Source organism: Anolis sagrei, chromosome 2 (genome assembly GCF_037176765.1).
Source record: "Anolis sagrei isolate rAnoSag1 chromosome 2, rAnoSag1.mat, whole genome shotgun sequence".
NCBI lineage: Eukaryota > Metazoa > Chordata > Lepidosauria > Squamata > Dactyloidae > Anolis > Anolis sagrei.
The window spans coordinates 192,994,508-193,057,918 of record NC_090022.1 but is presented as its reverse complement, the minus strand read 5'-3'; the positions used below and the strand labels follow the sequence as shown (position 1 = coordinate 193,057,918).

The 63,411-nt window shown below is 43.3% G+C and overlaps 1 protein-coding gene and 1 pseudogene across 2 annotated transcripts; both read right to left on the bottom strand.

The window, feature by feature from the left end:
- Positions 1 to 13,372: 13,372 nt before the first annotated feature.
- On the bottom strand, positions 13,373 to 62,383 carry LOC132767629 (leucine-rich repeat neuronal protein 1-like). Of its 2 annotated transcripts, XM_060762791.2 has the most exons (3): positions 62,176 to 62,383; positions 43,056 to 43,178; positions 13,373 to 16,401 (listed from the first exon to the last, which is right to left on the bottom strand). In XM_060762791.2, the coding sequence occupies exon 3, from the start codon at positions 16,296 to 16,298 to the stop codon at positions 13,761 to 13,763; it is 2,538 nt and encodes an 845-aa protein (XP_060618774.2). In that variant the 5' UTR covers positions 16,299 to 16,401; positions 43,056 to 43,178; positions 62,176 to 62,383; the 3' UTR covers positions 13,373 to 13,760. The 2 variants fall into 2 exon arrangements, with proteins under 2 accessions (XP_060618774.2, XP_060618773.2); XM_060762790.2 differs by lacking the exon at positions 43,056 to 43,178.
- LOC137096477 (U2 spliceosomal RNA) lies at positions 17,271 to 17,426 on the bottom strand (annotated as a pseudogene).
- Positions 62,384 to 63,411: the final 1,028 nt, after the last annotated feature.

Here is a 63,411-nt window from a genome sequence, read left to right as displayed (position 1 = left end):
AGCACCACATTTCAAATATAGTGAGTCCTACACATTTGCTGGGGTTAGGGGCACAGGACCCCATGAAAGTGAAAAACCCTAAGTATTCCAGTTTGACTCTACAGTCAGCTTTTAAAGGAAATGGACCATATAGTTGCACTGGATGACTTAGAACAGCTTTCCTCAATCTAAAGTTCATAACCCCGGGAGGTGTCAGAGGGGTCACCAAAGACCATCAGAAAACACAGTATTTTCTGTTGGTCATGTGGTTCTGTGTGGGAGGTTTGGATTAATTCTATCATTGGTGGGGTTCGGAATGCTCTTTGATTGTAGGTGAACTATAAATCCCATCAACTACAACTCCCAAATGTCAAGGTCTATTTTCCCCAAACTCCACCAGTGATCACATTTGGGCATATTGGGTATTCATGCCAAGTTTGATCCAGATCCATCATTGTTTGAATCCACAGTGCTCTCTGGATGTAGGTGAACTACAACTCCAAAGCTCAAGATCAATGCCCACCAAACTCTTCCAGTGTTTTCTGTTGGTCATGGGAGTTCTGTGTGCCAAGTTTGGTTTAATTTGATCGTTGGTGGAGTTTAGAATGCTCTTTGACTGTAGGTGAACTATAAATCCCAGAAACTACAACTCCCAAATGACAAAATCAATCCCCCCAGTCAGGGCCGTAGCCAGAAAAAAATTTCGGGGAGGGTTGACAATTTCAAGGGGGGGGGGTTTGAAAATTTCGGGGAGGGTTGAAAATTTCGGCAGGGGGTGGGTAGAAACCTGCCTCCTAGCTCACGCTGAAGCAAAGAGCACAGCAGGGGGCAGGTTTTTTAAAAAAATCTGAAACATTTCGGGGGGGGTTGAACCCCTAAAACCACCCCCTCGCTACAGGCCTGCCCCCAGCCCCACTAATATTCAAATTTGGGTGTATTGGGTATTTGTACCAAATTTGGTCCAGTGAATGAAAATACCTCCTTCAAATCACATTACGATTCACAATAGTAGCAAAATTACAGTTATGAAGAAGCAACAAAAATAATGTTATGGTTGGGGGCAGGCCTGTAGCGAGGGGGTGGTTTTAGGGGTTCAATCCCCCCCCCCCCGAAATGTTTCAGATTTTTTACAAAAAAACCTGGTTTACTCACGAATTTTAACTGGTTAACCAAATCCCCATGCTAAGTCTATGAGATGCAAAAAATTAAGAGTCCCTCCAGAACTGTAAGCACTATCTCAAGCAAATATTGACAATTTATTCACACTGTCATTACTTGCAGCAATAGCCGATGTAGTGAAGCAACCAAGTTGTGTGTATGTGTGTTGAATGCTCTCATTAAGGAGGCCAGACTTGGTGGAGGTGGTTGACAGGGGCGGAGCTGTGGGCTATTGAAGGTTGCTCTGCCTCTTTGCTTCAGCGTGAGCTAGGAGGCAGGTTTCAACCCCCCCCCCCCCGAAATTTTCAACCCCCCCTGAAATTATTACCCCCTCTCCCCCGCTGAAATTGTCAACCCTCCCCGAATTTTTTTTCTGGCTACGGCCCTGGTTGGGGGCCACCACGACACGAGGAACTGTATTAAGGGGTTGCGGCATTAGGAAGGTTGAGAACCACTGACTTAGAATTTCCAAGAGCTAATGTTTTAATCAAATATGTGAATAATAAAACTTGACAAAGTAAAACCCACAAATGTAGAGAGCTGACTACATAAGTCACCCTCTTGCTCCAAACTTTGCAACCCCTAAATTGCACCACTGTCTTAGCAGTGCCAGTTGGCAGCTTCCCTGTCAGTCCAGGTAAAAACCCTGCCTGGGTATTAACACAAACTTCACAGAAGTGCTCTCCAAGGTGCTGAACCTATCTGTGAGGTCAGCTTTAACTTCTTGGATAGCAAATTTAAAATTCAGAGTAAGGCCTGGAGTGGATTTACGGTCTCACTGACATGGAATTGTCTGTGGCCGTTTTCCTAGGCATTTAGTTCTGCTGGCTTTGCAAAGCACGGCCTGGCTGTTGTAGTGTTGCATCGCTGGAGAAACTTTGAAGGAAGAAGCTGGCAGAATACCTCTTTTTCACACAAAATTAATGGCGTTTTTCTATCTCTCCCCTGTGGAGGTTTCCCTTGAACAGTCATCATGCTGACAGGAGGGAAACTGCTTCCAATCCTCAAGAAAACCTACCTCCAGTGGGGACGATTTAGAGCTCAGGAATGGAAGGGAGTAATGGATAGCCAATACATTGCAAAAAATATTCTCCTCCATCTTACTGCTCCATGGGAATCCTACTTCATGGGCAAGAAGCAGCTGAAAGATTTTAGAAGATGAAGTGAAATGCCAAAGGGGAAAAAAGTTTGAAAATCTGCTTTGGGAGGCAATTTCTTCCTTCCAGAATTATGCCTGTGATGAATGAAACCTCAGTAGAGAGAGAGAGAGAGAGAGAGCAATAAGAAACCATTCATTTTGCTTGCTTAAAATGGACATTTGCAAGATTGCCAGTGGTCCCCAAGAACTAAGATATGGTCTGCGGCCCCACCATTACTACAACGAGAGCAACTGGTCTCACAAAAACCTTCTTATAGTGCCAATGCAACAGGGATGTCAGGAGAGAAGAGGCTGACTACCCACGAAAAGCATGACAACAAGCCTTCTGAATGCTGCTTCTCCTTCTCCCTTCCGCTGAGTGAAGCCGTTTCATGTGCCACCTGGAAGTGGGGGCATCACCAGATGCATCGAACATTGCATCATTGGATTGATACTTATAAACATGGTTGCGGTAGAAGGATGTAAATTGTGAAATAAAAGGGAATGAAAATGTTGAGTGGTTTCAGCGCCACAAGAACCTTGGGTTCGGAAGTCTGGTGTGTCAATCTGCCCAAAAACCGAATAAGACACAGACAGGATGACAGACAGGCAAAGAAGAACTCTGAACACTGAGCATGAGATGGTTTTGTTATTTTATTATGTACTAATGTTTTTAACTTGTTAACTGTCTAAATTGTTGTAGGTATCGTTTGTTTGTTGATTCAGGCATCGAATTGTGCCGTTGTTTGTAAGCCGCCCTGAGTCCCCCCTCGGGGGTGAGAAGGGCGGGGTATAAGTAATTGAAATAAAATAAAATAAATAAAGAGAGGTTTTTTTCTCCTTTGGCCAAAAACGGAGTCTGCGCTCCTAAGATTAATTCAATGCAAACATACAGAAATATTTATAGCACTCTGACTGCAGTTTGTAATAACGGACTTTACTGTTTGCTGATTGGTCTAGATCAGGGGTCCTCAAACTTTTTAAACAGAGGGCCAGGTCACAGTCCCTCAAACTGTTGGAGGGCCAGATTATAATTTGAAAAAAAGTGAATGAATTCCTATGCACACTGTAGTAAAAAAAAAAACACTTAAAAGCAATACAATAATTAAAATTAAGAACAATTTTAATATAAACTTATTAGTATTTAAATGGGAAGTGTGGACCTGCTTTTGGCTGATAAGATTGTTGTTGTTGTTGTTGTTGTTGTCTGCTTTCAAGTAATTTCATACTTAGGTTGACCCTGAGTGAGGGATGGGTAAATGACCTTGGAGGGCCGTATTACTTTGAGAACCCCTGGTCTAGATCATGGCCAGCTAGGAACTGCTCCCTGATAGGTGTAGCAGCGGTGTCCATCATTGTTGTTGATTGGCTCCAACCATGGCAGGAAATTTTGATAAATATCATTGCTCAGTTTGAAGTTTTGTGGCAATTGCTTGTTCCGTCTCTCCTGAGTGTGGGATGGAAGGAATGTGGATAGCTTTAAGGCAGTGCTTCTCAACTTGTGGGCCCCCAGATGTTTTGGTCTTCAACTCCCAGAAATTCTAACAGCTGGTAAACTGGCTGGGATTTCTGGTAGTTGTAGGCCAAAACACCTGGGGACCTACAGGTTGAGAACCACTGGTTCAAGGTAACAAGATTTGATGGCTTTGTTCCTGCCTGGCTAGAACAAAACAGTGGGTTTTGATTGACCATACAACGAATGCTGAGAGTGTTTGCACACTTTGAATGGGATCCCCAGGGAAGGTTTCCAATTTGGCAATCAGGATGAGGAAATGTTCCCAGGAATCAACTATGACAAAATCTGAAAAGAACCCTGTGGCTCTTCTAAGTGCATTATGTGTCTCCCAGGTCATTGTGTATCTCTGTCCCACTTAGGATATCTTTCTGCCTCCTTACTAGCACATGTAAAGTGGCACCATTATAACTCTACACGGAGTCGTACATCCATGCCTTCCCAAAAGCATTGAACTACAACTTCCACAAGCACCGACCATTTGTTATTCAGATTGGGACCGGTGGAACCTGGAGTCCAACAACAGCTCCTCAAAGAATGAACTCAATCCATTATCTATTGCTCTGGTGCTCCCGGTGGTGCAATGGGCTAAACCCATGTGCTGGCAGGACTGCTGACCAAAACGTTGGCAGTTCAAATCCAGGGAATAGGTTGAGCTCCCATCTGTCAGCTCCAGCTTCCCATGCAGGGACATGAGAGAAGCCTCCCACAGAATGGCAAAAAATCCAGGCGTCCCCTGGGTAATATCCTTGCAGACAGCCAATTCTCTCACACCAGAAGTGACTTGGCATTTCTCAAGTCGCTCCTGGCACACACAAAAAATCTATATCTCTGTCTATCTATTCATCTGCTCATGCTTTTTCTGATAGGTCAAGAGTTGACAAGTGTGGACCTTGCAATAGTTTTGCACTGCAACTTCCGTATTTCCCCACCATTAGCAATGATGGCTAGAATGACTTGAACTACAGGCAATGAAGTCTGGGAAGCCTATAAGCTGCTACTCTTGGTCTGTGCCTGCACAGTCCCCTTTGCAACTGTTTTTACTTCATTTAATTTCTGCCTTGGGCTGATACAGGTTGCCAACTTTAGTTTCTGACAAGTTCCTTGACGCTGAAATTCATTTGATGAAGCTTCTCTGGGTATGCAAAAGATGCAAGGCTGAAGACGCCTCTTTGCCACATTGCTGTTAAACATACATGAGAAGCCTGGCAGTATATAATAGACACGTTGGCAATTCTAGGCCAAATGAGCTCAGCTGCCTCTCTGTTCCCTTCCTCCAGTGCTCATTAGCTGTTTGCATTGGAAGTGAACACGGATTGCTGTACCCGTTTCCCTTTGTTCTTTAATTCATGCTGATGTATTTCTGGCCTGTTAACAGGGTTGGCGGGATGTGTGGGTGGATGCCAAATTTGGCTTCAGAGAGAGATAAAGGCCTGCTACTCTCCCGGGCCTCTCTTTTCATTCTAGCTCCTTTTCTCCCCCAACCCTACCAAGCAGCTCCTTTCCCTGGCAATTCTTCTGCAACAACCAAATTCTTCTGTGGTAATGCATATGGGGCTCATCTAAGAGCTAAGGTGGAAAGCTGTGATTTCAAAAGAACTGCGGAGAAATCTTATCAGAACTCACTCAATGGCAGATTTCTCAGTCTCAGAGCTTCGGCTGTTTCCTCCGGGCAAGGTGGAAAAATTTTTAGAGCAAGAGACTGCCTTGAAAATGTGCTCATTAGTATTGGTGTTTCTTTTTATCTGAATCACAACACTCTGTGTACCTGTTATTGTTGTTTATTCATTCAGATGCTTCCGACTCTTCATGGCCTCATGGACCAGCCCACGCCAGAGCTCCCTGTCGGCCGTGGCCACCCCCAGCTCCATCAAGGTCAAGCCAGTCACTACAAGATACCATCCATCCATCTTGCCCTTGGTCGGCCATTCTTCCTTTTTCCTTCCATTTTCCTCAGCATCATTATCTTCTCTAAGCTTTCCTTTCTTCTCATGATGTGACCAAAGTAGTAGTAGTAGTAGTAGTAATAATAATAATAATAATAATAATAATAATAACTTTATTTATACCCCACCACCATCTCCCCAAGGGGACTTGGGGCGGCTACTCCATCTCCATCTTTGCCTCTAATATCATTCCCTCCAATGAGCAACCAGGCTTTATTTCCTGAAGTATGGACTGGTTGGATCTTCTTGCAGTCCAAGGCACTCTCAGAATTTTCTTCAAACACCACAGTTCAAAAGTATCATAGAATCATAGAATCATAGAGTTGGAAGAGACCTCATGGGCCATCCATTCCAACCCCCTGCCAAGGAGCAGGAATATTGCATTCAAAGCACCCCTGACAGATGGCCATCTAGCCTCTGTTTAAAAGCCTCCAAAGAAGGAGCCACTACCACACTCCGGGGCAGAGAGTTCCACTGCTGAACAGCTCTCACAGTCAGGAAATTCTTCCTAATGTTCAGATGGAATCTCCTCTCTTGTAGTTTGAAGCCATTGTTCCGTGTCCTAGTCTCCAGGAAAGCAGAAAACAGGCTTGCTCCCTCATCCCTGTGACTTCCTCTCACATATTTATACATTGCTATCATGTCTCCTCTCAGCCTTCTCTTCTTCAGGCGAAATATGCCCAGCTCTTTAAGCCACTCTTCATAGGGCTTGTTCTCCAGACCCTTGATCATTTTAGTCGCCCTCCTCTGGGCACATTCCAGTTTGTCAATATCTCTCTTCAATTGTGGTACCCAGAAGTGTCTATCTTCCTTCGCTCAGCCTTCCCTATGGTCCAGCTCTCACATCTATAGGTTACTAAGGGGAATACCATTGCTTTAACTATGCGGAGCTTCGTTGCCAGTGTGATGTGCACCTGTATTCTATGCTTAATATATTTTGGCAAATGACACTGATTGAGGTAAATCAAGACAGGAAATAATGAACACCACTCAGAAGCAGGAGGACTCTAGACAACAAGCAATCAAGGGGCAGTTAACATATCCCAAACAGGATGCCTCCAGGCAACAAAGGCCAGGCTACCTCTATTTATTTATTTATTTATTTATTTATTTATTTATTTATTTATTTGTTGCATTTGTTGACCGCCATTCTCAGCCCTAGGGCGACTCTATGCAGATACCCTCACTGATTGAATTTGCAGACTTCATGGCTACTCAAATGCTAATTCAAGCTTGCTAATTGTGACATTCACACTTTCCTTAAAGAGGCAAGGGTCCTTTCTTTCACCCTGGACATTCCATACACTCCCCTTGCATCACTGCCAATGGAACCTCTGAAGATGCTGAAGTCACAGATGCAGGCAAAACATCAGAAGAGAATGCTGCTAGAACATGGCCATGTAGCCTGAAAAACTCACAGCAACCCTCCAATCAATGTGTTTGTGTGTTCTAATAATAATAATAATAATAATAATAATAATAATAATAATAATAATAGGATTGAAGAGAAACAACTGGAAAAGCTGTCACAATATGAGGATTTAAAGATCGAACTGCAAAGACTCTGGCACAAGCCAGTCAAGGTGGTCCCAGTGGTGATCGGCACACTGGGTGCAGTGCCTAAAGACCTTGGCCTGTACCTAAATACAATCGGCAATGACAAGATTACCTCTCCCAGCTACTGGGATCTGCACACATTATTCTCCGATACATCACATAGTCCTAGACACTTGGGAAGTGCCCGACGTGTGATCCAATACAACAGCTAGCAGAGTGATCTTGTCTGCTGTGGACTCATCTTGTTGTGTTTCAAATAATAATAATAATAATAATAATAATAATAATAATAATAATAATAATAATAATTCTTACCCACCTCTCTCCATGGCTTGAGGTGGGTCACAGAACAATAAAAAAAACCCAAATCCTAGAGTCACTTGTGTGGTATTTTTTCTCCCAGCCAAACTGATGCTTTCCCATTACCTTCCAGAAATTGCTCTGCAAACACACATACAGTTTTATTCCCTAAACATATGGAAGGACTGTGACAATATGGGCCCTCCTACCAGCTGGGCCAACCAGTGTCAATGTTACAAGCATGGCATCATACTGATGACTGCTTTAGAGCATATATACCTTCCCTTCCTCTCTGTTCCTGTGTACTGGAGAGAAGAACAGAGCTCCATCTGTTACTGCAACAAATATACTTTCCCCTACAAAGCAATGGACAACAAAAAATTGTGGGAAGGCCATCCTTATCTGCTGATAAGAGCGAAGGAAAGAAACGTCTAAGCCGGATCAAGGAAATGCCTAAGCCGGATTAGTCCAAGGGTCTATCTAGTCCATGTGCTTCAACCAGCCAGATGTTCACAAGCAGAGCATGAAGGGAATGGTGTCTTTTCATTCACTGTTTGTCTTGAGCATCTGCTATGCACACAAAGGGATTCCATGTACCTATCCTGTTTGCCAACAGCAAACTCATTCTTCTAACGGCAGTCCAGACAGGCAGGAATGCCCCAATATGTGCTTGACTACGTACTGGACTGGGAGGATGGGATTTGTAGTCTCAAACATCCGGAGGATTCAGTTTCCTTGCAGGAAGTTGGGTGGAGGGCGTGGTGTTCAGAAGGAGAAAAGAATCATTAGATGCAGTGGAATCTCAGAATAGTTCTGTGAGGATGTATTGTACCTCTGAGGATGTTTGCCATAGATGCAGGCGAAATGTCAGGAGAAGATGCCTCTAGAACATGACCATATAGCCCGAAAAAACCTATAATAACCCAGTTCTGTGAGGATTGAATATGTTTGGTGGCCAGAAGATGCCAAATGGCTGTTGGAGGGGAAAGGGAAAATTGAGTGGAAGTCAGGAAGGAGTGTCCACCATCACTACCAACAGCTTGTGCTGTTTTTGTTCTTATTATTGGGTGGCATCCAGTTGAGAAGATACAAACACATAAGCTAGACTTATGCAATGGCAACCATTCAATATTGATGTATAACTATAATCAGAATTGCAAATGTTCCCCAACCAACCAAGCCTACAGCCTTACTAAACAATAGAGGTCTGTTGTGCTGGGAGGTAGTAGGATGATGTCTCCAGTCTCGTCCTACCAGCAAGTTGCCATACAACTATCAGAAAATTCCTGTTGCAACTCATCATTGTATTGTAGGAGGAAGCTGGAGACTCACCTATTGCACCCTTATTGCCATTAGGATAGACTTCAATTACGCTGGACTGGTCATGTCTGGATGCCTGACCACCATCTCCCAAAGCAGTTGCCCTACTCCGAACTCAAGAATGGAAAATGGAATGTTGGAGGACAGGAAAAGAGATTTAAAGATGGGCTCAAAGCCAACCTTAAAAACTCTGGCATAGACACTGAGAACTGGGAAGCCCTGGCCCTTGAGCACTCCAGCTGGAGATCAACTGTGGCCAGCAGTGCTGCAGAATTTGAAGGGGCACAAATAGAGAGCGAAAGAGAGAAACGCACCAAGAGGAAGGCGCATCAAGCCAACCCGACCGAAACCGATGCCCTCACTGTGGGAGATGATGCAGATTAAGAATAGGGCTCCACAGTCACCTACGGGCCCACCGCCAGGATACTACACTTGGAGGACCATCATCCTCAGACTATGAGAGATTGCCTAAGTAAGTAAGTAAGTAAGGTGCAGCTACTGCCTGTAAAGTTAGTTTTGGGGAATTAGGCCAGGAAATGATATAGAATTACACATTTGTACCTATGTTTGCAATGTTGGCTCTTGGTCCTTACCACTATTGGTTTCATAGGCTAGCGTGTTTGACCATATTTTGGACCAGCAGTGACTGGAATTCCATTTAATAATCTAGGAATCGCTAAGATGTCATTACATAACAGGACATGCTGTAACTGTACTACAGGTTGAGTATTTCTTATCCAAAATAATTGGGAAGTTTTAGATTTTGGAATCCCCGTGTTTGCATAAACAGGTAGTCCCCATGTTACATGATTCTGCAGGTTTGTTCTTAAGCTGAATTTGTATGTAAGTCAGAACAGGTACATTTTTAAGTGTAACTCCAGCCATACACACGCACGCACGCACAAGCTTTGGATAGCATGGGGAAGGGTTAGCACTCCTGTGAAGTTTGTCTTGCTGCCCATGCCTCTGTTCAGCAGATTTGATATCAATTTCTGTCCCTGTGATAATTCAATTTTGAAATGTTTGGCTTGTGGTGGAAACAAGGACTGGCAAGAAAGCTCCAGTGGAGACATTTTTTTCCCCATGGTAACTCTTTCAGGAGTGAATTTCCCTTCCGAGGGGTAGATTTCTCTCATTTCCTATTGTCTCACCCCCGTTCTTAACTATGAGTCATTCATAGTTAAGATGTTCGTAACTCGGGGAATACCTGTACCTGCATAATGAGTTATGTTGGAAATAGGACCAAAGTCTAAACACAAAATTCATGTATGATTCATATGCAGCTTATACACATAGCCTGAAAGCAATTTCATACAATATTTTAAATATTTGTGAGCGTGAAACTAAGTTTGTGTACAGTGTCAGAAAGCAAAGGGGTATCTATCTCAGTCACCTATGTGGACAATTCTGGATTTGTAGTATTTCAGCATCCCTGATAAGGGATACTCAATCTGTATTACACTTGCATTTATGTTCGGTTTGTTAATTCATTTGAAAGTGTTTATAGAGCTATTACTACAGAAACTGTTTTCTTTTCCCAAATGTGAACAACAGCAACATCTTTTCCAGATCTCCAAGAGGTTATGGCTGGTTGGCTGATTAGCTGCCTAATCATCATCATCATCATCATCATCATCATCATCATCATCATCATCATCGTCGCTGTTGGTTTTGTTGTCTCTACATCCCCAAAGAAGGGATAGCTGGGTGAAACTACCAACAGAACAAATGCAAATGTTCTCATGGCTAATAGTCCTTGACAGGCCTATTCCCCATGAGCTCTAGCTTATAATCACCTCTTGATTCTTTTCTTCACATTTGGATTTAGTATGATGGTAATCCTTCACTGGCTGGAGAACTTCAGAGGAACTGAACTGACTAGGGAAAGACTGGAAATAGTACAAAGGGAAGCAATCCCTGGCTGAAAGTCTGGTGGCTTTGGCTAAGGCCATTTCAAAATCTACAAGTATCAGGCAACACTGTGTTGATGGGTAGACTTTGTTGTTGGTGCCTTCTGGTCATTTCCCATCTATGGTGATCCTATCACAGCATTTTCTTTTGGCCAGATTTCTTGAAAGGAGGGGTTGTCATTGCCTTTCTCTGATGTTGAGAAAGTATGACTTGCCCATAGTCACCCACTGGGATTCATGGACAAGCTGAGATTTGAAACCTGGCTTCCAGAAGCTTAGTCTACCACTCAAACGACTACTTCTACCAGGACTCAATCTCAGAACTGTTTCAAATGTCGTTGCTGTCATCTCTCCACATCTGCCGTTTTAGACTTTTGTGGATTTGATCATTCATGGATTTTATTTAAAATGTTCTTTCCAGTAATCTCTACAGCCTCCAGTATGACTCTATGGTCAACTTCTTCCACTCATATTTGAGGATGTAGAGATTTCTAGAGAGAACACTAAGGTAATATTGATCATAAAGATATGATTGAAAACCTAGAAATTCCTAGGAAGGTGCTCTTTCAGGTTAAAAAAAAGTGATTTCTTTATTCATGTTTTTTCACTTTCAAGGGGAGACTGTACCACTATGGGGTTGTAGTAGGCTTTTTCAGGCTATATGGCCATATTCTAGAGGCATTCTCTCCTGACGTTTCGCCTGCATCTATGGCAAGCATCCTCAGAGGTTGTGAGGAGAGAATGCCTCTAGAACATGGCCATATAACCCCAAAAAAACCTACAACAACCCAGTGATTCCAGCCATGAAAGCCTTCGACAATACATTGTACTACTATTGTTAGTGAATGTGGAGGGTTTTTTTTCATGTCAGGAACAACTTGAGAAACTGCAAGTCACTTCTGGTGTGAGAGAATTGGCCATCTGCAAGGATGTTGCCCAGGGGACACCAAGATGTTTTACTATCCTTGTGGGAGGCTTCTCTCGTGTCCCTGCATGGGGAGCCAGAGCTGACAGAGGGAGCTCATCCGCGCTCTCTCTGGATTCGAACCTCCGACCTGTCGGTGTTCAGTCTTGCCAGCACAAGGGTTTAACCCATTGTCCCACTGGGGGATCCTAATGTGAAGGGTTAGGGTTAGGGGCATGTGAATTAATAATGTAAAAATGGAGGAGGGGCAGTTTTGAACCCAGACTTCCCTTTGTTCCTTAGCTACAATTTGCACTATCCCATTCCCTTGTCTTGTTTATGGTTTGGCCATGTCTTACCGCAGTTGTCACCATAGGTCAGGGTTTCTCAACCTGGGGGTCGGGACCCCTGTGGGGGTCGCGAGGGTGTATCAGAGTGGTCGCCAAAGACCATTAGAAAACACAGTATTTTCTGTTGGTCATGGGGGTTCTGTGTGGGAAGTTTGGCCCAATTCTATCGTTGGTGGGGTTCAGAATGCTCTTTGATTGTAGGTGAACTATAAATCCCAGCAACTACAACTCCAACATGTCAAGGTCTATTTTTCCCCAAACTCCACCAGTGTTCACATTTGGGCATATTGAGTATCCATGCCAAGTTTGGTTCAGATCCATCATTGTTTCAGTCCACAGTGCTCTCTGGATGTAGATGAACTACAACTCCAAAACTCAAGGTTAATGCCCACCAAACCCTTCCAATATTTTCTATTGGCCATGGGAGATGTGTATGCCAAGCTTGGCTCCATTTCATTGTTGGTGGAGTTCAGAATCCTCTTTGATTGTAGATGGACTATCAATCCCAGCAAGTACTACTCCCAAAATCAATTCGCCTGAACCCCACCAGTATTCAAATTTGGTTGTATTGGGTATTTGTGCCAAATTTGGTCCAGTGAATGAAAATACATCCTGCATATCAGATATTTACATTACAGTTCCCAACAGTAGCAAAATCACAGTTGTGAAATAGCAACAAAAGTAATTTTATGGTTGGTGGTCACCACAACATGAGGAACTGTAATAAGGGGTTGTGGCATTAGGAAGGTTGAGAAACACTGCCATAGATAATTGGGCATTGTTCTGAGTTTTCAATTGCTGTTTTATGTGCTATTGGTTTTACTTTTTTGTATTGTACTGTGTGTTCATTTTATGCATATTTTATAGGCACCTTGTGTTGGGGAGGTGGAGACGTGGTACAAAAATAAAGTTATTATTGTTATTATTATTATTTGAAACAACAAGATGAGACCACAGCAGACACTCACCCATTGGACACTTCGTTAATTGATCAGGAAGCACAATTAATCCTCGCATAACTGTCTTTTTTAGAAAAGGAAAGCCAAGCAACTCATGCTAAACTTTGTCTTCAAAGTCTGTAGTGCGGCCCAGTAGGAAAAGCAGACCTGTCATCCCTGAAATGTCCACCAGAGGGGAACATCTCAACCTTCTTGGGTGAAAGCTCTCTCTTTCTCTGGTGTGTTCAATTTTGGCAAGAGGTTTGGTTCCAGTACACAGTACATAACTGCTCACAGTGCCGTATGTGTGTGTGTGTGTGTGTATTTCTGCCCCAACAAATACACCCAGACACTCTTGGTGTTGTCCAACTCTAGAACTTTATTCAAAATTGTTTCTGTTTCCTGCCCCCCAGGGGCTACACTGTCCCAGGGGCCCCGGTCATCCTCTGCCTGACCCTCCCCTCCCTATATTTGGCTACAACTACACAGTGAGACCTTGGATTAAAAAAGAAAACACCCCAACCTACATACCAGGTTCCTGGTACTGCCTACCAGTAGGGCATAGAGTTGCGGTGTGTGTGTGTATGTGAGAGATAGAGTGCAAGGAGAAAAGGTAGGAGGCAAGTAGTACATAGATTTGGGAAGACCTGGAAAACCCACTCTTTATACCCTTAAAAAATCTGTGGGGAGCGAAGGCTTTCCTGTCCAGGGATGGAAGAAGAGCTGTGTGTGGCTGCCCTGCCAAATTCACGGCTGTTGCCACAGATAGGTCTTGGAAGTGTCAATCTGGCTGGGAGGGGGTGGCAGAAGAAGACTGGGTCCTCCCACTGTGGAAGTGGTGGCAGGTGGAAGTGGAGCAATTGGAAGGGTGGATGGGGCCAGTTGTGTCAACGGAGCCATTGGCAGAGGTGGGTCCCCCTCCGCGTCCCACAAGCTGATCAGTGGCGGGTAGACCTCATTGAGGGGAATGGCTGCTGCGTGCTGCATGTACTTCTTGAGTGAATGGCGACAGCCTTTTTCCTTAAGCCTCCGCGAGGCACAGAGAAGCAGGAGCACAGCACTCAGAGCTGCTAACAAGGAGCCGGTGACAGCTGCCAGGGCTGCTCCTCCTGCCCAGCCTCCCACCAGTTCAACAGAGAGCGAGGCCTCCTTGGTGGTGACATTGAGGCAGGAGCGTTGCATGCGGGGCAGCTGCCAGACAGGTGGTGCAGTGGTTGTGGTTGGCCAGGGACTGGTAGAGGGTGCCGAGGAAGCTTTGGAAGTGGAGGAAGAGACCACTGTTGCTAAGAGATGAGCCATAAGCAAGGCTGGAGGACCTCTGGAGGTGCCTAAGGGACTTGCAGAAGACACAGACACCTCTGTGGTTGTTAAGCCCACTTCCAGCGAACTCACAGATGTCGAAGTTCTAGCAGATGTTTCTACAGATGTAGGGAGGTCTGTGTAACCACCAGCAGCTGAGGACTTGGGGACAGAGGACATGACAGTAAGGCAGATTTCATAACGGGTGGCAGGTTGCAAGTGCGTGAGGTTGAATTCCCGGATACCCACAGGGACCCGTGCCGTGTAGCTCAGGTGGGGGTTGTGGATTCGCATGGTGGCCGACGACCACACTGGTGTAGCCAGTGGATGGGCTGTGGCTGAGTCACTGCCTCTCTCATTCTTCTGCCCTTCCATGAAGGATGTCATCCATTCCACCACCACAAAGTGAGACTGGATCTTCTTAGCAAGGACAAGCAGCTTGACAGGGCTGACATTCCTTTCACCAATCACGGCAAGAGCCACACTACGACTGGTTGAACCAAAGTTATTCCTTGCCACACAAGTGTAGATACCTGAGTCTGCTGAGTTGACTGTGCTGATCTCCAGGGTTCCTCCAGCCCTGAGATGCAATCTTCCAGACCCAGTGGTCAACTTTTCTCCAGACGGGGATATCCAGTGGAATTGTGGTGGCGGCTCTGAGCTGGCCTGGCAATCAAGAGCTACTGTTGAGCCAGATGATACCTCCAGCCGTTCTGGGAGATCCTTGGAGGTAATCTCTGGCAGGCAGGTCCCTCCCATGGCACTCTTAAATGCTTCTTGGAGCTCTTGCCCAGCAGCTTCTGGGGGAGAGGCGCAAAGAGTGGTTTGAGACTCAATCAATCGAATATGACTCATGGCTATTGGCTCCCAAGCTTTCAGGCAATCACAGCGCAGTGGGTTTCCATACAGATTGAGTTCAGCCAAAGCTGGCAAGGTTCCTATCAAGCCGAGAGGGAGAAGACTGAGGGCTGCATTACTCATTAGCAGAGTGCGAAGAGCTGGCACCCCCTGAAAGGCCTCCGGGTGTAAGTAGGAGAGATGTGGGTTGTTGCACAGCTCAAGTTTGGCCAACTCTGGAAGGTTCTCAAAAGCACTTTTGTGGATGCCAGAGAGCTCCTCCATGCCATTGAGGCTCAGCTCTTCTAGGTGCAGCATATCCTTGAAGTCTCCTGCCCGGACTTCTGCAATGGGGTTCTTATTGAGGTCCAGGAACTTCAACAGAGGGAGGCCTTTCAGAGCTTGCGTGGGGACATGGGGAAGGTGGTTGTCATAAAAGGATAAACTCTCCAAGTAGTCCAGGCCTCGGAAGGCATCAGCAGGGACTTCACGGAGCTCCATCCCAGCCAAGACCAGGCTGTGAAGTCGCCCCAGTGGATGGAAACTCCCACCGGTAAGTCGGGAGATAGGATTCTCACCAATCATCAGGATCTCCAAGTTAGGGAGGGAGATAAACCAACGGTGGTCAATGGCACGGAGGCGATTGGCATTTAGGTGCAGCCGGAGCAGACTGGTCAGGCCAGTGAAGGCCAATGGTTGAATGGAGGAGATGCGGTTGTGGTTTATGTACAGTTCTTCAAGTGATGCCAGGTCACTCAAGCAGTGATCTGGAAGTTCCTCCACTTGGTTCTCCTCTAAGTAAAGTGTAATGAGACGTGAGAGGTTGGCTAGTCCAGCATCGCTGATCCTGGAGAAGTGGTTCTGGGACAAGTCGAGTTCAGTCAGGTTGGACAAGTGCTGGAGTTCCCCATTGACCTGGGAGATCTTATTGCTCTGCAGAAGAAGTACCTGGGTGTCTGAGGAGAGATTGCTTGGCACTTGGGTCAGGAGGAGGTCATTGCAGTCCACTGTGCGGGCCTCATGGTAGACAGACTGTGGGGTGAACCATGGCCGGGTCTCACAGACGCACTGGGGCGGGCAAGGGTGGGGGTCAAATGTTGCTGCTTGCAGGAGTAGCATCAGCAGGGCATAGAGTGGCAAGAAGGACATTGTGCCCTCCACGGACCCTTCGCTCCCACACGGTCCAGGGTATAAAAAGGGACACTTATTCGTCAGAAGTTGACTCAAGGAAATTCAGGGAGCAAAGTCATCTCTGGAAGAGAAAAAGAAGACAGGGTTAGATAAGCACATATGCATGGGAAATAAAATTTATCATTCACTCTCTTTTATTTTCTCTCTCACTTGCTCTAACATACATATACAGAAAGACAGATCTTGCTTTAATAAAAGTTTCCAGTCTTTCATTAGTTCAGGAAACAGTGGCCAAAATCAAATAGTTAGTTCTAACTAGACAGACGTAATAAAATAGTTGCTAAGTGGTAAAGTAACATATACATACATCTTATTTATTCAATGGATCAACTCTGGTGCAATTGATTTTAGGCCAAAGATGAGCAAATTGTGCCTTCTAGCTATCGTTGGACTGTGCAAGACAGAGCTACGCAGTTTTGCCAATAGTGAGGCATTCTGGGAGTTGTAGTCCAACAAATATTCAGAGAGTCTCAGTGTTCCCATCCCCAATGTAGCAGGAGTTTTAGCAATGGTCAGCTGGTAAGTCATTATTCCCATTTGCTATACCTTATAACCTTATTATATTCTGTATTTTTCTCCTACTGTTTATACACCCATTCTTTTACAAACATATTTCTGAGAAGAAGATTCAGACTATCTCATCCTACCACAGCTCAGTTATTGATGTGGCTTGAACATGCCATTCTGTTACATGTTTACAAAAGTCATGTTCCTTTATTTGCAATTTGGAGCTCAGACTCTCTTCTTATGTATCTTGCTGGGAAATTGCAAATAAAGGAACATGACTTTTGATCTACACCTTATTTGTGATCCCAGGTCAATGGCATTTGAAGCCACCTATTCTAATCTCAAGAGCCAGGATGATGTAGTGGTTTCAGCATTGGACCACGACTGTGGAGACCAAAGTTTGAATACTTTATCAGCCATGAAAATCTATTGGCTAAGCTTGGCCAAATCATCCATGGACTCAACCAATCATGGCTCAAAAATATTTTGGGGAAAAACCCATCAAAAAGCAAATATTGATTTTTCTTTGTACTGAGCACTATACTACACTTGATCTTAGCAAAAAAGCCGAGAAGCGACTGTAATAAAGTTACAGTACTGTAATAAATTTATGTAAGTTACTGTAATAAAGTCTTTTTTGACCCCAAGGTGGTGACCCCTCTGGGCACAGAGGTCCAGTCAGGGATAAGAGAGGCAGACCATGTTTATGGCACATTTTTTTAGCCCCTTCCCCGTGAGGGGTGAACAGAGTGGATGCTCAGCCATGGATATAGCTGGCAAACTACTCAACTGCTTGGAACCTTGAGGTAGAACAACTGAATCCGTATCTACTGTCCATGTGCAAGTCTGTGGCTAGGGGCTTCCAGATATCACAGTCCTGCCCCCATCACCACTTGCTAATTGCCATGGGACTTTTGTTGCATTTCTTTTCTTTTCCTTGGAAGATGCCTGTGTGTCAATTTGTTTTATGTGTAGAGATCAGTGCACATTTGATCAATACTCAGTCTTCACAGAGAAAGGTTCACATCTAGTGGCATAGTTAACCTGATGACTAGTGGCTTCTCACCTGTTGCAGTCTTCACCCCCCTTCATAGCCATTTAATGTGTACTATGTTATCATCTGCTTGGTCCACCATTGAGGACTTCAGATTGTATTTTGTCTGGCTCCTCTGCTGTGACCTTGCTGCCCAGGGAGCCCCCCCCCCCCCCCCCGGAGCATATGACTCCAACTGCTTTGCCTGCAGGTTCACCAGAACACATAGACCCCTCACCATGACAAGGTGACAATCCATTGAGTATGCCACTAATAGGATTCCAGTCCTAGTGTGGACACAACCATGAAGAAAGTCATCTTTTTTTAATTTTAAGCTATTACTAATGGCTTCTGGCCATAACTTTGCAATTTTCATGAAGCTAAGAAGAACAGACAACAGAGCAGAACAGACAACTCCACATCTGTATGCTTGTCCACTATGCCCTGCCTCATGCACCGGGATTGTGGCGCAGCTGGCTGAGTGTCAGCTGCATTAAGATCACTCTGACCAGAAGGTCATGAGTTCGAAGCCAGCCCAGGTCAGAGTGAGTGTCCGACCAATTGTGTAGCTTGTTGTTGACCTTTGCAATCCGAAAGACAGTTGCATCTGTCAAGTAGGAAAATTAGGTACCACCTATGTGTGGGGAGGCTAATTAACTAATTTATGAGGCCATAGAAAGACTCCAGCAAAAAAAGCACTCCAGCAAAGCATACAGGGAATGTGGAAGTACTTCATCAGTGTCGCAGATGGACGATGAAAGTGACAGCTCCCCTGGTGGCCAGAAAAAGTTAAATAGCCTCTGTGTATGTCTATATACGTTGTATGTCTAATTGGCATTGAATGTTTGCCATATATGTGTACATTGTAATCCGCCCTGAGTCCCCTGTGGGGTGAGAAGGGCGGAATATAAATGCTGTAAATAAAAAATACAAAAGGAAGAATTGTTGGAGGCTACAGACAATGCCGTTGCTGTTGCCCATTTTTGGTCAAAAGATATTTAGCCGCCTGCGCTCCTTCTATTTTTATCAGTTTTATACTAATTTATGTAATGCTTTTGATATGAAATAAATAAATAAATAAATGAAACTAACAATGAGAAAGCCTTGCCCTGTATACAGGTCTCAGTCCTACTGGGTAATCCCAATTAAAGTGGATCCATTAACTGTTGAAGGGCAAGTTAACACAAAGGCAAATCCAATTAGCTCAATCAGTCTGTTCTTGCTGGGATTAAAAAGTAGGATTTAGGTCATAGATCCTTCCCAATGCCCTTTAAAAAAAGTGCATCTTTTAATTTATCTTACCCTAGAGTGGGCACAATGACGAAAGTATAGAAAGCATGTAAACAACACAACTATATGACGACACAGAAAAATAAAAAATAACTCCATCAATGAGCAATTCAATCAGAAATCAAATCAAGATGAATGATACTTTTCTACAGCCCCGACTTGCTGCTGAAACACATTATCATTATTACCACAGCTGTGATCATTCAAATTTCTGCTTTAAAAAACCTAGTTGAGCTTTGGATTTTGCAGACAAAGTTGCGCTCCTACTTTTACGGCTGTCTGTTCTATTTAAGAGGAATTTAAGACGGCAGGTTTTTATCCCTCCCTTTGTAAGATGCAGTGGTTAAATCCAAAAGAGGACAAGGCTCCCTGTACATTTATATACTGCGTAGAAGGAGAGAGTTTTGACCAGTGTCACTTTCATGACAAGCCATGCTTCTAGAAATATCCTACACTTCAGGGATTTACTGTTGTGGTTGTCACTATCATTATTTTCATCATCATTATTATCTTGCCATCTCCCCAGTTAGGACTCACGGCAATAGACTGTCCAGGCCCTTTACTTGCACAGGGACCACTAAGCTGGACCATGACATGAGACATGGTATTCTCTATGATGGAATTCCTTCTTTAGATTGGTTTGTCAAGCCCAGTTCTCCTTTGTCCCAGCATCAAATCAAGCCTTTATTTTTTGGCCTGGGTTCGAGGGCCTGGTATAGAGGCACAAGCAATTGGTAGCATGTTCCTTAAATATCTGGTTAATACCCCTTAGTGGTGTTTTATAATGTGCAATGATCTCACTGTGACAATGTCTGTTTGAAATTGCAATGGGACAGCGAATCTATTTTAGTGGGTTGTTGTAGGTTTTTTCGGACTATATGGCCATGGTCACTACCTCTGAGGATGCTTGCCATAGATGCAGGCGAAACGTCAGGAGAGAATGCCTCTAGACCATGGCCATATAGTCCGAAAAAACCTACAACAACCCAGTGATTCCAGCCATGAAAACCTTCGACAATCTATTTTAGGTTATAGTGAGGTCACTACCTCTGAGGATGCTTGCCATAGATGCAGGCGAAACGTCAGGAGAGAATGCCTCTAGACCATGGCCATATAGTCCGAAAAAACCTACAACAACCCAGTGATTCCGGCCATGAAAACCTTCGACAATCTATTTTAGGTTATAGTCTGAACTTCAAATAAACCATTCAAGGTGCTGAACTCTATACTTCAAATAGGAAAAGGACCTGGGAGAGCTACTTTGAAGTTCAGAGTGGAATCACAACCCCTCTGACATGAAAGATACCAATCCTCCACTAGCCAAACTGAGGGCTTTTTTTTTAGGAATAAGGAGCAAAGCAGAAGTACATGAAACCAAAACTAAACTAAATAAAATAACAATAATACAATTACCTACAGGATTCCTTCTCCCATACAACCCGCTCTGGACACTCCTCTGGAGGGCGGCTATTCCAGCTAATAATAATAATGTACCCGAGAGGAGTTAGGGTGGATTAGAGTACACATATACGGTAAACATTCAGTGCCGTTATACAAATAATAAAGACAGACGGTACATAAACAGAGGTAAAGGCTTTCCCATCTTTTTCCATCTTGGCATCTGGAGACTGTGCTTGATTCCAATCACCTGGGGTGAAGGGGTACTATCACTCCATTTTTCATGCCGAGGGCTTTGTTGTCCTTAAACACTCTCCCGGTCGAATTGCCGGCATGTCCGCATGGGCACCTTTTATTACCTCCCCTACTCACATTGCTGTTTTCAAACTGCTAGGTGAGCAGAAGCTGGGCTGTTGGTTGGGAGCTCACCCCAACCCGGGCTTGAACTGTCAACCTTTTGATCGGCAGGATTTTCTGAAGCTGACAGTTTAACCCACTGTGCTAAAGCCCAGCCCAGCGGCTTAATCCTCTGTGCTAAAGCTAAGCAGAACTCAACTGGTGTCCATCACCCCCCTCCGCAAATAACCTGCTCCTCCTTTTATCTCACCCGTGTTTTTAATCAGTTTTTAAATCATTTTCTCACACATGTAGCCACCCATTGTTACTGTGACTGTGTTTATTGTAATCTTATATTGTTAATGTATTCATGTGTTTATGTAATTATGATGTTGTTGTTTATTGTATGTGTTTTTGGTTTTATTTCGTTTTGATTTGTCGAATGGGCCTGGCCTCATGTAAGCTGCTCCGAGTCCTTGTTGGGGAGATGGTGGCGGGGTATAAATAAAATTTATTAATTATCATCATCATCATCATCATCATCATCATCATCATCATCACCCAGAGGACCTTTTCATTGGCTGCCTGTCAGAATTTAAGCATTCTTTAGAATTTAAGAATTTAAGAACTGGCATCAAGTCCCAAATGCACTTTGTGAGAGATTCAGGATTATTCGCACATTGCAGCTACCTCTAAATACCTCTATATATCACTTGTCAAGTCCAGCACTTTTAAATTTTATCTATTACACTTGGCCCGGCCCTTGGTTTTAAATGCGTCACTGTGTCATTGTTTTTTTATTGTTCTAATGCTTTGCTTGATGTTTTTATTTGCTTATGACTTTTATTGTGCATGTGTATGTTATTGTTGTTGGCGGCCTTGGCCTTTGTAAGCTGCGTCGAGTCCTTCGGGAGATTTTGCAGGGTATAAATCAACTTAATAATAACAATAAATAATAAGAAGCCTATGCAGTCAATTTTTAATTATTAATTTTCCTGCGTTTACTTTATTTAAATCTTTGTTGTTTGTATTTTAATATATGCTTTTATTAGAAATACATTTTAATATATGTATTTTATATAATGTTTCATGATATGTTTTTAACTATGTTGTGCCCCACCGTGAGCTGTCTCTTCCTCCTCCTCCTCCTCCTCCTCCTCCTCCTTGCAATACAGATGTATCTTGAGGTATATTTACACTGGCCTCATTATCTTGGGGCTAGTGTTTGCCACTTAAACTCAGGGAATATGGGATGGCTGTGCAAACAGTTGCAACTGGTTCCATCTAGAATTGGCCCAATTGCTTATATGGCCCCAATTTGTTGTTTGCTCCAGATTTTGGCAGAGAATTTGGAGTAACCAGTGACTTTTGTTAACATGGTGAAAGGCTACACTAAGGACCTTGGCCCATGTTAACCTGAATCAGCTCAGTGTGTTATGCAGCAGCCATGGAGCTGATTCATCTGCCTTTAGGGATAATGGGTCAGTGTAGATGTGCCCTCAGTTAACAATGCCTCTGACAGTGGCATTTTAGAACAGCTCAAAAAATCTGCAGAGATGAAAACAAATGGTGCAAGGTGGTATAGTGGGCCCTTGGTATCGGCTAGGGTTTGGTTTCAGAACTCCTCATGGCTACCAAAATCTGCAGGTGCTCATGCTTGATTATATTCAATGCCATAGTAAAATGGTATCTCTGATATAAAATTACTAAATAAAGGTTTACTTTTTGGATTCATTTAATTTTGAATGATTCCAAGCCATAGATGGCTGAATTTATGGATATGGGGTGTGTGTGTGTGTGTGTGTAACTGAACATTTTATCAGCAAAGCTGTGACATCCGGACTGGTTTTACTCAGTTTTGCTCTGGGTGTCCTGTATTAATCCTCAGGAAAACAGCTGGTGGGGTTGTGAAGGTTTCTGCTCCTTCTTTTAGAAGCTTTAGGATGAGGATTGCATAGTCCCTGGATGCCCTCCCCTGCCTCATCTCTAAGGGATCAAATCAAAGACCTGAACTCTGGTGCTGTTGATCTGTCCCATCTGTGTGGGATGGGATTTGCCAGTGGGGCTGGCAGCAACAGCAAGGCCTGCTGGATAGTGGGTGACCTAGATACATGGACATGTAGAACAGCTGGGTCCCGCTTGACAGGCCTTGTGGCAGCTCTCCCCAGGGAGGGAAGGACGAGGAGACATGGCTCCCAGAAGCACAGGGGTGGGCTTTACTCAGGCTGCATTCGAATGGGGCAACTCAGAATACTCTGTCCAGTGCCGAGCACCACAATTCAAGAAGGAACGTCTCCAGAAGAGGGCAAGCAAAATGCTAAATGACCTGGAAGCCAAACCCTCAGTGAAGTGGCTCAGGGAGATGGATATGTTTAGCCTGGAGAAGAGAAGGTTGAGAGGTGACAAGATAGACATGCTTAGATATTTGATGGGATGTCATAATGAAGAGTGAGCAAACTTGTTTTGCACTGCTCTAGAGACTGGGGCCCCTTCCACACAGCTGAATAAATTCCCACGTTATCTGCTTTGAACTGGAATATATGGCAGTGTAGACTCAGATAACCCAATTGTGGGATTGTGCCCACTCTGCCTTGATATTCTGGGTTCTATGGCTGTGTGGAAGGGCTCTATGACACAGAACAATGGATTCAGACTACAGGAAAGGAGATCCCACCTGAATATTAGGAAGAAAAGGAGCCCCTGGTGGCACAGTGGGTTAAACACCTGTGCTGGCAGGACTGAAGACCGACAGGTCACAGGTTCAAATCCAGGGAGAGGCAGCAGATGAGCTCCCTCTATCAACTCCAGTTCCTCATGCGGGGACATGAGAGAAGCCTCCCACAAGGATAAAAACATCAAATTATCCGGGCGTCCCCTGGGCAACGTCCTTGCAGATGGCCAATTCTCTCACACCAGAAGCGACTTGCAGTTTCTCAAGTCGTTCCTGACACAACAAAAAAATTAGGAAGAACTGTTCAACAGTGGGATACACTCCCTTGGAATATGGTGGTCTCCTTTTCTGTGGATTTTGATTTTTGATGAACTTCAGTTGGGAATGCTTTGGTAGTGTATTCCTGCACGACAGGGAATTTAACTGGATAGTCCTTGTAATCTCTTTCAACTCTATGATTCTATGTTTCTAATTCTTGGTGGGAGAAAGAGATGGGCTCAGGGTATTAGACAGTGTTTGAACTGCCAGGTTCTGAATCAGTGAGGGAGCTCTACTCATAGGATCATAGAATCATGGCCACTGAGTTCAACCTTGTCACGTAGGAATGCACAGCTAAAGCACTCTTGAAAAATGTCCATCCAACCTCTGATTAATGACCCTAAAATATGGGAAGCCCACCACCCTCCAAGGTAGTCTGTTGAACAGTTGTTCCAAGCAAAGAACTTCTTCCTAGTGTTCCTAGATGGAATCTCATTTCTTGTTATTTGAATCCATTTGTTCATCTTATTCCGCCTTTGTTAGACCACACCTGGAATATTGTGTCCAATTCTGGGCACCACAATTGAAGAGAGATATTGACAGATGAGGGCGACTAAAATGATCAAGGGTCTGGAGAACAAGCCCTATGAGGAGCGGCTTAAGGAGCTGGGGATGTTTAGCCTGAAGAAGGCTGAGAGGAGATATAATAGCCATGTATAAATATGTGAGAGGAAGTCACAGGGAGGAGGGAGTAAGCTTGTTTTCTGCTTCCCTGGAGACTAAGACACGGAACAATGGCTTCAAACTACAAGAAAGGAGATTCCATCTGAACATGAGGAAAAACTTCCTGACTGTGTGAGCTGTTCAGCAGTGGAACTCTCTGCCCTGGAGTGTGGTGGAGGCTCCTTCTTTGGAAGCTTTTAAACAGAGGCTGGATGGACATCTGTCAGGGGTGCTTTGAATGCAATATTCCTGCTTCTTGGCAGGGGGTTGGACTGGATGGCCCATAAAGTCTCTTCCAATTCTATGATTCTATGGTCCCTGGACCAAGAGAAAATAAGCCACACCAGACCCATTCAGATATTTAAAGATGGCTATGATAATGAATACCAAGTGCTCCAGGCTATATTGCAGAGGAAGAAACTAGAAAAGTCACCTCTAAGGACTCCTTACCTAATAGATTCAAGGATTCATTGTCTACAAAATTCATGGAGCAAGTTGACAGATGACTTGTATGTGCACACATGCACATACACACACCATATCACCTATCAGTCCTGTGTTACCTTTCACTCCTAGCCCTATGCTTTAAAGCAGAGCCACTGGACCTCAACTCTGACAATACCTCACCTTTCATAGTGCTCAGCTATAGCACTATGTCTCCATTTAAACTGTTGTGGATGCTATAGGAGGCCATGGCTGAAGCCTATTGAATCCTGGAAGAGGGGATGTAGTTTGGTCAGTAGTAAAAGAGAAGCTCTCTGGCTGAGGATTCCAAAGGCTCTTCCTTAAATTGCATTTCCTAGGATACCATAGGATGTTGCTATGGCATCTAAAGTGGAATCACATTGCTATAATTGAAGAGCATGAAAGGACCCATGGAACTTGCAATCTTAGCTAGAGATTCTGTCTGAAAAGGTGTTGCCAGGCTACCCAGGCGAAATGAGTTCCTTCTACTACACTGATTCTCCCTTTCACCATCTGATTCTTCATGTTTCTTATTTTTGAAAGGCAGGAAAATATTCCCCTCCCGTGAGCTATAAGCCAGATATAAAATTGCTGGTATGATCTGACTGAGGTAAAAGGTAAAGGTTGTCCCCTGACATTAAGTCCAGTCATATCTGACTCTAGGGTGTGGTGCTTATCTCCATTTCTAAGCCGAAGAGCCGGCATTGTCCGTAGACACCTCCAAGGTCATGTGGCTGGCATGACTGCATGGAGCGCAATTACCTTCCCGCCGGAGCGGTACCTATTGATCTACTCACATTTGCATGTTTTCGAACTGCTAGGTTGGCAGAAGCTGGGGCTGACAGCAGAAGCTCACACTGCTTCCTGGAATTGAACCTGTGACCTTTCGGTCAACAAGCTCAGCAGCTCAGCGCTTTAACTCACTGTGCCACTAGGGGCTCTCTGCCTGAGACCCACTCTTAAATAAAGTGTTCCCAGAGTTTTCCAAGGGATTTAATGGCAAGAGTTATTGGGTGAGTGGAGTACTGGTTGCTTTTTCTTTCTGCTGAGGTTGAGAGAGCATGACTTGCTCAGGATCGCCCAGTTAGTTTCCATGGTTGATTGTCCTCTGAAGTCAAAGTCCAAAGTTCAAACCACTACATGCTCCAATGTTTGTATTTAAGGCATTGAATAATTGCCATATGTAAGCCACCTTGAGTCCCCCTTGGGGTAGAGAAAGGCGGGGTATAAATAGGGTAAAATAAATAATAAATAAATATGGTCTCTTTAAGAATAGCTTGGAAAAGAACATGATCTATCCCGTCATTTGGCAGATTGATTCTTGTTTAACATGAAGGGAACATCTGCATTTAGTGAAATTCTCTCTGCAACTGCTTAAAGTAGCAAGAGCCTTCCCAAGGTCTGGATTGTAAATTGTTTTGTTGTCTCTGTTTCTGTTTATTTATTGGAGTTTCTCTCCCAGTTCTTGTCAAAAGGTCACCTGCTATTCCAGAACACACTTGATGCTTTGACTCATGTACTTGGAGAAAGCCTTTCCCCTGCTTTTTATGTTAATGAGCAAAGAGTCACATTCATAGTTCAATTCTAGTTGAGCTTAGGGATCACAGCAGGAAAGGATGGTTGGATAGTGCAGTTTCTAAACCAACTCTTCCTTAGTTGGGTTTCAGCTTTGATGGAGATCATTTCAAGGGAGCAATAAGGTTGAGCTTAGCAGTAGTGAAAGTTTGGCTACGTGAGGATAAAACGGAGAAACCTGAACAGTGAAGGGTCAGGAAAGGGATTACGGAAATTCAGAGCTAATATGTAAAGGATGCCGAAAATACTGTAAAGGTCCCAGATCCCATCTGATCTTGAGAGCTAAAGAGGATCAGCTCAGGTTAATACTTGAATGGCAGACTGGCAATGAATAGTAGGTGCTTTAGGCTACATTTCAACTGACAAAACTGCCTCGGAGTATTTCTTGCCTAAGAAATCCCTATTAAATTCATGAAGATTACAGGTAAGTTGAAGGCATTTACACAGTACGCTTATATTTTCATTCCTTCAAGGATAAAAAGGCAGCATAGTTTGGTCTCTTTCCAGTTCATCCTCTCAACAACCTTGTGAGGTAGGTTTCCCACAGAGAGAGCAACCTGTCTGAGCTGTCTCACTGCCTGCAGGGACCAAGTGAATCCTAGCCTGGCACACGTTATGCGGCATGGGCACCTGGCATGAAGCACCAGAAAGAGGCGGCCTGGTGGAGGCAAAGGGATCTGAGACCCCCAGTTTCCTGTCCTTCTGCCACTACCATCCCCTGGCTAATGAACTGGCACCAAGCCCAGAAGGTGAACGAGTCGTGTGAGGCAGAGCATGAGCTCATTTGCACGAGGGCCGAGAGCAGCAACAGCAGCCAAACGTCGGGAAGGGGAAGCTAAAAATAGAGATGTGTCAAAGCTAGAAAAAGAGGGGTGGGGGATGGAGTTGCAAAGAGGGACCGGGACTTTAAGAGGGCTTGCATTAGTGAAGGTGAGGGGTTAGAAGAGAACACCAACAACCTTGTTGATTCCGAATGGGCGTTATGCTAATTCTGCTCCTTTGTCTTCACGGTGGTTGCTTTTCTTGTTCTGATCATGGTGACGAGTCCAGAGACATTCGTTCAGGATGGCTGCCTCACTGGCACTGACCAGGCCGCCAAGCGGGCATGTCTCTCTGTCTCCCCTCCTCTGCCATCGATGTTCTTCCTCCTGACCTCACAGCCCCTCTTGTCCCTGACTCTCCCTTGTTCCAAGCTGTCAGTTTCATGGGGACAAGTGCTGTGCAGCTGGTCACGAAACAAGTATTTTTATTGGAAATCTATTTAGGGAAAGTAGGTTGGGGAGAAGCCCTGCAGAACATGGAAAGGGACTTCTTCCTTGGCCCACCAGGCCATGAGCAGAAAAGAACTCACTCTGTTATTTGGGAGGAAGCAGCCAGCAGGTGAGGGGATCCACCTTTAAAACCTACGGTAGAAAATCTAAGATGCACAAAATTGCACTGAATTATCTTCCCAGTGTAGGAAGCCAAAGACCTTCTTCAAAATGATAGAAGCTGACTTGGCAACTCACTGCTGTGGCTTAACAAATGCCCGCTCCCTTGTCTGCCTTCTGTGTGAGTGTCACTGACAGTCCAGATTACAAGATGGGCTTTAAAGGAGCTCTCCAAGTGCTGAACCTTTGCTCTAAAATAGATGCAGCACCATGGATAGCTCCTGTAAAACTAGTCAAAATCTGGCATGGAATCACTATCATTTGAGACATACTAGACACCACAGCTGTGTTGGTTTTGTGTATATGTGCAGAATGGGAAGTTATTGAAACGTGAGGATGAGAAAAGGTGGAAAGGAGAAGGTGAAGAAAGTAATGATTATATTGGCTTTGTCTATTGCTGTTGTTATTGTTGTTGCTGTGTCCCATCAAGTAGTATCCAATTTATAGCAATCCCAAGGTGACCACACTCAGTGGTCTTATCTTTATCCTTCTCTGAAGTTAAGAGGGAGTGACCAACTAGGTCATCTGGTGGGTTTCCATGTCCAAGCAGGGATTCCAACCCTGGTCCTCAGTGCCATAGTGTAATGCTCCAACCACCACATCATGCAGGGTCTCCCCTATTTTGAAAATCCATATTTATTGGTGGTAATACTGTTAGGATTAGGATGTTTAGTGAATTGGTATAAGGCAGTTGTATGTGTTCATTTACAAAGGACAAAGGCATTTTGCTGCCTGAATTGGGACCCTTTATAGTGCCTGTCTTCTGGGCTGTGCACAATACCTAAGGGTGGCCAAGAGATTCTGGTATTTTAGGCAGAACATTTCACAAGTACCTCTCCTTGGGAACAGGTGTACTGCAATAACAAGGATGAATGAAGGGCTGGGCAAGGTATAGTGCAAACAGTACCATAGGGCCAGGGAAGTGGATGAAGTGCAAAAGAGAGTACTATCTGGCAACCTAGGGGCTAGGCATTTATAAGGGACTAGTCGTTCTTGAATGCACGTTTTCAAATCACTGCAAAAGGAGGACAATTTGGGGGCTTGCCTAATCTCCCTGGGGAGGGTGCTACAAAGTCGAGGGGCCACCACCAAGTAAGCCTTCTCCCTCATCCCTACCAGTTGTGCTTGTGACGGTGGTGGAAGCAAGAGGAGAGCCTCCCCTGCAGTTCTTAGAGGTCGAGCTGGTTTATAGGGGTGGATGCGATCATAACAATAGGAGGGGCTTTGTAGGTCCAAACATGCACCTTGATTTGGGATCCGAAACTTATCGGTAGCCAGTGGAGCTGCTTTAATAGAGGCGTAGTGTGTATTGGCAGATTTCTCTTGTGTGAGTCGATGAGTGTGTGTGAGCGAGCCGGAGAAAGAGGGAGGGAGAGAGAGGGAGGGAGGGAGCCTGGATCTACAATGTCATATAATCCAGTTTCAGAATGCAGATTAACAGCTGTGAATTGGATGAGTCTACACTGCCATATAATCCACTTCTATGCTGTTAATCTGCATTCAAAAACTGGATTATATGGTAGTGTAAATGGGGCAAAGAGAAAGAGCATCTCTCTGTCTATACTTATTCAAGCCGATCTCCACAGCCTTTTCTCCATCAACCTCAACAAATGAACAAATGATCCAGAGAAAGGAAGGATCAGAAAAGGCAGGTTGTATTTAAGCAACAGATATACCACCCTCCACCTCCTGGTTTGCTTGCCTTTTGTTACTCAGTATAATTGCCTGCCATTACAAGACACAATGATCCGTGATAACTAGAGGCAGCAGATGCAAAGGCGGGCACAAGGGTTCTTGTGGAAGAGAGTCTTGGCAGCCTGGCAGCTTTCCCTTCCCTTGGCAAGCGATGCTTGTCCAACATTTTCACAGCAGGAAAAGGAGCACCTGCTCCATTTTAACTTCTGCCTGCTGATAAAGTTATAGATGTGGATAGCAGAAATGGTTGGCAGCTATAGGAGTCTGGTTCAATGGCTAGCAACCCATTGAGAGTCACATGTTTATTGTGTAGAAAAACTTAGCGATCGAACAACCCATCTCTCTAGGTTTAGCATGGCCTGCTGGTTGGTGCAGGGGGACAGGCCATTCCTTGCCAACTTCTTTCACTGAACCTGGCTCACTCTGGCCAACGAAGGCAGGATGGAGAAACAGCAGCAGGGGAGGATAATGTTTTTTCTCCATGCTGTGAAAAGCCTCCGTGTTTGACTTCTCCATGCCACGTTGCTTTTATAGGCACCAGCTGGAACATTTCCCCAATCAACTGGTTGTCTAGAAATGCATTTTCCTTGCCAGGATGAAGGGATAAACCTAGTGTGCTCTGGTGGGTTAGAATCAAGTTAAGTCAAACTTGATTTGCATTGAGCCATAACCCATTGCAATGATAATATATACCAGCAGACCTAACCAACATAAAAGTTCACAAATACTAATATGAAACATTTTTTTCCTTTGAAACATGATGTCAGTACTGAAAAATAGATACAAAAAGTATAACCAAAGTATCCTAACATGCAAATAAAGTCACTGAGCAAATTTTCAATATATAAACAAAATGTACACACAAGTGCATACATATGCACATACATTTTTATTTATTTATTTATTTAGAACATTTCTACCCCGCCCTTCTCAACCCCTAGGGGGACTCAAGGCAGCCTACAATTGGCCTACATATACAAGTGTGTGATGTTTCAGTGTGGAATAAAAAAAAACACAATGTGATTGTGAGTTTATGTGTGAAAAGCAGCAGAACCTGGGAGTAGAAACTACTGTTTTGAATTGTCTGTTTTTTAGTAGCTTACATGCCAAAATCAATAGCTGAAACATGATTTTTGCAAAGTGATCAAATTCTCTTTCAAAGCAGAGCTGCATGGGTCAGTTTTAAAGTTGGCAACCTAAGCATTCATATAGTTTTGTGTTATATCACAGGTTTGCTTGCGTACCTGATTCTGTACCACGGTGGGGCCTGCTGAACACGAAGCATACCTACAGAACTTGGTGGTTCTCAACCTGTGGGTCCCCAGACATTTTAGCCTTCAACTCCCAGAAATCCTAACAGCTGGTAAACTGGCTGGGATTTCTGGGAGTCATAGGCCAAAACACCTGGGGAGCCACAAGTTGAAGACCACTGTCCTAGATCTAGCAGCCTTTCCTTCTGAAGGAAATTTATCCTATTAAGGGATATTTTGGACAGCCTATCAATGCTGCATGATAACCATTTAAGCAAATACAAGAGGGAGAAATCAAGGAACAACACTGTGACAAGATGCTACTGATGGCTGCATTAGAGTGAGCCTTTGGCATTCACTTGGGTTTCATCCAAAATCCCCCATGGATACCAAAATCTGTGGATTTTGGTATCCATGGGTTTCATCCAAAATCCCCCATGGATACCAAAATCTGTGGATTTTGGTATCCATGGGTTTCATCCAAAATCCCCCATGGATACCAAAATCTGTGGATTTTAGTATCCATGGGTTTCATCCAAAATCCCCCATGGATACCATCTGTGCTCAAGTCACATTACATACAACGCCATTGTAAAATGGTATCCCTTATAATATATAGAAGCTGGTTTTGCCAGTTGACTTGGTATGTTTTTGGTAGTCTCCTATCCAAGTATGAACCAAAGCTGACCCTGCTTACTTACAAAATCAGACTGAATCTGGTGCTTTTCAGATATTTAGCCCAAGACAAATATATTCCTTTTAAAACCAAAGTGTCAAGGGATAATGATGGCTTCTATTTAAGAAATAATAGAAGGTTACACAATTTTTGTTCCTAGGTTACAAATGTCATTTCCAAATTGGTTCTATCACAAAAGCATGGAAAAAGTTTATTAAACTGCAAAAACTTTGTTTTTGCGGGACATCCTGCAATACATTTTGCTATAATTTTTCAATGAATATCTCATAGAGTCTCAACCACTTCAATATACCTCATAATCTCAGAGGATGCCTGTCATAGATGCAGGTGAAATGTCAGGAGAGAATGCTTCTGGAACATGGCCATACAGCCCGAAAAACTTACAGTAACCCAGTGATTTCGACCATGAAAGCCTTCGACAATACACTTCAACATAGTTTGTGACAGCCACAAAAACAAAGTTTCTGGAGTATAACAACTACTTTCAAAGTAAGTACCACACAGTTAAACAGGAATAACACTTTCAAAGCTGGAACAGATTTTTTCAACTTTTGTTTCATAGTGTATTTGGCATTTACTGTATGGGCTGATTCAGACCACATCAATTCACTGAAGTGATCCGAAGCCTTGCTCTGAATCCCCTTCCAACCAGAAGCAAGGCCACATTTACAGAGAGTTCTTCTTCTCTAGTAAAGAAACATGCATCCGAAAAAGTAACTTTGCTAACCTCTGTGCCAGAGGAAGACTATTTTATTCTCCCTGGCCATTACATAATGCGCATCTGCTGTTTTGCTGCTATCGCTGCAAGTACTTGTTGTGGGCACCGTTCTGTGTTGTCCCTCAAGCATCTTTACTTAGCATTCTGGGCGGGTAATGCAGATGACAAGAAGCCTTTGAAAAGTCCGCCATATGGCAACTGCATTGCAATGATCGCCTCTGGCTCTGAAACCCTCTCCCACATTTCCCCAAACAGGAAATCTGGGAAATAGGACACATGGATGAGCAATGATGCTAGAAGTCACAGTGGCCCCTTTGCTGATGTGCTCCTATAACTTCCAAACAGAAGAATGGCTCCCATGAAATCACTGCCTGTTTGCCCTTCATTGCTTCCTACTAAATTTAATACATGTTAGGTTTTTGGATCACTGACAGTGTGCAAAAAGCTCTTCTAGTCCATGAAATGAAGAGGAATATCCGCCCCACTCTTCTCAAACTAAACTTGAACCACCTGAGGGCTTCACTAGTCCTACAAAGACCCCCCCCTTTCATTGTAGAACCCCCTACAACAGTGTTTCTCAATCTGGGGGTCACAAGGGGGTGTCAGAGGGGTTGCCAAAGACCATCAGAAAACACAGTATTTTCTGTTGGTCGTGGGGGTTCTGTCTGGGAAGTTTGGCCCAATGCTATTGCTGATGGGATTCAGAATGCTCTTTGATTGTAGGTGAACTATAAATCCCAGCAACTACAACTCCCAAATGTCAAGATCTATTTTCCCCAAACTTCACCAGTGTTCACATTTGGGCATATTGAGTATTTGTGACAAGTTTGGTCCAGATCCATCTTTGTTTGAGTCCCACAGTGCTCTCTGGATGTAGGTGAACACAACTCCCAAACTCAAGGTCAATGCCCAACAAAACCTTCCAGTATTTTTTGTTGGTCAGGGGAGTTCTGTGTGTCTAGTTTGGTTCAATTCCATTGTTGGTGGAGTTCAGAATGCTCTTTGATATTAGGTTAGATGTAAATATCTGCAGCTACAACTCCCAAATGACAAAATCAACCCCCCTCCCAAACCCCACCAGTATTCAAATTCGGGCACATCAGGTAATTGTGCCAAATTTGTTCCAGTGAATGAAAATACATCCTGCAGATCAGATATTTACATTACAATTCATAATAGTAGTAAAATTACAGTTATGAAGTAGCAACGAAAATAATTTTATGGTTGGAGGTCACCACAACATAAGGAACTATATTAACATGTCACAGCATTAGGAAGGTTGAGAACCACTGCCCTACATATCTGTGGTGACCAGGGATGAATTTCAATTATGAATCTTATTACAGGAGTAAACCCACTGGAGGAATTGCTCCATGATAAGAGCCAACTTTTGTGCTCATTGTTCCAGTTTAGTTGGAAGTAGCAACTGGACTTGGGACAGCAGTGGGAATCATGTGGCCCTTCAGATGTTCTTGATCTGAAACTCGGTGCTGATTTGGCAAGGAGAATCCTGAGTAGTGAATAATCTGCTGCTGCTTTGCTTTTTCAGCGGCTGTTGAAAGGTCTCAGTTTCTCTCTCCACCTCCCAAGTTTCCCCCTTTGTACTTAATCTAAGTCAAGGCCTGCAAATTGTGTTCAGTGTGTAAAAGTACTCTGCACTCAACTCAGCAGTGGGCCAATTTATTTATTTATTTACTTAATTTGTTGACCGCCGTTCTCAGCCCTAGGGCGACTCATGGCGGTGAGTCTCACTCTTCCCAGTACGTTCAGGCAAAAGCAAATTACCGCAGCCTCTCCTAGCTGGTCTGTTCTTAACTGTTATCATGGCTACACTCTGAGGTTGTTTGGCAATACAAGTCTGGGCTTTCATCTGTAAAACATGCTCCCATGTTCCTTTGCCATTCGCCATGCTGGCTAAATCTTGAGGGTTGTAAAATTACAACTTTTGGCTATTTTTTTTAAAGTTAAGCAGGGGACACTATCTATAGCCTGATGGAAAGAAATGGGTTGGCAGCAAGTACAATAATGAAGCTTGGGCTTGGGAATCACTACCATCTTTTTCTCCCCCCATCCCACCCCTTTGCCTTCCAGCATATAGCTGCTTGTTCTCATTTTCCCTCCAAGACTCTGACAGTTTGGTGCCGGAGGCTTATGAATATTAATTGGGCCTCCTGAATAATTTAATTTTTTCTGCATCAATCCAGTCCCTGAGCTGACCCTCTTTTTACACACTTACAGCCCCACCCCACAAACTGGGAGATTAGGAGCTACACCCCCCATTCCCCATTGCCCCACAAGTTATGGTTATGTACATTGGTGATGCAAATACTGTACATTGGTTCTGTGCATTCTGCTTACTTGTGTGTATATATATTAATAAATTATTATTATTATTATTATTATTATTATTATTATTATTGCTATTATATCTTTATCTCTCTCCCTATCTAGCTATCTAGCTATGTAACTACCTATCTATTTTACTGGTGTTTTGTGTCAGCAAGCCAAGTGGTGTGACTTAACACAGGTAACTAGAATAACCTCAACCCCTGGTACTACCTTCTCCAGTAAGGTGGCTTCCAGTTCTCAATATCCCAGTATGGCATCTTGGATGTATTGGGCTGCAACTTCCATTATCCACAGTAAACTCTCAAAAGAGGCAGACTAGGGAAAGTTGTGCCAGTAGGGTGAAGGCGAGGAGCATATGTTGTAGCTATTACCCTTTAACCTCCCCAATTTTGCAGGAACAGTTCCAATTCATCTTCTTATATCCCACTTTTTCCATTGCTCATAAAAATGTCCCAGTTTCTCTCAACACTCCCGTTTCTCCTTCTGTGTTCCATTTACTGCAATTGCTGCACACTGAGTTCAGGGTGCAAAAGTAGTTTGCACTCAATTAATTCTTCAGTCTTGCCCTTCCCAGTAATCTTAGGCAAAAGCAAACTGCTGCGGTCCGTCTGGGCTTGGCCATTCTTAATAACGTTTCCCACACTGACCACACATTGGTATTACTTGGCACACATGTCCCAGGTTTAAGGGGGCTCATATCACACTGGGTAATGCTATCAGAAAAGGTGACACAAACATCCCTTTCTATACACTCTTAGAGGAGTGTTCCATCATCAATTTATTCTTTTTTGCAAAAAATATCCCTACAAATATCTATAACCACACAAATATGATTCACATGTTCTCTAATGATATACCTAAAAGGCTAAAACTCTATGTTGATTTAGTTTTTGAGCCTTCTAATGCTTGATAGCAATGATGCTTCAAATCATGTGGTTTTGTTTGCAAGTGCATGAACTGTGAACTTGTAAAGTTGCTGATTTTGTCTATTTTCCTTATATTTCAGCTACAACATTGCCACTGGCTCTGGGAATAGGAGGAAGTCCAGTGGGTGACACCACGAATTACTGCATTGGATGACACTAACCCTAGTGAGAGCACGGTTGGAGGGTATGTTTCTCCCCACAAATATTACAATATTTTTTAAACAAAGGAATGTGAAACTTGGGGATGGAGGAAAGTCAGTTGTTGACTACTGCCCTTAATCCTATGCCTTACAGGATCGAAACCTACCTGAAATAATTGTATTTTTTTTTTTACCTCATTTACCCTTGCCTCCCTTCTATCCCTGCCTCACTTCCTTGGTTACATCTATTTTTAAATTCCAAACCCCTTGGGATGTGTCCTCTCCGTCTTCGTAAAATGTCTTCCAGCTAAATGGCAGTAAAGGAAGAAAGAAATGTGTACATCTCTCCTTCAAACTCAGCGATAGGAAGTGTACCCCCCAAATGACTAGTCTATTGCCATGTTAGCTAGAAATGGACAGGAAGAACAAATTAAAAGCAATCAAGTTAGAAATTGTCTAACCAAAAAGGAGTAACTTTTAAATACATTTATTCTCAAGCTTAATTGATTGACTTAAGTCAGGCTTTTGGTGTCAAATGTCATTCCAGAATTAAGTTGTTGGTGATGTAGTCATTAATTTGATGCCTATGCGAAAGTGCCAACAAATGTTACGTTTGTCAGTTAGTCCTTTCATCAATTTTTTTTCATGTCAGGAACGACTTGAGAAACAGCAAGTTACTTTGGTGTGATAGAATTGGCTGTCTCCAATGACGTTGCCCAGGATGTTTTACTGTCCCTGCATGAGAAGCTGGAGCTGACAGATGGGAGCTCACCCCACTCCCCAGATTCGAACCACCAACCTTTTGGTCAACAGTCCTGCTTGGACAAGGATTTGATCCATTGTGCCACCGGGGGGCTCCTTTCATCAGTGCAAGTGGCCAAAGGAATATTGGATTCACAATTAATTTATTTCTTCCAAAGGTTTTTAAATCATCAGTTCCCCGGGGCAACTTGGAGGGGTTCTTTATATCCAAGGATGCTTCTACACTGTAGAATTAATGTTGTTTGATACCACTTTAATTGCAATTACTCAATTATATGGAATCCTGAGAGCTGTTGTTTGGGGAGGCACCAAACCTCTTTGGCAGAGAACACTAAAGGCCTTGCAAAATTTTATCTCCCATTATTCCCATATGGCAGTGAAAGTGGTGCAAACTGCATTAATCTGACAGTGCCAGTGCAGTCCAAATGGCTCTCCTGTATTATAAAGTGAACACAACATAGAGGTTATTTCCCATGATCCTGAATTATTGCCAATAAGGTGTAATAGTCCAACAGTTGGACTGAGGCCCTGGGGAATCAGGGTTGAAGTCTCCACTGATCTCCGATTCCACACAGCCCTATATCCTGGAATATAAAGGCAGAAAACCCCACAATATCTGCTTTGAACTCCGTTATCTGAGTCCACACTGCCATATATTCCAGTTCAAAGCAGATAATGTGGCATTTTATTCAGCTGTGTGAAAGGGGTTTAAATCACACTCTCTCAGTCTTAGAGGAAGGCAATGGCCAGCCTCTTCCATAAGTTGGAGTCAGTTTGAAGGCACACACCATCACCAGCAGTTACTTTTCCACTTTTACATAAATTGTAGCTGAACGAAATTGTTAAGCAATTCATTATTAACAAAGATCATTAACCTTTTCCCTGCAAACTTTTCTAGCTCTGGCCAGAAAGCTGAAATGTGTTGCAAACATCAGCCAAGGCACTCAAATTATAAAAAATATTTACAAGGAGAAGATTTGCATACGTTGCACAACAAATCCCGAAACACCCGCATCCTAGTCCAGTTATTTTTCTGTAGCTAAGCTTTCATGTGGTTGTGAAAGAGGGCCTATCTATCTATCTATCTATCTATCTATCTATCTATCTATCTATCCTTGCATAATTTAAGGGCTTGTTTCATGGAGAAGTTTCAGATTTCTCTTAGCATTGTTCATCTTCACAAAATGAAGCAATATGTCCTTTTCGAAAATTCGAGTCATTGGATAAATCTGGGACCGACAGCCTGTTTACAAGTTTTGGAGCCCACCCCAAGATGAAATTGGGTGACACAAAGGGCCCTTCAGCTCATGTTGCCCACCCCCTCAGAGACCTATTTTCTTTGTACAACTCATACTTTTCCTTTATGTCTTGAACATAGAGTTATATATCTGGGACAGAAAGAGGTAAATGAGGACAAGTTTTGCAGTAGAGGGAATTTCAAAGGGGAAACTTTCCTCCCTCTTAGTACCTGATGAAGTTGAGTAAGTAATGCATTCAACAGAGCCCCATTTCAGACCAGGGAAAAACTGTACAGCCCAATTCTTAATCTGACTGAGTACATTGTGGAAGAATATGAGAAAGGTTGCATTACTGGAATAGTTTTTGTCGACCTTACAGCAGCCTATGACACGGTGCAATATAGGAAAATGCTGCAGATAGTCTACCATATTACCTGGGACTATGATTTTACAAAAACTATCCAGATCCTCCTAGAAAACTGCAGTTTCTATGTGGAGTTTCAGGGCAGGAGAAGTAAATGGAGGACGCCAAAGAATGATTTATGCCAAGGCAGCGACCTTGTTTAACATCTTTACTAGCCATCAGCCATAATCACCACTCACAAAGGGCTTTATATATGCCGATGACCTTGGCCTAACAACACAAGCAAAAGACTTTGAAATAGTCAAAATCCAACTTACTAATGCCTTGAAAGAGCTCTCCAGCTGCTTCAAAGATAACCACCTGAAGTCTAACCCTGCCAAGACACAAGTGTGTGCTTTTCACCTATGCAACCGTGAAGCCAACAGGAAATTGAAAGTCACCAGGGAAGGTCAAGAGTTTGAACATTGTTTCCATCCTAAATATCTTGATGTCACCTTCAATCGAACACTAGCATATAGGAAACACTGCTTGAACACCAAGCACAAAGTAGCTGCACGTAATAACATCCTGCAAAAATTTACTGGCAGCACATGGGGTGCAGACCCAAACTTAATAAGAACATCAGCCCTGACATTGTCTTACTCAACTGTCGAGTATGCCTGTCCTGTTTTGCATAAGTCTGTCCACACAAAACAGGTGAACATAGCATTGAATGAAACATGCAGAATAATAACAGGATGTCTTAAACCTACACCTATTGATAAACTCTACAAGCTAGCTGGCACTGCCCCCCCCCCCCATGTGTGATGGGAAGTTGCTGCTAAATGCGAGAGAAATGAGGCTGTGCACTGTGAAAGCCACCCACTATATGGCTACCAGTCTCCTCCCAGTAGACTCAAATCAAGGAAAAGCTTTATGAGAACTACCACTCTTCTTGGCGTCCCTCCAGCAACAGCAAGGGTATCCCTCTGGGCAGCTAAATCAGAAAACCCCAACTGGATGGCCCCCCACGAGGGTCTTCCTCCAAGAATGGGCAATTTGGAAGTCCCTGAACAGACTCAGAATGGGCAGAACAAAAGACAACCTGGTAAAATGGCACTACCTAAAAGAATCCCACACCTTGTGTGACTGTGGAGCAGAACAGATAACTCCGCATCTGTATGCTTGTCCACTATGCCCTGCCTCATGTACAGAGGAAGAATTGTTGGAGGCTATAGATAATGCGGTCACTGTTGCCCGTTTTTGGTCAAAAGACATTTCGCCGCTTGTGCTCCTTCTATTTTTATCAGTTTTATACTAATTGATGCAATGCTTTTGATACAAAACAAATAAATAACAGAGCCTTGTGACTAGGAAATAAAATTTGTAAAAGGCAGCATAGTTGATAACTTCTATCTTGGGAGAGGAAACATAAGACATCACCTAAAATGCTAGAGGAACCTGGGTATTCCCATATGAGTTAAAATGTTGTATATATGATCTAATCTATGATAATATCCTAGGAACATATATTTCTATCTTTGGGGTGCTGTGGGACTGAGAGCAATTCCTCCAAATAAAGATTCTGATTTCCATCCATTAAATTTTCCATCAACTCCAAAAATCTAGCGTTCCAGAGAAGGATCACATTTTGATATATCAGACCCCATTTACATTGCCATAGTGAGCAGTTTGAAACTGTATTATATGGCTATGTAGACTCAGGCACTGTCTACACTGCCATATAACCAAATTTATGAATCCATATTATATGCTTTGAACTGGATTATATGAGTCTACACCAGGGGTCCACAAACTTTTTAAACAGAGGGCCAGGTCACAGTCCCTCAAACTGTTGAGGGACCGGATTATAATTGGCAAAAAAACATGAATGAATTCCTATGCATACTGCACATATCTTATTTGTAGTGCAAAAAACACTTAAAAACAATACAATAATTAAAGTGATGAACAATTTTAACAAATATAAACTTATTAGTGTTTCAATGGGAAGTGTTGGGCTGCTTTTGGCTGATGAGTTAGGATTGTTGTTGTTGTTGTTGTTGTGTGGTTTCAAGTCATTTCAGACTTAGGTTGACCCTGAGCGAGGGCCAGGTAAATGACCTTGGAGGGCCATATCCGACCCCCAGGCCTTAGTTTGAGGCCCCCTGGTCTACACTGTCAGATAATCTGGGACAAGATGATAATCTGGGGCTGGATCTATACTGCCCTATATCCCAGGATCTCATTCCAGATTATCAGCTTGTCCCAGATTACCTGACAGTGCAGACTCATATAATTCAAAGCAGATGATTTGGGATCAGATCCTGGTATATAGGACTGTGTAAATCCATCCTGAGATCAGATCCTAGGATATAGGTCAGTGTCGATCCAGCCTTAGATCTAGAAACTGGATTATGTGGTTCAATGCAGTTAAAAAGCATTCTATGAATCTACACTGGCCATATAATGCAGTTTCAAAGTGCATTATATGGCAGTGTAGATGGGGCCTCATCAGGCATGTAGCCGGGGGGGGGGGCTTGAGGGGCTTCAGCCCCCCCCCCCCCCCCCGAAAATTCTCATGGTGGTTCGCGAAAAGGCCTTACTGGTGCATTATTTATTTATCATGATCTGATCACCATACTCAATATATCCCATATGCATGGGGGTATTGGGGTAATGATACAAAAGGTTTGCTAGGCTAGACCCTCTTTCACTCAGACCCGCCCCCCCCGAAACTCAGCCCCCCCCGAAACCCCCCCTGAAATTTTTTTATTATTTATTTATTTATTTATTTATTTCTTGCATTTATTAACCGCCGCTCTCAGCCCTAGGGCGACTCGAGGCGGTGTACAATACAAAAAAGACACTTTACAAAGCAATCAGGACAACAAACTAACATCACTAATACACAACATTTAAATTACACTAAAAATCCGCTGCGTCATATTATGGAATCATAATCAATCTCGTAGTCGTAAATTCATTCCGGTTGTCATTTCCAGTAACATAGCACTCAGTTGAAAGCCTGCTCGAAGAGCCACGTCTTCAGGCCCTTACGAAAGGCCATGAGGGAGGGCGCCTGTCTGATGTCAGCAGGGAGGGAGTTCCACAGCCGGGGGGCCACCACCGAGAAGGCCCTCTCTCTCGTCCCCGCCAGACGTGCCTGTGAGGCAGGCGGGATCGAGAGAAGGGCCTCCCCAGATGATCTCAAGGTCCTCGTGGGCTCGTAGGCCGAGATGCAGTCCGTAAGGTATTTTGGGCCGGAACCGTTTAGGGCTTTGTAGGATAACACCAGCACCTTAAATTGGGCCCGGTAGCAAATCGGCAGCCAGTGGAGCTGGAACAACAAGGGCGTTGTGTGCTCCCTGCGTCCTGCTCCTGTTAACAATATGGCTGCCGCGCGCTGGACGAGCTGAAGCTTCCGGGCCGTCTTTAAGGGCAGCCCCACGTAGCCCCCCCCCCCGAAACGAAATCCTGGCTACGGGCCTGGACCTCATATGTCAAAAATTGCTCATGCCTAAGAACACTTCTATTTACAGCATTCCCCTTCCCCTTGTCATTACGGTCCTTTTCTTTGGCTGCCTATACTGTATTTCTAAATGCTCATCTGAAGTTTAACTTATTGCAATGCTAGAAATTTGGAGATGGATAGAAAATTACATCCCAGGGCAGAATTCATATGGGGAAGGCTGTGCTTTCATTTTGCCCACGCTTTAGCTACAACTGTGAGCTGTCTCTCTGATTAGGAAAGATCCAAAGGTATTCCCTGACAATTTCCTTTTAGAGACCTCTGAACCGCTTTTAAGTTGGAGGGTGGTGAACGCTGGCAGGCAGGCCATTATTAGTTTTACCTACTTTACAGAATATATATATGTGTGTGTGTGTGCGTGTGCAATGAAAACATAGATAGCATTGCCTTAAAATGAGAACAGCTAACGATCAGAGTACCAAAGCAATAGCAAAACGAAAGCCATAAAAACAGCAACATAAAAAACCAAATATTACAAAACTGGGAACATGAAAAAAGAATAACACAATTAATATGCTTCCAAAGGGGAAAATATGTCAGATCTTATGAAATGAATACAAAGTTGCCTGTAGCTATGAGATCATAAGTCAGGTTTACAGTATTGTAAATACTGAACTGGATGTCAGACAATCTCTATATCGAATAAAATAAATACATTCATATGATTTTAAAAATATATATATATATAAGCAATACAATATTAACACCTATAATAATGTGTAACTACCGAGGAAGGCTGTGGTGGTGGGTTAAACCACTAAGCTGCAGAATTTGCTGACCAGAAGGTTGACGGTTCAAATCCACAGGGATGGGGTGAGCTCCTGCTGCTAGGCCCTGCTTCTGCCAACTTAGCAGTTTGAAAACATGCAAATGTGAGTAGATCAATAGGTACTGCTTTGGCGGGAAGGTAACCGCGCTCCATGCAGTCATGTAATAGAGCTTCATGCAGTCATGCCAGCCACATGACCTAGGAGGCGTCTACGGACAACACTGGCTCTTTGGCTTAGAGATGAGCACCACCCCCCAGAGTCGGACTCGACTAGACTTAATGTCAAGGGGAAACCTTTACTGAGGAAGAGAAAAAAGTAGGGCACTGTCACCTCTAAATACACATTCAATATCCCCCTAGTTTTTCCTTCAATAATTTCCTTTCCCTAATTAGTAGCATTGAAGTAACTTAAAATTGAGTTGAGTATTTACACAAACAGCTTGGGCCTCCAATGAAAAGATGCAGATAATGATACCTAGGTGTGAATGATTTTCAGTGTCTCACTCTCTTTTTAAAAATTGTAACCTGGTCTTTTTTTTGTAAAAAAAGCATACATGCAGTGCAGTGACGACATTAAATACCAACACAAAGAGATAAATACAACACCTACCGAAAAGAGAATACACCTCCGCATGATTATGTTCAAAAGAAACCATCAACAATCGAATCAGTTTCCTAGCAGACACATTTTTCTTTTCTTCTTCACTAATGAATACTCTTGAATTTTCTTTGTCTAAAAAAGTAAGGTAGCAGGGATTCTGTGACAATCCTTTCCAGTATTTATGCTGAAACCCAAGGATTCCCGAATATCAGATGTATTGTTTCCAAAAACAATGAATGAGTGCTGTATTGAATGTCTCAAATTCCTCAATAGGTGCATCACTGTAGAGGGCCATGGTGGCACAGCGGGTTCAACTGCTAAGCTGCAGAACTTGCTGACCAGAAGGTCGGCAGTTCGAATACGTGGGACTGGGGTGAGTTCCCGTTGTTAGCCCCAGCTTCTGCCAACCTAGCAGTTCAAAAATATGCAAATGTGAGTAGATCGATAGGTATTGCTTGGCGGGAAGGTAATAGAGCTTCATGCAGTCATGCCAGCCACATGACCTTGGAGGCGTCTATGGACAACGCTGACTCTTCGGCTTAGAAATGGAGATGAGCACCACCTCCCAGAGTCAGACTCGACTAGATTTAATGTTAAGGGGAAACCTTTGCATTTACTTTACATTGTAAATATAAAGCAGTTTGAGACCACTTTAACAGCCATGGTTCAATGCTATGGAATCACGGGAGTTGTAGTTTTACAAGGATGTTAGCCTTTTTTTTGCTAAAGAGTGCTAGTGTCTTCTTAAATTACAATGTGGATTATCTGATTTGATAACCTGGATTATATGGCAGTGTAGAAGGGGACAGAATTTTAAAGAAGACAAAGAACAAGGTGCCAGGTTAAAGCAGGGCGAAGGAGGACTTCAAACTAGCCATCCTCCGCCCTATGAGGAGTTACTATGTGATTTGCCTACTTTGTACTGGGTTGGGGCAACTGCATCCACTGCTGTCATAATTGGGACTGCCATTCTGAAAAGAACACCCATCAAGAAAGAAGATGGAAAGGGAAATGCCCAGTTGCCATTGATGGGATAGTACCAAGCTGCAAGGAAGGTCTGCCTTGTCTGTCGGACTGAATCAACTAACAAGCAACGGCTCCTTTTACAAACATCTCGGAGGTTATAGGGTATTTAAAGTGAGAGTTGTCATAGCAATTGGCAGTTTGAAGTAGACAATTATTAAATATGTCCTCCCCCCCCCCCCATATGGTAACCCTAATCGCCTCCTTTTGGGAAAAGTGACAACCATGGACACATATGACAACAGGCTGGTGGATCGGCACATTGACTCTGTGTGTTTGTGTTAAAGCATATCACAGTTTGTATGGTTTATTGCTCTAATGAGAGGTTTGTTGTTCTGAATGTCTTTCCCCCCTCCTTTTGCACTGATGCTAATCCAGAGAGGGAACAGCTGCCAGGAGACACATTTTTAAGCCTAAGCGGTAAGGTCATTGCAGAGTGCATTTTGGAAGGATTCTGGATCTGCAGCAGAAAAATAGCCCTTTCCACGTCAATGAAAGACAGTCACTTAGCTAGATGAAATGTTTGGTTTTTAAAACAAAGGGGTCTCATGGCCCTCCTGCTGTTGTACTCTCCCCAACCAAAAAAAGCTATTATATCAAGCAAAAATTTTTTACAGATACCAAATGTTGGGAAAGATAAAGGTAAAGATTTCCCCTGACAATAAGTCTAGTTGTATACAACTTTGGGGGCTGGTGCTTATCTCCATTTCTAAGCTGAAGAGCTGGTGTTGTCTGTAGACACCTCCAAGGTCATGTGGCCAGCATGACTGCATGAAGCACTGTTACCTTCCTGCAGAAGCAGTGCCTATTGATCTACTCACATTTCACATGTTTTCAAACTACTAGGTTGGGAGAAGCTGGGGCTAACAGTGAGAGCTCACCCCGTTTCCCGGATTCGAACCACTGACCTTTCAGTCAGCAAGTTCAGCAGCTCTGTGGTTTTACCCACTGCACCACCACAGGGAAAGCCAAAATGTTGCAAAACACACCCACATTCATAACCCACTGAAAATTTATTGGAAAACATTTTAGGCTTTTTTCGCATTAATATTTATTTCTAAAATATTTTGTTATTATGACTGAGTTCATGTTGACACTAAATTTTTACAAACTAGGAGCTTCTGGTTTGTTGGCTTGTGCTCCTTTCCTTTGTGCGCTTGGGCAAAGGGTAGGCTATAACTGGGCTTGGCCTCATGTAAGCCGCTCCGAGTCCCCTTTGGGGAGATGGTGGTGGGATATAAAAAAGTTTATTATTATTATTTGAAACACCACAAGATGAGTCCTCAGCAGACACTCTGCTGGCTGTTGTATTGGATCACACCTCAGACACTTCCCAAGTGTCTAGGACTGTGCGATGTATTGGCAAATAATGCATGCAGATCCCAGTAGGGTGGCCTTTTGCAGCTGGCAGATGGTAATCTTGTCAGCGCCAATTTTATTTAAGTGCAGGCCAAGGTCTTTAGGCACTGATTTGTGCCACAGTCTTTGCAGTTCGATCTTTAAATCCTCATATCATGTGATCTTTTCCAGTTGTTTCTCTTCAATCCGGCTGTCACCTGGGTTTGCAACATCAACAATCCATTATTATTATTATTATTATTATTATTATTATTATTAATAGGAGTTATGATAAAAATGGATCAATTCCCTTCCTTTAATGGAATAACAAAGGGAAAAAGCTTACTTCATCCTGTGAGAACCCAAAAGAAACAATGACCCCGATCCCCGCTTCACTCTTTCTGCTGTGTGAATACTTATGGTTTTTAAAAATGCCTGGGCAGGAATATAGTGGCTTGCACCCTGAAGCAACATATGATGCTTTTCTCTTTCCTTGGAATGACTTCAAGTTATCCATGGGTCATGTAAAACTCCCAGTGGCGCAGTGCTTAAACCCCTGTGTTGGCAGGACTGAAGACCAACAGGTCGCAGGTTCGAATCCGGGGAGAATGCGGATGAGCTCCTTCTATCAGCTCCAGCTCCTCATGTGGGGACAAGAGAGAATTCTCCCACAAGGATTGTAAAAGATCAAAACGTCCGGGCGTCCCCTGGGCAATGTCCTTTCAGACGGACAATTCTCTCACACCAAAAGCGACTTGCAGTTTCTCAAGATGCTCCCGACATGACAAAAAATGTAAAACTCCATATTTTTTGTCCCCAAACCTTCTCTTGGGTTATACAGGAGGTCGACTTATACATGAGTCTGTGTGGCCAGTTACAGGTATGTTATTGCCTTGCTACAATATCTGGAATGCAAATTCTCCCCTCCTTCCCTCCCTCCTTCCCTTTCAGAAATGCTCCTAAGATAACATCTACTTCTGAGTACGATCATACTCTGATCTAAGGCTTGGCTGTCTCAGGATGTCAACTCCCCTGTCATCTCATAGGTGAAAACAGGGACACGTTTGTAACATCCCTGTTTTCAAAATAAGAGTTACCCTCGAAGCTTGCTGGCTGCTGTTTCTGTTTATTCTGCACCCACCTCTCCTCCAGGGACTGAAAAGCGAGGACAGTGTTTGTTCTTGCTGGAACGACATGATTGTTACAACACAATGATCCATCAATAGTTCAAAAGAGACAGCAACAGCTCCATTGTGTGGAAATTGCAGGCTTTGTGTTGCACAGAATGGGGGAGAGGGAAAATGATGCAGCTGTCCAGATGGTTATTCAACTGGAACTCCCAGCATTCCTCACATTGGCACTATTGACTGGGCTGGTGGGAGAAGCAGCCAAAAAACATCTGGCGGACAACCGACTTCCTCCTTGTGTCTTGGGAGTCCTTTGCACGCTTGTCCGTGCTTGTGCATTTAAGAAGTATATATTCCCACTCAGAGATTCAGCTTGTAGAAGCCAAAATCATTGCACGAAAACCCTGAAGGATGACAGCTCTAACATCCGACACTAGAAAAGCAGTCTCCAAAATGCAAAATAAGGTAATTGATTGAACAGAAATTTACCCCAAATAAATACCATATAAGACTCATCCCTGATCCCACCTATTCATAGTGAGAACTATAGCTACAAATATATCTGAGGCCCCATCTACAAAGCCATATAAAATCCAGATTGTCTCCTTTGAACTGTATTATATGGCAGTGGTGCAATGGGTTAAACCAGTGGTTCTCAACCTGTGGGTTTCCAGGTGTTTTGGGCCACAACTCCCAGAAATCCCAGCCAGTTTACCAGCTGTTAGGATTTCTGGGAGTTGAAGGCTAAAACATCTGGGGACCCACAGGTTGAGAACCACTGGGTTAAACCCTTGTGCTGGCAGGATTGCTAACTGATAGGTCAGCGGTTCAAATCTGAGGACAGTGGGTTGAGCTCCCTCTGTCAGCTCCAGCTCCCCACGTGGGGACATGAGAGAAGCCTCCCAAAAGGATGGTAAAACGTCAAAACATCCAGGCATCCCCTGGGCAATGTCCTTGCAGATGGCCAATTCTCTCACACCAGAAGTGACTTGCAGTTTCTCAAGTTGCTCCTGACATGAAAAAAGTGGCAGTGTAGACTAATGTAATCCAATTCAAAGCCGATAACACTGTTCAACGGAGAAAAAGTTGCGGGCCTGAAAATAATTGTTCTTTTATGATTTTGGGGTGCTGAAAATGAAAATGACATTTAAAAATGTATATTGGCTCTAGTTTTTATGATATAAGCAATCACGTGATCACGTATGGTTGAAAAAATGCATGTTGTGACTTACACTATGGAAGATTCTAGAATACTCTAGAAAGTTTAGATGACGCAGTATTAGTGCCGTTTGCAAAAGCCAGAAAGCCCTATATAAGGCTAGACTTTTGAACGGTGAGGGTCAGTCAGTTGAAGACTGAGACAGTATCGTTAAACATCGTTTTACATTGTTCTTTTTACTGTAGTTATGCCTCGCACGTGTGTAAATAAAGCACTATGGAAAAAAGATATCAAGGCAAATGGACTCCGTCAATGCTGTCAGACTACTGCTGGAGCATTGTAAGAGACAATCCTTTCCTTGAATACAAAAGAAAAATCAAGAGAAGCAAACAGGATAAAAACTAAAGTCACGATTAAAGCGACATTTAAACTTTCAGACTTTTCAACTGCATTAGGCCTACTAATATAGTTTCTTGCTGCACAAACATAAACAATAGACTAATTAAATAAATATTTCTCGTGTATAAACTATTGGCAATATAATTTGACTAAAATTTAGTAAATATTCACGGTTTATATACATGCAGTAAGGTTAGGCGCATTATCATAATATTAACGAATTACCTATTGTGGAGAAAATTGAAATAGCTGTTGCATAAAAACCAGAGCCAATTAACACATTTAATTATTATATTTGAATTCAGCATGTTAAATTTATTAAGAAATGGCACATTTCGTTTCCGCAACTGAGAAAAACTGAAAATCTGTAGAACAGTGTAATCTGGATTGTATATGGCTGTATAGATATGACCTGAGTCTTAACATTTCCTCTTCCTTCCCCATCTCTTTCTCTTTTGGTGCCATGACTTTTTTTGCCTTTTCCCTTTTTAGACTGCAAGTTTGTTAATTAGACACTGACCTTTTAAAAGTAAGTAATTGGGTGTAAACCTCCTTGGGAGCCTTTTTGGCTGAGAAGCAGGATAAGATAACTTTTAAATAATACATAAAGATGTGTGGAGTGTATTCAGCTGGCAACCAAAACATGTGATTTCCAGAAATTGGTAGATGAAGTGGCGCTAATGAAGACTGCATCTGAATATGTGTGGGGTGCTCTTTCTCTCCCTCTCAGTATCCTCTTTATTTCAAGAATTGTTTGAACTCCCTCTTTTCTTATAAAAACCTAAAGCAATTAGCAACAATCAATTAGAGCAATTAAAGCAATAAAGCTATGAAAAGAACAACAGGGGAAAAGGGAGAAAAAGAGTCAAGCATTGAAAGTACCAAGGGGTAAAAGAGGACTCAGAAGACTAATCCAATCAGTGAATTAAGCATTTTCCTTTTAAAAGGAGTCTTTGTAGTTCAGGAAAAGGTTGCTGGAAAAGTAGATTTCTTTACGAGTTCTAATGCTATTCCATTAATGGTTTATAGGGTCAGGTCCCAATACCAGGGCATCATATCCCTTCCTGCTGGATTTAGTTTAAGGATGTTTGCATCTAAAGTGAAATGTTGGCTTCCTTTCCTTTTCAACATACTATTCAGATGTTGAAATTTCAACATCCTATTCTGTACTATTTCAACATACAGTACTATTCAGGTGGCGCAGGGGGTTAAACTGCTAAGCTGCAGAACTTGCTGACTGGAAGGTCGGCGGTTTGAATCCACAGAACGGGGTGAGCTCCTGTTGTTAGCCCCAGCTTTTGCCAACCTAGCAGTTTGAAAACATGCCTATGTGAGTAGATCAGTAGGTACCACTTCTGCAGGAAGGTAATGGCGCTCCATACAGTCATGCCGGCTACATGACCTAGAAGGCTTCTACGGACAATTGAGATAAGCACCATCTCCCAGAGTCGGACTCGACTAGACTTAATGTCGAGGGGAAACCTTTACCTTTACTATCCAGGTTCAAGGTTCAATATTATAAGAACCCACAGACCTAAGTTTATCACACCAGCCTGTTGTCTTACATGATCAGGTTTTTCAAGCAAGTGGAAATATACCATTAATTGATCACTTTCACAATTCCACAATGTTATCGGCCTTGTGCAATAAAGACCTTAGGGGCAGCGGGAATTTTTTACTAGCTATCATCATGATGAAGGGGCCATGGTGGCGGAGTGGGTAAAACTGGTGAGCTACAGAACTTGCTGATCAAAAGGTCAGTGCTTCGAAGCTGCAGAGTGGGATGAACTCCCATCATTACCCCCAGCTTCTGCCAACTTAGCAGTTTGAAAACATACAAAGATAAGTAGATCAATAGGTACCACTCTGGAGGAAACGTAACAGCACTCCATGCACATGACCTTGGAGGTGTCTATGGACAAAGCCAGCTCATCGGCTTAGAAATGGAGATGAGCACCACCCCCCAGAGTCAGACTCGACTAGACTTAATGTCAAGGGGAAACCTTTACCGTTATCTATCATTATGATGATCTAGCTGTCTCTGATGACCCATCCATCAACAAAAGATTGTCCTTAGGTTAAGCAAAATCACATGTGTACTATGTATGGCCTTCTGCTTTGGAACCTTAGTTCCAAGAAAGTCAGTTTCCTGTAGCGAAAGTGGAGGAAATGAAGGCATTGGCCCCTCAAATAAGAATTATGTCCCCTGAATGGAACTTTCACACACTTCTAAAATTTACAGCATTGCAGTCACCCCCCCCCCCCCCCCCACATCCATAATGAAGGCCTAACCCCACTGTTCATCCCTTATGAGCTCCTTCTTCTCAAATACACTTTTCCACTGCTATCTCATCCAGGGTTTTATCATTTTATCTTGTGCATTTGGCCCACCCATTATGTTCTATTTTTCATTGTGTTATTTTGCACTGTTTCATTTTATCTTGTTACTTTATGTATTTTATTGTGATGTAATTTTTCGTTGTTTTCAATTTTATTTTGCTGTATTGTATTTTTAAGCTTGTCCTCATGTTAGGTGCCCCGAGTCCCCTTTGGGGAGATGGTGGTGGGGTATAAATAAAGATTATTATTATTATTATTATTATTATTATTAAAAAATAGTGTTCATAAATAGTGTTTAGGCATCCAGAGAAATAAAAGGAGTAGGTAGGAACAAAAAAAAACCCAGCAAATATGAGAGTTCTAGGTGTGCAAATGATTTTCAGTGTCCTCCTCTCTTCAGTCCTATAAATTTGGAGGCTGAAGGACAAAAATATTGGGAGGCATAATTCTTATTTGGAGGGCAATTGCTCCATTCTCTACCTGCTTATAGCAACACTTCGTGCCTCTCCCCCATTCTGGGTGAGCTCTTAAGGCAAGGCAAGCCAAAATGCAGTCCTGCAGATTTATCCAAATAATCATTCCCAGCATCCCTCCCCATATTATGTTGGCCCAGTCTGGTGATGGGAATGTAGTCTGGTTACAATGGGAGAGGTTCAGTTTGCCCACCATTGTGTTGTATTTTACCAAGGGTCATATTCTGACTCAATGTGTTTGACTCAGCGCAGTGACCTCATCATGGCAAGGCTAAGCCAATGCCCTTAGACCAGTGGTTCCCAATGTTTGGTCCTCCAGGTGTTTTGGACTTAAACTTCAAGAAATCCCAACCAGCTTACCAACTGTTATGAATTATGGGAGCTGGAGCCCAAAACACCCGGAGGACCAAACATTGGGAACCACTGTCTTAGGCGAGACATTTTCTTGAAACACTAAAAGCGTTCTCCTACCTCGTACGTTTGGCCTGTATTTTGGGTTATGTTTAGAACAGATGGAGTACATAATGGAAAAAATACTTAATATACATTATTTCATTTTTTGCATACTGTATGCACATCTTCAAGAACAACAGTGAGGAAACACAAAACCTTTAGTCCAGGGTCTTCTATAACCTAAGGTTTGCCCAAGACATGTGGCTGTCTGAGGCAAAATAGATAAAATACTGTCACTCCACTGTTCCATGTAGAGCAGTGGTTCTCAACCTGTGGGTCCCAGGTGTTTTGGCCTACAACTCCCAGAAATCCCAGCCAGTTTACCAGCTGTTAGGATTTCTGGGAGTTGAAGTCCAAAACATCTGGGGACCCACAAGTCGAGAACCACTGATGTAGAGGAAACACCCTGAGCAATAGCTGAATCCCAACAGCAATGCCAGATTCTGGTGATGGGATAGGACAGGCCACCATGCCGGAGAGAAGCCAGGGCTGCTTGTGGAGAGGAAGGTTGAAGAACAGTTTGCCTGACACTCATAGCTTACTCTTTTGCTCCCACCCTTTGTTTATCATACTCCATTGGTCTTGCAAGAATTACAATGTGCTTCTAAGCTCAATTCAAGGTTTTGGTATTGACTTAAACAAGCATATCTGGAAGACTACCTCTTCCCATATCGGATCTCCACAAATCTGAGATCTTCAGAGGAGTGAAGAACATACAAAAGGAAAAATTGGCTAACAAATTAATAGCATGTGCACAAATTGTTTTAGTGAGGGGTTGGAAAGATAAAACAAAACAGACATCGACTAATTATGTTAAATGTGGAAATAACAAATTGCAAATGGAATAATACAGATAAAATTGAAAAAGTTACAATAATTAAGAGGATGTGGGAACCAGTTAGGAATTGTTTAGAGAATTTGCTAAGCTGTGGAGTAAAAAAAAATTAAGACTGAGATTGATATTTCAAATGTAACTTCTGTAGTTTGCTGTATAAATTGCATATATAAGGAGGGGAGGGTGGGAGTAGGATAAAACAACAATAAAAAAGAGATCTTTGGAGGAGGCTCTTTTTCATGTCAGGAATATTTAAGCTTTCTGAAAGGAGGAAGCCATAAAAATGAACACAATCTGGCTACCAGTATTAAAAAAACTCTAAAATCCGGACAGTAAATAAAAAGCAACACTCAAAAAGCAAGGGGAATTCCAGACAAGAATGAATCAGGACTAGCTAACCCCTCCCAACAACGGAACACCCCCCCCCCCACGTAGTAACCAGCCAGGCTTTAAAGCTGCAAGGCCATTCAGTGCTAGTCAAGCTGTCCAATTGCAACATTCACACTTGCCTCAAACAGACAAGAGTTCTTTCTCCCACCCTGGCTATTATTCCACAGATATGTAAACCCCAATTGCCTAGTTTCCAACAGACCTCACAACTTCTGAGAAAGCCTGCCATAGATGTGGGTGAAACATCAGGAGAGAATGCATCTGGAATATGGCCATACAGCCTGGAAAACTCACAGCAACCCTTTTGCAATTGCTGTTTTACAACTGTTGTCTAGGATCGTTTTTAAACTGCTTTTGGGATTTTTAATGAGAATTTTAATGTGTTTTAAAGATGTTTTTATATTGTATTGTTTATTTGTTAATCAGCTTGGGAGCTTTTATGGGCTGGAGGGCTATACAGAAATACTATAGATAGTATTCAAGGGGACTAATAAAAGACAGAAAACAACAATAAAAACACATCTATAGTCAGCCATTTGTATTCAATCACCCACTGTTTGAAAATATTTCCAAATTTTTTTTACCAAAAAGCAAACCTTGATTTTACTATTGTGAATAAGGGATGCCATTTTACTACATCACTTTACATAATGTGACTTGGGCATTCACAGATTTTGTTATCCATGGCGGGAGACCAAACTCTAGTGGATATCATGCAAATGTTGAGATTAAAATAGTAATACACTAACAACAGAATTAAAACAATTCAAAATATTTCTATAAAACAATGAAATCCATAGAACATTTGAACCAAATGGTCCCTAAATTGCAATTGGCTTCTGTATAGACAGATGTATGAAATTTAAAGAACAACTTAGAACCTTGGGTTTCCAGATTGCGAAAACATGGTTTGATGTGGCAAAGCTCCAGAAACGGATAGGACTATCTCATATATATACCAAAATCTACTGATTTGACACTTAGAAGAGGAAGTAGTAAAAGACTTGAAAGTTAGGGTTAGGGTTTGGGAAAAGACATAGAAAAGAAGAATGAAATACACGGCATGCCAGAAACTAAAGGAAAATGTCTGCAAAATGGATCTAGGTTGGTATCTCCCTCCAGAGCAGTGTTTCTCAACCTCGGGATTGGGACCCCTGGGGGGGTTGTGAGGGGGGTGTCAGAGGAGTTGGCAAAGACCATCAGAAAACACAGTATTTTTATTTATTTTGTTGGTCATGAATGGTCTTTGATTGTAGGTGAACTATAAATTCCAGCAACAACAATTCCCAAATGTCAAGGTCTATTTTTCCCAAACTCCACCAGTGTTCACATTTGGACATACTGAGTATTTGTGCCAAGTTTGGCCCAGATCCATCATTGTTTCACAGTGCTCTCTGGATGTAGGTGAACTACAACTCCAAAACTCAAGGTCAATGCCCACCAAACCCTTTTCACTATTTTTTGTTGGTCATGGGAGTTCTGTGTTCCAAGTCTGGTTCAATTTCATTGTTGGTTCAGAATGCTCTTTGATTGTAGGTTAGCTATAAACCCCAACAACTACAACTCCCAAATGTCAAAATCGATCCCTCCTACCCCACCAGTATTCACATTTGGATGTATTGGGTATTTGTGCCAAATTTGTTCCAGTGAATGAAAATACATCCTGCATACCGGATATTTACATTATGATTCATAGCATTAGCAAAATTACAGTTATGAAGTAGCAACGAAAATAATTTTAAGGTTGGGGGTCACAGCAACATGAGGAACTGTATTAAGGGATTGTGGCACTAGGAAGGTTGAGAAACACTGTTCCAGAGAGATTAGCGAAGGTGTACAACTGCACCGACAAATGTTGGAAATGTGGGAAAGAAAAAGGCACCTTTCACCACATGTAGTGGACACGCAACAAAGTAAAAGACTATTGGAAACAGATTCAGGTATATTACAAAAAGATGTTAAACATTTATTTTGTCAATTGGGAGTTGTAGTTGCTGGGATTTATAATTCACCTACAACCAAAGAGCATTCTGAACTCCACCAACGATGGAATTGAACCAAACTAGGCACACAGGACTCCCATGACCAACAGAAAATACTGGAAGGGTTTTGTGGCCATTGACCTTGAGTTTTGGAGTTGTAGTTCATCTACATCCAGAGAGCACTATGGACTCAAACAATGATGGATCTGGACCAAACTTGGCACAAATACTCAATATGCCCAAATGTGAACACTGGTGGTGTTTGAGGAAAATAGACCTTGACATTTGGGAGTTGTAGTTTCTGGGATTTATAGTTCACCTGCAATCAAAGAGCATTCTGAACCTCACCAATGATAGAATTTGGCCAAATTTCTCATACAGAACTCCCATTACCAATAGAAAATTCTGTTTTCTGGTGGTCTTTGGCGACCCCTCTGGCACCCCCTCGTGACCTCCCCAGGGGTCCCGACCCCCAGGTTAAGAAACGCTGCCTTAAAGAAAAGATATTATGTGAGAAATATTGAAAATACTGGAAAATACTGCAATGTATGCAACAAACAACTGTATGTCTATTTTAGTAAATAAATAAATATTAAAATAAAATAAAATTCTATAAAACAAAAATTTAAAAATGGTACAAGTGTTTTTCAACGCATTATTACTGTCATTTTCATTGCCACAGTATTTCCTGCCTAAAGCAGTCACTTGACATTTTGTCTAATGGTAGGGCTGGCTTAGCTTTTAGCTCTCCCCCCATTCTCTGTGCCTTTGGCTGCAAATTCAAGGCTCTTATTTTCTGAGGCAGTTGCTGGGCTGCTTGGTCTTTGAATGCTATGGTTGGCTGTGGGTTTTCTTTTAAGCTATTATACTGTGGGTGTTGTCCTTTTTTTAAAAAAAGGACCCCTACGTTCATTGTCGTGAGCACTTGGCCTGGAACAGCAAGTGACAAGTAGTATAATAAATGGATATAAATGGTACAGTACAGAAAGAAAAGCACTGTGGATAACGGATGGAGAGGATCAATGGACTCCGTTCTGTAGGGAGAGGAATCAATGCATAATAACAATAGATGGAGACTGATGCTACATTGTTTTCAGGAGCAATTAGCAGTCATCATCAAATAACTATTGGCAACAGAGGGCACCTTGAGAAATATGTCATTCTGCAGTGAGTCAAGATCATTTCAACCAAATCCTTCCTTGTTTGATGCTTATCCAATGTGTCTCTAGCAACAAGGACTTATTTGTATAGTGGGGAGGACTCTTTTGTGCCCCCTTTTAACTCCGGTATTTGGTACCCACATTGATTCCCTCTCATTGACCCCTAGGTGGCCCCAGGGAGCATTGATCGCCCTTTCCTATCAATTTCAGTGTTAAACCTTTCTTCCACCGAAGCATCGCACCACATGGCTCTGGTTCTTTCAACTTTTTCCCTTCTTGTGTTTGGATTTCAAGATTACTTCCTGCCTGGATCCTCTCTTACCGCCTTCTTTCCTTCCTGATTTTTTCGTAATCATTTGGTTTCTCTTATGGGACAAACGTAAACATACTATTTTTTTTTTGTCGTGTCGGGAGCAACTTGAGAAACTGCAAGTCGCTTCTGGTGTGAGAGAATTGGCCGTCTGCAAGGACGTTGCCCAGGGGACACCCGGATGATTGGATGTTTTATCATCCTTGTGAGAGGCTTCTCTCATGTCCCCGCATGAGGAGCTGGAGCTGATAGAGGGAGCTCACCCGCCTCTCCCTGGATTCGAACCTGCGACCTGTCGGTCTTCAGTCCTGCCGGCACAGGGGTTTAACCCACTGCGCCACCCAGGGCTCCATTAAACATGCTATGAAAGTGTATGTGTTGCTTGTTGTGTGCGCATGCATTTGTGGAGACATCCCATAAAATATCCAAAGGGAAGCTCTGTTGTGTTAGATGCAGGGGGATGAAAAAAGGGGGGACATCGGGGAAAATGTGACAAACGTAGGGGGAGAGGGATTGGATGTGCTGTTAAAGAAAACTCATAAAGGGATGGTTGTCTAGAAGAACCCACCACTGATGGATATACCATCTCTAGGCAGCTGGTGGCATTGATATCAATGGGGTGGTCAGGATGCTTTGGTGTTTAGAATGAACTGTAAAGTAGCTTTCCAATGTACTGAATCTATTGAAGGAGGGAGATTTTTGATGCCTTGTATAATTCATTGAAAGTTAAGACTCAGATCCAAGTTCTTCTCCACTTCATCCCACAGGACTAGGCCTCCTCACATAGGGTTTCCCAGAGAGTTAATGGGGTTCAAGGCTGGGGTGATGTTAGGAGTGTTGAGTTAGGGGATCTTACTACAGGCAGTCCCATGTTACCAACAAGTTATGTTCTGTAGGTTTGTTCTTAAGAGGAATTTGTATCTAAGTCAGAACAGGTGCATTTTTAAGTGCAACTACAGCCATATACCATATATACTCGAGTATAAGCCGACTCGAATATAAGCTAAGGCACCTAATTTTACCACAAAACACTGGGAAGACATATTGACTCGAGTATAAGCCGAGGGTGGAAAATGCAGCAGCTACTGGTAAATTTGCAAATAAAAATAGATACCAATAAAATTGCATTAATTGAGGCATCAGTAGATTAAATGTTTTTGAATATTTACAAAAAACTGTAATTTAAACTGCCCAACTCTGATTAAACCATTATTCTAACCTTCTTCAATGTAAATGTGCTTACGTATCCTTCAAATAAAGAGAGTAAAATAATAAATGTAATAATAATAATAGAGTAAAATAATGGAAATGTAATAATAACAGTGATAATATCGTAAAATAATAAATGTAATAATGACAATAATAAATAGGGTAAAATAATAAATGTAATAATAATAATAATAAAGTAAAATTATAAATGTAATAAAATAAAAACAATAACAGAGGAAAATAATAAATAACCTTGACTTGAGTATAAGTCGAGGGGGACTTTTTCAGCCTAAAAAAAGGGCTGAAAAACTAGACTTATACTCGAGTATATACAGTATGTATTGCACTAACTGACTTGGCCCTGCCAGCCCTAACTTATCACCTGGCTCTTGCACTTTTCTATCAGCCCTGTCCTTGCACTTGTATTGCACAAGCTCTTGCCTCGCCCCTTAGTTCTGAAATGTCTACTATGCTCGGCTACTGGTTGTTGTATGATGATTTCGGTTTTTATGATGTTTTGTATATGTGTTTTTATTGTGTTATATTTTAACTTTGTTTGACTTGGCATGGTCCCCATGTAAGCCGCCCCAAGTCCCTTCAGGGAGATGGAGGCGGGATACAAAAATAAAGTTGTTGTTGTCATTATATACATAAACATATATAGGGCCCTCTGGTAGCGCAATGGGTTAAACTGCTGAGCTGTTGAACTTGCTGACCAAAAGGTCAGTGGTTCAAATCCAGGGAGCGGGGTGAGCTCCCACTGTTAGCCCCAGCTTCTGCCAACCTAGCAGTTCGAAAACATGCAAATGTAAGTAGATCAATAGGAACTGCTCCGGTGGGAAGGTAACATAGCTCCATGCAGTCATGCCGGCCACATGACCCTGAAGGTGTCTACAGACAACCCTGGCTCTTCGGCTTAGAAATGGAGATGAGCATCCGCCCCTCCCAGGGTCAGACAATGTCGGGGAAACCCTTACCTTTTTGAACATATATACAAAAGCTTTGGATAGCAAAGGGATGGGTTAACACCCCTGTGCTTTTGTTTTACTGTTGGCGCCCCTTTTCAGAAGATTTCAACTCACTTTCTGTCTCTGTGGCAATTGGATTTTGAATACACTGATTTGTTGTGGAAACAAGAATAGGTGAAAAAGCTTCAGTGGAGACACCTTTTCTCCATGATAACTCTTTCAGGAGTGAATTTTCCTTCTGAGGAGTAGATTCCTCTCACTTCCTGATGTCTCACCCCTGTTCTTAACTATGAGTCATTTGTAAGTCAGATGTTTGTTTGGGGTCTGCCTGTATTAGCTTGTAAAATGACTTATGAATGGGGAAGGAGCTCTGGGGTGCAATATGGTAAAGGCAGGGATCAGAAGTTCATATTGAGTCAACTCTCCCACGTGTCCTTCTCTTTCTTTTGGGCAGCCCTAATTTTCCAAGTGAAGTTAGTTGGATACCTAAGGCCAGCCGTACCTCAAGCATCTCTACTAATCCCTCACAGTAAAATAGAAGAAGAAACTGAGCCCAGAAACTTGCCAAACCATTCCTGACACCCCAGTTTAGCTGCAGTGTCACATAGACAGCTCCGGCTCCCACACATACCCCAGGCAATTTCTAAAAAAAATGATGACATTGGCCTCACCTACAGACACCAGAAACCACACACACGCACACACACACGCACATGTCCCTGGGGGTCAATGGCTATGAAGAAACTGGCCTTTAGCAAAGGACTGTTTTTGCCCTTCATGCCCTGAGCAGCATTTTCACGGTGTAGAATTAATCTTCCATCCTTTTACAAAATATCTATGGTATGATTAACGCATGAAGCAAAGGAAACAGGCAAAGACCAAATGATGCTATTAGGGGTGGTCAACCAATTACTGGACAAAGACTAGCAGAGGAAGTCCTATAATTAGCAAGAGTATGAAATCTACTTCAGGTAGCAAGATCTGGGGGTCATCAATGGGCACCAATTAGTTGTTATCTATCTATCTATCTATCTATCTATCTATCTATCTATCCATCCATCCATCCACCTATCCACCCAGAGTGGTGCAATGGGTTGAACCCTTGTGCTGGCAGGACTGAAGACTGACAAGTCACAGGTTCGAATCCAGGGAGAGCACGGATGAGCTCCCTCTGTCAGCTCCAGCTCTCCATGAGGGGCATGAGAGAAGCCTCCCACAAGGATGGTAAAACATCAAAACATCCAGGCATGCCCTGGGCAATGTCCTTGCAGACGGCCAATTCTCTCGCAGCAGAAGAGATTTGCAGTTTCTCAAGTCACTCCTCACACACACACACACACACACACACACACACAAACCTATCCACCTGTGGCAACATGTTTATTTTGCCTGTCTAATGCCAAAACAACCCCACTGGCTTTCATACAGGATTATGGAGACGGGCAGCATGATTTTCCCCTCTGCCTCAGCCAGCAAAGTGGCTTATGCCTTCCCTGACTACTAGGCATCTATGGAAAGAGTGGCTGGCTTCCATCCAGCAGAAATTCTCCCTTAGTGAGTGGACTAAAGAGTCTTGTCAATCAAGGACACTCCTTTGATAAAACTTCCTGCTTTCCTGGGAGCTCCAATACAACTTTGAATGCAGGTCCCAGCCATCCCAGCTGTGTTCTGCATTAATGGATAATGGGATTTACAAAGATAGCTGGATTATCCTTGCCTGAACAGCTTTCATACTTTTCTATTGTTCCTCCTGAGCAGGAAGGAGCACTGACAAACTATAACACGGAGCATCCTCACCACTAGCTATGCTACCTAAGATCTTCTGGAGAGGCCCTGCGCTCGGTCCCGCCACTTTCGCAGTCGCGTTGGGTGGGGATGAGAGACAGGGCCTTTTTTGTGGTGCCCCCCCAGCTATGGAACTTGCTTCCGAATGAAGTTAGATCTGCCCCCTCCCTCTTTAGGAAGCAAGTGAAATCCTGGTTGTGGAGAGGCATTTGCAGAGTGATGGCTGAGATCATAAATTGACTAAAGTTATTGACCACAATGTGCGGACTGAGTTGGATGTTGTTTTTATTTTGGTGAATGGTTTATATGCATTTTATCTTATATGTATTTTTAACCTGTTGTTTATGTATGATGTTTTAAAAGGTTATTAGGGGAGCATACTACTCCTCTGTTGCGCCAGCTCCACTGGCTGCCAGTTTACTACCGGGCACAATTCAAAGTGCTGGCGTTAGCCTATAAAGCCCTGAACGGTTCTGGCCCTACTTACCTCTCCGAAAGCATCTCCTCCTATGAACCGGCTAGGACACTAAGATCATCTGGGGAGGCCCTGCTCTCTGTCCCGCCTGCATCATAGGCGCGCTTGGTGGGGACGAGAGACAGGGCCTTCTCAGTGGTGGCCCCTCAGCTGTGGAACGCCCTGCCTGCAGATATCAGATCAGCCTCCTCCCTGCTGGCTTTTCGGAGGAAAGTGAAGACCTGGCTGTTCGAACAAGCATTTGATTAAACAGTGTAATTGAACATAGGAATACGGAATAATGGATGATGAGACTGGATTCTGATTTTACTGTTGAGGTGCTAATGGTTGTTATACGGATGTTTAATGATTTATGATACAATTGTTTTTAATTGCCCTATACTTGTCTCATGATGTTTTGTATTGATGTTGTTCACTGCTTTGAGTCGTCTGAGGGCTGAGAAAAGCGGTATATACATAAATAAAGTAAGTAAGTAAGTATTATTGTTAGCATTGAATTCTTGGTGTTAGCTGGTCTGAGTCCCTCTACAGAGGTAGAGAAGATTGAGATACAAAAGTTTTAAATAAAGAAATAAAGAAATATAAAATAATTGACAGGATGTGCAGTCTAAAGACATCTGGAAAGCCAGACACTTTCCTCCCCTTTTTATTATCCCGGTACTTTCAAGCATGTACCATAAATTAAAAGAGTCCAGATTGCTATTTTTGTCATCCAAAAATACATTGCAGGAGGAATGCAGCGGCTTTATATGTGATGGCAGGAGACGTGTGTCAGTGCGTTTTGGTGCCATTCAGAAGCATTTCATCAGGAAAGCAGAGAGTAGCAATTATATCAAAGCCTGTGAAACACGCTATTGACAAAGCATGTTTGTGTGTACAAACTGTCGCCTTTCCAAATAGCAATGTTTTTGCCTGACATCTCAACATTGCAAGATAACGCTCTAGTTGTCTAAAGTCTCAGAGTTTCTGCCTACCTCATGGGCAGCCACGGATCCGGCACACTTTGGCTCCTGGCCCCAGTTCTGCAACTGCATTGACTCAGAGACACCCAAGGAGAGCTTTTGTCCTAGCTTTCCAGCTTCAGCCAAGCAGCAAACTATCTCAAGCAGCACTTACCCATGCAGCCTCTTTCTTTACTTCTTTCTTTCTTTCTTTTTGCATCAAGACAGGAGTCAAATCATTCCTGCCTGGTTCTGACTTCAACGGCTGAGTGCTTTTTTGCTGTCCTTGTAAGCAAAGCTGGAACTCCCATCTTTGTCCCCAAGGGATGGAGGGAAGTGATAGGCATGGGACTTTAGCAAAGGGAGAGCTACGGATGTCTACTCCTTCTTTCCCTTGGCTGCTTTTCTTTTGGATTGTTCTATCCTTGCGGACAGGGGAGTGAGGAAGAAGGTGGCGGTGGTGCGGTGGTGCAGCGCATCGGTGTTAGACCAAAGGGATGAATGGCTCTAATAATAATAATAATAATAATAATAATAATAATGATGAACCAAAAAGTCTCCTAGGCATAGTGGATGAGGCTGGGCTCCAGGATAAGGAATTAGGTCAGTCCAGAGGAGGACAGGAAAGCGAGGAAACTTTCCGCCTAGCTGCTTCCCTCTTCCTCTTCCTCCCTCCCTCTCTCCTGCATCCCGTCTCCCCCGGCAACCACATTCCTAGGCTAAGGATGAGTGGTACCCAATGGCTCCAGCCCTCTCACTCACCCGCCTTGCTTGGCTTCGCCTTGCCTGGGGATCCGAGCCGGGCTGGGGGCTTCTCCAACTCCTGGCTGCTGCCCACTGTCAGGCTCGGCTGACTGAAGTGCCAGATTGAAGAGGCAGGCTGAGATGGGAAGGAAGGAGGGAGGGAAAGAGAGCGGCGTGGGGGGCCGCCCACTAGAGGGAATGACGGGCAGCTCCTCCTGGCCAATGGGGAGGCGAGGGGTCGCCCAGATGGAGATCACCTCTCCGAGGGGTGGGCAAGGGACCGGGATGATGTCATGATGTATGGGGGGAGGGAGGCAAGGAGGGATGGTGCCGGTGGGATGATGCTGAAGATCTGAGTTCAGTCTCCTTCCTTCCTTCCTTCCTTCCTTCCTTTCTTCCTTCCTTCCTTCCTTCCTTCCTTCCTTCCTTCCTTCCTTCCTTCCTTCCTTCCTTCCTTCCTTCCTTCTCTCCCTCCCTCCCTCCCTCCCTCCCTCCCTCCCTCTCTCCCTTCCTTTCTTCTTTTCTCCCTTCCTTCCTTCTCGCCTTCCTTCCTTCCTTCCTTCTTTCCTTCCTTCCTTTGCTCCCTTCCTTCTTTCTCTCCCTCCCTCTCTCCCTCCCTCCGTTCCTCCCTCCCTCCCTTCTCTCCTTCCTTCCTTCACTCCCTCCCTTCTTTCTCTAGCTCCCTCCCTCCCTCTCTCCCTCCCTCCCTTCCTTCTCTCCTTCCTTCCTTCTTTCTTTCTTCCCCTTCCTTTCTCCCTTCCTTCGTTCTCTCCTTCCTTCTTTCTGTCCTTCCTTCCTTCCTCCCTTTGCTCCCTTCCCTCTCTCTCGCTCTCTCTCCCTCCCTCCGTTCCTCCCTCCCTTCTCTCCTTCCTTCCTTCTCTCCTTCCCTCTCTCCCTCCCATCTTTCTCTAGCTCTCTCCCTCCCATCCTTCCTTCCTTCTCTCCTTCCTTCCTTCTTCCCCTCTCTCTCTTTTATCTTTCTCTTTCTCCCTTTTCTCCCTTCCTTCCTTCCTTTCTCCCTCCCTTCCTTCTTTTCTCCCTTCCTTCCTTCCTTCCTTCCTTCCTTCCTTCCTTCCTTCCTTCCTCCCTTCTCTCTCTCTCATCCCCCCATTCCTCCCTCCCTTCTCTCCTTCCTTCCTTCCCTCCCTCCCTCCCTCCCATTTTTTCTCTAGCTCTCTCCCTCCCTTTCTCCCTCCCTCCCTCCCTTCCTTCTCTCCTTCCTTCCTTCCTTCTTTCGTTCCTTCCCCCACCCTC

Bases quoted from the DNA above. Each gene is read 5' to 3' on its own strand.
- LOC132767629 (XM_060762791.2), bottom strand. From the start codon at position 16,298: ATGTCCTTCTTGCCACTCTATGCCCTGCTGATGCTACTCCTGCAAGCA.